The sequence below is a fragment of the Thamnophis elegans genome, chromosome 2, assembly GCF_009769535.1.
Source record: "Thamnophis elegans isolate rThaEle1 chromosome 2, rThaEle1.pri, whole genome shotgun sequence".
NCBI lineage: Eukaryota > Metazoa > Chordata > Lepidosauria > Squamata > Colubridae > Thamnophis > Thamnophis elegans.
In genome coordinates this window covers 61,445,644-61,517,732 of record NC_045542.1, presented here as the reverse complement: position 1 = coordinate 61,517,732, position 72,089 = coordinate 61,445,644, and the positions used below count along the sequence as shown (strand labels likewise).

At 41.0% G+C, this 72,089-nt stretch overlaps 1 protein-coding gene across 1 annotated transcript; it reads left to right on the top strand.

Annotated features, from left to right (window-relative positions):
* Nucleotides 1–50,736: 50,736 nt before the first annotated feature.
* TEKT3 (tektin 3) lies at nucleotides 50,737–70,365 on the top strand. The gene is made up of 8 exons (XM_032211216.1): nucleotides 50,737–50,794; nucleotides 54,919–55,526; nucleotides 56,581–56,664; nucleotides 60,731–60,801; nucleotides 62,826–62,969; nucleotides 64,689–64,911; nucleotides 66,374–66,528; nucleotides 69,838–70,365. The coding sequence occupies exons 2-8, from the start codon at nucleotides 54,948–54,950 to the stop codon at nucleotides 70,052–70,054; spliced, it is 1,473 nt and encodes a 490-aa protein (XP_032067107.1). The 5' UTR covers nucleotides 50,737–50,794; nucleotides 54,919–54,947; the 3' UTR covers nucleotides 70,055–70,365.
* Nucleotides 70,366–72,089: the final 1,724 nt, after the last annotated feature.

The window sequence follows — 72,089 nt, the reverse complement described above, 5'->3', positions numbered from 1 at the left end:
TCTTTTCTATTCTTTTCCTTTTCCTTGATATGTATTATTTTAGCGCTTTTTTCTGCAACAGCAGGAAAATGGTAAGTTCCCATCTCCAATATGAACAAACTTTCTAGCATGTTACTCCATCCAGGGTGACTTCTGGCCAAGCTCTTCATTTTGACTTCCAAGACTGTAGCCTTGTCCACTTAAACATACAACACTGCGTAGATCAGCTAAACAAAGAACAGATGGAGGAAGGTCCTTGACAGCCTGTCTTATGCATATGTAGGGGACGTTGACCAAGATTTTGAACGTGAGAATCAAGGGACTTACAAGAACTCTTTGATTCTCATATACAGATTGGTGAAGAGTATAGAGAACTAGAGTTCGTCCAGCAGTATCTTTGAATTAGAAAAAAAGCCAGCTGAACTGAGATTATTATCAGATGTTTCATTTGGAAACTGAGCAAATTCTTCTGCAACAGTTATTAAACAGATATGCTTCCCCAAATCATTCACAGTTGAAAAATCCAGAGTAACTATCCGGATGAAGTACTACAGAAATATCTAACTGAGTGCACTAATAATGAGACAAAGATTCTTCTGGGCATGGCGTAGCAAAAAAACAGATGAGAGAGAAGAACTAATAATGAGACACAGATTCTTGTAGGCATGGCATGACAAGAAACAGGTGAGAAAAGAATGTGTTAACAATGCCTGTGGGAGGGCACCCCTGTGAAAGGTGAATGGGTGATAAAGGGAGCTAGCTTTCCTCAAGCACATGCATATAACATTTTCATTAAAAATAGTCAGTAAATAAAGGTACGAGGCTGGAGCGTACGAGGTACAGAGCCCAGAAGGGAAGGCAAGGAAGGAAAATTACAAAGAAGAAAATAAAATTATCTGATACTTATGGGATGTATCAAATCAGTTTAATATTTTCTGAATTATGCTTATTCTGCTTCTTATGAACCATAGATCAATTAGAAGAATCCTTCACAAAAAAAGAGTATACTGTAAAACACAGTCTGCAGAAGTCCAGATGATTGTTAGAGGATGGTAAAGAGAGCCAAAACCAATCTCTTTGTTGCCATCTAATGGCTATCCTGAGTTTTTCAATCAATCCCTCCAAGTCATAAAAAAACAAGAACTGAGAAACTGCAGAGGTAACTGCAAAAGCCATTAAGAACACTTCTCAACCATTTTCCCAATGAAGAGGAGGTCCTTTTATGCAGCCATATTGCTGAAATTGAGTTCTCCAGTTGTGGTTAATAGCAGAAGTGGGTAAAGTTCCAATCAATCATCTTGAAATATCAGCAGTTGCCAGCAAATATCCCCAAATATCTCCCCACATTGCTTAGAACACCATAGTTTTGTGGCTCTTCATTTTTGTCTTGAGACGATTATCTTACAGAAAGAACAGTACCTTTCTATTAGCATATTGCAAGTCAGATTCTTGTGGCAGTATGTGTTTCTCCTTCTGGAATCAGATAGGCAAGCTGGGTTAGCACAGTGGTTAGAATGCAGTACTGCAAACTAATTCTGCCAACTTCCAGTAGTTCGATTTTGATCAGCTCAAGGTTGAGTCAGTCTTTCATCCTTCTGAGGTCAGTAAAATGAGGACTCAGATTGTTTTGGAAAATCTTCTGACTCTGTAAACTTCTTAGAGAAGCTGTAAAATGCTACAAAGTGGTATATAAGTCTAAGTGCTATTGCTATAGGTAAAAGAAATCAGAAGGGAAGTTGCAAGAATCACGGCTGCATGGAAGCTTATCCAAACATTGGCATATGTGCATGGGTCAACATCAGTGGTGGGTTATTGCCGGTACGCCCCAGTACGGGCATACTGGTTCCTGCTGGGAGCACTGGGTACTGTTCTGGTATAGTGCTCTGGAGGGCCCACTTACCCGCCTGTGCTCCTTGCCGGTATTTGAGCTCTTCGGGCTTTCGCGCATGCACATGGAATGTACAGCGCCTGTGCAATGCTCCACTGAGCAGCTGGAGCATCACAGAGGCATCACAGAGCATCACAGGTGACAAGTACGCATGCCTGCGCTGCACACGTATGCACACGCATGTGGTGGACGTCGGGCCCTGTAGTACTGTACTGGCTGCAACGGGATCTGGAACCCACCACTGGTCAACATGGTAATGCAGAGATGACCACAGAGGGAAGATAGAGGTATATGCATTTGATAACAGGCCCAGTGAAAAGAAATTGAGAAAGAAGCTCTTTTCTAGGGTAATGTAGATTATACTAGAGCTGAATTATATGTTTGTATATGTATATGTGTGTTTGTGTGTGTATGTGTTGGTAGGTGGGTGTGGGTTTGGATGTAGGTGTTATATAATTTTTATCATACCTCCTTTCTGATGCCCATCAAATTACTCGAGACTATAATTTCTATCCAGCATGGATATTCTACAGTTTGTAGAAGGCTATGAGACGCTACTATCTCTTTCTCTTCATTATATTTCATTTAATCTTTATTTTTATGTTTTATTGATTTGATTGTACTTTCTTTGTGTGATGGTTGTGATCTGCCCAAAGTTGTTGAGAACCAGGCAGCGTTCAAGTTTAGTAAAGTATTGTTATTATTTTCCACTCAATTATATATGGTCCTTCTCTGTTTGATTTTCTTCTATCTTCACCTTTAAAAAAATGAAAAGAAATCTGCCACTGTTTTAAGAATATCGCTGTCTGTACAGGTTTTTAAGAAATATCTACCATTGAGTCTATACACTAGGGAGCAGATTTTATTTTCAGAGGCCCAATGTAACTGGAATGGACTATGGCTAGCCTAACTCCCCTTCCCTGAGAAAAAATAACCATTGCTATCTGAAGCTAGATGAACATCATTTCTATCTGTAACCTTTGCAAAATAGTACAGGCCTTTTGGTGACGTGGTGGCTCAGTGGATAAGATGCTGAGCTTTTCGATCAGAAAGGTTGGCAGTTCGAATCCCTAGCACCGCATAATGGAGTGAGCTCCTGTTACTTGTCCCAGTTTCTGCCAACTTAGTAGTTTTAAAGCAGGTAAAAATGCAAGTAGAAAAAAATAGGAACCACCTTTGGTGGGAAGGTAACAGCGTCCCGGGCGCCTTTGGCATTTAGTCATGCTGGCCACATGACTGCGGAGACATCTTCAGACAGCTCTTGCTCTTTGGCATTGAAGTGGAGATGAGCACTGACCCCTAGAGTCTGGAATGACTAGCACATATGTGCAAGGGGAACCTCTACCTTAGAAGCCTTTTTTCCAATTTTCCATTGACAGGGTGTTGTAACTGTACAGAATTTATTAGTCAGGGCAACTTCCATCTAACCTGGTTTGAATCTAGAATCTGTTTTCTGACTGATCATTTTTGAAATTAAGGTAAGTATTTGGTGAGTTGGAAATCTACTCCCCAGAGCAAACAGTTGGGGACTTTTTTTGGCCCATTCACTTTTGGACTCAAGCCTCATAGATTTGATCTTTTTTGGTTTGTTTTTAGCATAAAATAAAGTTTTATTCTCATTTGGCCTAATAAAAGTATTGCATACATGGACTATTCATTTAATTATCAAATGTTCTCTCCATTGACAGGTAATATTGAATTTTCCTCAGAAAATCAGTTAATACTCTTATGTGAACTTTGATTCATCAAGTCAGATATAGCCCATAAGTCATGTTGGTTGTGTTATAGTTATCGTTTCAAAACTGCAAAAAAAAAAAATGCAGACAATCTCTGTGCTGTCAGGTTGTGGTTTTCTGGATATTTTGTAACCCACATCTATCTAATAACTTTATTTGTTCATCAATATTTGTGCAAAACTTAAATATAGTCATCAAAAGTTCAACAAACAACTGAGGTACTCAGAATGATTTGCCTTCTTCCTTCAGACTAGTTATACCATGCTTAATTCTGTCTTATTTGGAATTACAAAGTCCTACTCTTGTCATAATATAACAATTATCCATTCTAACACTTTCTCTCTTCAGATCTGGATTATTTGACATCCCTTCCTAATGTTGTGTCTTAGACCACTCAGAATCCAATTTTATCTCTATGGAGACTATCCCATCCTCTTAAATATGTAATTTTGCTTTCAGATTAGTAGATGTGCTTCCAAAAACCCTTCTGTGTTTATGTAGCAGATCTAATTGTGCCCTCAGTATGATTAGATTATGTTGCTGCGTTTCCTAACTCAGTTTTCAGATATTCATTAACTGTCCTCTAAGCTGACTTGGATCTGGAAAATCTAAGAGTTTGAATAAAGAGCTTCAATATAAACGACCACCACCGTATGAACTGAATATTACTACCTGTCAAGCAATTATCTGAAGATAGAATTTACACCTAGATTTTCAATATCAAGAACATAAAAATATTATAATTTCAGCTAAATGTTGTATAGAGCAGTTTATCAGGTTCTGAAGGGTTAATGAAAACAGCCAAACACAACAAAGCACTAAGGTGATGAATAAATTGTCAGAGCTGCCACCCTGTGCTTCCCATCACTTTTTATAGTTATATAAAAAGATAAACTGCACCCACATGTGCGCACACCCATCACCTTATGACCCAGAAAAAAAACCACCTGGCAATTAATTATGGATTGTTAGCTTTGTAGCTTCTTCAGCTTGTGGAGGAGGGAAGGTGAGTCTTGGCAGCTGGCCCAGTATTCTCCCCTGAATGGCAGCTCCAGGCCTCTGGGCTGGCTGGACCTGACATGCGGGTCCCACACAGAGACAGAATCTGGGGAGCTAAACATTACAGTCAGTTAGGAGTCGAAGGACCCCTTTCCCCTAGTTTTGTGGGATGTCTGTGGTGGAATCTCGCTACTAGGTGGGGTGCCCTACAGTCCTTGCTATGAACCCAAGATGCCTCCAACAGAGGATACAATACAATACAACACAATACAATACAATACAATACAATACAATACAATACAAAACAATTGCAGAATTGGAAGGGACCTTGGAGGTCTTCTAGTCCAACCTCCTGCCTAGGCAGGAAACCCTATACCATTTCAGACAAATGGCTATCCAGCATCTTCTTAAAGACTTCCAGTGTTGGAGCGTTCACAACTTCTGGAGGCAAGTTGTTCCACTGATTAATTGTCCTAACTGTCAGGAAATTTCTCCTCAGTTCTAAGTTGCTTCTCTCCTTGATTAGTTTCCACCCATTGCTTCTTGTTCTACTCTCAGGTGCCTTGAAGAATAGTTTGACTCCCTCTTCTTTGTGGCAACCCCTGAGATATTGGAACACTGCTATCATGTTTCCCCTAGTCCTTCTTTCTATTAAACTAGACATACCTAATTCCTGCAACCGTTCTTCATATGTTTTAGTCTCCAGTCCCCTAATCATCTTTGTTGCTCTTCTCTGCACTTTCCATAAAATAAGGTATTGTTACTGTCCCCTGTGCTACCTGGAATCTAGTATATCTTGCACTATATAGTGTTGTTCCCCATCTACAGTAACCGGGACTAGCAGATGTAGCACGTCTCCTCTGATATCAGAGGCCTGGATTGATCGGAGCAGACTGCAGTGAAAGACTGGATGTGTTTTCCCCAATAGAGGGGGGAGTCTTAGCTGCACTGTGACTGGTTAATAACTCGCATGATTGGGAAAGGCCCAATGAATTTGGGCCCAAGTTTCTTACATGGCAATGGCAGTCTGAGATATTTAGTGGAGAGGTATACCCTCTGGCCTATGTGTAAAGGTCCTTGTGCCTTCTGCCTTTTAGTGGCACTCTTTTTATATGTGGCAAAAGACATAACACATCCCTCACCACTTTCCAAACTTTTTGCATCCAGGCTATCCACTCCTGTGAGATCGTGTCATTTGGGTGCACTTGAGGACACTCTGGAATTGGGATGAACTCCTGCCCTGTAGCCACATGAAATGGGGTAAACCCTGTACTTTTGTACACTGCATTGTTATATGCAACTTCTGCAAAGGGGAGGAGTTCAGCCCAATCGGTTTGTTGGTACTGGACATAACATCTCAAGTAGCACTCCACCATCGTGTTTGCACGCTCTGCCGCACCATTCGTCATGGGGTGAAAGGCTGTACTAAGTCCCTGTGAAGGCACCACCATTGCCACGAATCTACGCCAGAACCAGGCAGAGAATTGCACTCCCCTGTCTGAAATTATCCTTTTGGGCATGCCATGGAGTCTATAGACATGGGCAATAAACAGTTTGGCCAGCTTCCTAGCAGATGGAAGGCCGGTACATGCTACAAAATGAACCTGCTTGGAGAACAGGTCTATTATCATCCAAATGACCTTGTTCCCTTGGCTGTCCAGTAAATCTACAATGACATCCATGGCTATCTGGAGCCAAATTGGATCTGCCACCTGCTGTAAAACACCAGGAGGCCAGTCAGGCCGGGCCTTCATGGTAGTGCAACACAACTCTTTGCATATTCCTCTATGTCCCTCTTCATGTGGGGTCACCAGAACTGGTGATTTACTAAATGCAGAGTCTTGAGGAACTCAAAATGTCCAGCCGAATGAACATTGTGGCAGCGCCCCAGCATGGCCACTTGTATCACACTTGGTACATATAACTTTGACCTCTTCCAGGCTGTCCTCTTGCTGCCCTCTTGCTGTATTAACAAAGTTTGATTTTCTTGAAACCACTGGTCCATTGGGAATGCTGCTTTGATTGCTCTGGAGAAGTTCTCCCCCTGGGCGTACAGGTTTGTTGCCGGTGGGGCCTGTTGAGTGGCTAACACCCTAGGTTGTGAGGTTGGGATGATATCCTCACTAGATCCTCCCTTTTATTGTGATACTGTGATTTGCGAAAGAGGGCATCAGCTGAGAAGTTCTTGCCCCCTGGTATATATTTTAATTGGAAGTTGAATCACCAAAAATATAAGGCCCATCTAACTTGTTTTGACAATCTTTGCGGGCCTCCAAATTCTTGTGGTCCAACCAGACCTTGAAGGGTATCCCTCCTCACTTCTAGTAAATGTTAACAGGGTCCACTGGACCGCAAACGTCTCCTTCTCCCAAATGGGCCAGTTGCGTTTGGTCCCTGTCAACTCCCTCGAGGTGTAGGCACATGGCTGTAGGACTCCTTCATTGTTCTTTTGCAAGAGGACTGTGGCCACTGCAACATCACTGGCATCTGCCTGAACCACAAATGGCTTAATGGCTCTGAGTGTTTCAATACTGGTTACTGTGCAAACAAGGACTTCAGATGCTCAAATGCTTGCTGACATGCTGTTGTCCACACAACTGGGCTTCCTGGTCAAGGGTTTGTTGTGAGATGTTTGGTGCATAATAGGTTGGTTAGTGGAAGGGTCACTTGAGCAAAGGACAGGATGAACTGGTGATAGAAATTGTCAATCACCCATCACCTTGTGACCCAGAGCAAAAACCACCCGGCAATTAATCATGGATTTTTAGCTTTGTAGTTTATTTTTTTTATTTTATTTATTATTTATAGGCCACCCTTTTCCCTGAGGGGACTCAGGGCGGCTTACAATTCATGGGAGGGGAAGTGCAAGACAAAACATAAGACAATACGTGAGTGAAAAAAAAATAAAACGATAAAACACAACTTTCATTCAGCATTCGGGTGGGGCAGATTAGAATCTTTATCCCCAGGCCTGGCGGGATAGCCAGATCTTAAGGGCTGTGCGGAAGGTCTGGACGGTGGTGCGGGTGCGAATCTCCACGGGGAGATCGTTCCAGAGGGTCGGAGCTGCTACTGAGAAGGCTCTCCTCCGCGTAGTCGCCAGTCGGCACTGACTGGCAGATGGGACTCGGAGGAGGCCTAATCTGTGCGATCTAATTGGTTGAAGGGAGGTAATTGGCAGGAGGCGGTCTCTCAAGTACTCAGATCCACTACCATGGAGGGCTTTATGGATGGTAAGTAGCACCTTGAAGCGCACCCGGAGATCAACAGGTAGCCAGCGCAGCTCGCGGAGGATTGGTGTTATGTGGGCGAACCGCGGTGCGCCCACAATCACTCGTGCGGGCGCATTCTGGACTAGCTGAAGTTGCCGGATGCTCTTCAAGGGCAGCCCCATGTAGAGCACGTTGCAGTATTCCAGCCTAGAGGTCACAAGGGCTCGAGTGACTGTTGTGAGGGCCTCCCGGTTCAGGTAGGGTCGCAACTGGCGCACCAGGTGAACCTGTGCAAATGCCCCCCTGGTCACAGCCGACAGGTGATGGTCAAAAGTCAGCTGTGGGTCCAGGAGGACTCCCAAGTTGCGAACCCTGTCTGAGGGGTGTAAAATTTGACCCCCCCAGCCTGAGCAATGGAACACTGGCCAAATTATTGGGAGGGAAACACAATAGACACTCGGTCTTGTCCGGGTTGAGTACCAGTTTGTTAGCTCTCATCCAGCTTGTGGAGGAGGGAAGGTGAGTCTTGGCAGTGGCCCAGTCTTCTCCCCTGAATGGCAGCTCCAGGCCTCTGGGCTGGAGCTGACACAGTTGAGTTCTAAGAGCCTGTTTGTACTTCTCTTAAAAGGGGACAGAAACAAGCAGATATCATGAAGGGTAAATCCTATGAAATCAGCTGACCACTGGGCTACCTAGAGGCATCACATATATAGAATCCATATTGCTAATTTTAACAGAAATATAATAATTCAAAAATCACACATGCTTAGTTGTATAGAGCAGTAGTCCCCAACCCTGGGTCCATGGACTAGCACTGGTCTGCAGCATTCCAGAAACTGGGCCACACAAACAAGTGAAGGTCCATCTGCAGAATGCAAGCAGCAAGCAAAACCACGCCCCCTCTTGTTCTCCATGGAATTGGTCCTTGGTGCCTAAAATCTTTAGCGCAACTTTTTTTTCTACTCTTTTTCTTCTCTTGTCTTCCTTCCTCCTTTGTTTGGGATATGTCTGGAAGATGCGTATGATTGTGTGAATGCGCCCACTTTTATTGCCCTATTTTTGCTGTATTCTGTGTTTTAACTATCACGTGGGGATTGGTTGAGCGAACGAATGAGTGTGTCTGATTCGGAGGGCCTGGCATGGAATGCGGGAGCTACAGGTGTGGTTGGGGGAACCACGGACACGGGAGTGGGTCGGAGCATTACGGTCGTAACGGGGAGGGGCAGATATGGCGGGGACTTTAGGGCTGGCCATTACCGGGGAAGGAGGGATCGCTACGTAATAGAGATCCCTCCTTCCAGCCCTATGAGTCCCACTCCGAGACCAGATGGCGCGAGTAAGAAGGACCCTGGTCTCCGGCTGTTGTCGCTAAACGCCAGGTGTGTAGTCCACAAAGCTCCCCTCGTCCGGGACTTAATTTTAGACGAGGGGGCAGACCTGGCGTGTATTACTGAAACCTGGCTGGGCCCGGAGGGAGGAGTCCCCCTCGTAGAGATGTGCCCAGAAGGATTTCAGGTGCTTCATCAGCCAAGAGCTCAGAGAAGGGGTGGGGGTGTGGCTATTGTTATTCGGGAGTCTTTAGTTCCTCGTAGGATCGCTGCTCCAGAGCTTGTCGGGTGTGAGTGCCTGCTGGTGAAGTTGGACCTCAAGGGTCAAGTGGGCCTGCTGTTAACGTACCTGCCTCCCAACTGCGTTGCAGCAGCCCTCCCCTCGCTCCTCAAGTCGGTAGCCGAGCTAGCAGTTGAGTTCCCCAGGCTTATGGTCCTGGGGGACTTCAATTTGCCTACGCTCGGTGAACACTCTGATGGGGCGCGGGAGTTCATGGCTTCCATGACAGCCATGGGCTTGACCCAGGTAATTCGGGGCCCAACCCACTCAGCGGGTCACACGCTCGACCTCGTATCTCTCTCGGAGCAGTGGATTTGTGATCTTGGTCTGAGGGGTAATGAGATCATACCCCTGTCGTGGTCAGACCACTGCCTACTGAGGCTTGACTTCCAGAGACCAAACCCCACTGTAGGGAGGAGGAACCGACCAAGTGGTTTCGCCCCAGGCGACTTATGGACCCCTTGAGGTTCCAGACGGAGCTTGGGGTTATTCCTGATACTCTCGCCCGCAATCCGGTAGAGACTCTGGTTGCTGCCTGGCACTCGGCAGCATCGGAGTCCCTCGACCGGATTGCGCCACTACGGCCACTCCGAGGTGGTGGATCCCGGAGGCCTCCTTGGTTTACCGAGGAGCTCCGGGAGAGGAAACGCTGAAGGAGACGCCTAGAGCACCTGTGGAGGTCCGATAGATCTGAATCGAACCGAGCACTTTTAACAACCTGCACCAAGGAATACATCAGGGCACTTAGGGCAACAAAAAGAGCATATATTGCCTCCTTGGTTGCGTCCGCCGAGTCCCGTCCAGCCGCCCTGTTTAGGATAACCCGTTCCCTCTTAAATAAGAGGGATACGGGGGACCCCTTGCAGGGTAGGGCTGAAGACTATGCCCAGTTCTTGGCGGACAAAGTTGCTCGGTTTCGTTCGGATTTGGACTCCACCTTTGCAGATCCAGCCGAGGCACGAGTGGACGACCTGGTAGACCATTGCTGGGTTGAGTTTCAGGATGTTACCCCCGGGGACGTGGACAAGGCCATGAGGGCTGTGAGTGCCTCCACCTGTGTACTGGACCCGTGTCCCTCCTGGCTGGTTGCTAACAGCAGGGAGGTGACACGGGGCTGGATCCAAGCGGTTATTACCGCCTCGCTTCGGGAGGGGCACTTCCCCGCCGCACTTAAAACGGCAGTGGTGAGACCCCTCCTGAAGAAACCATCTTTGGATCCAGCTGTACTTAACAACTACCGTCCAGTCTCCAACCTCCCCTTTATTGGGAAGGTTGTTGAGAAGGTGGTGGCCTACCAGCTTCAGCGGTCCTTGGAGGAAGCCGATTACCTGGACCCCTTCCAGTCCGGCTTCAGACCTGGTTACAGCACAGAAACCGCTTTGGTCGCATTGAGCGATGATCTCTGGAGAGCCAGGGATGGAGGCCACGCCTCCATCTTGGTTCTTCTTGATCTCTCGGCGGCTTTCGATACCATCGACCATGGTATCCTTCTGCGACGACTGCGGGAGGTGGGGGTGGGAGGCACTGTTTTGCAGTGGTTCTCCTCCTACCTCTCGGACAGGTCGCAGTCGGTGTTGGTCGGGGGACAGAGATCGACCACGAGGCCCCTAACATATGGGGTGCTGCAGGGGTCGGTCCTGTCCCCCGTACTATTTAACATCTACATGAAACCGCTGGGCGAGATCATTCGGAGGCACGGGATAAGATACCATTAATATGCAGACGATACGCAGCTGTATCTGTCCGCCCCGTGCCAACTCAATGAAGCGGTGGACGTGATGAACCAGGGTCTTGAGGCCGTTAGAGACTGGATGCGGGCTAACAAGCTTGTACTCAACCTGGAAAAGACCGAGTGGCTGTTGTGTTTCCCTCCCAATAATTTGGTTAGTGTTCCACCACTCAGGCTGGGGGGCCAAATTTTACACCCCTCAGACAGGGTTCGCAACTTGGGAGTCCTCCTGGACCCACAGCTGACCTTTGATCACCACCTGTCGGCTGTGACCAGGGGGGCATTTGCCCAGGTTCGCCTGGTGCGCCAGTTGCGACCCTACCTGAATCGGGAGGCACTCACAACAGTCACTCGCGCCCTCGTGACCTCTAGGCTGGAATACTGCAACGTGCTCTACATGGGGCTGCCCTTGAAGAGCATCCGGCGACTTCAGCTAGTCCAGAATGCGGCCACGCGAGTGATTGTGGGTGCACCTCGGTTCACCCACATAACACCTATCCTCCGCGAGCTGCGCTGGCTACCTGTTGATCTCCGTGTGCGCTTCAAGGTGCTTCTTACCACCTATAAAGCCCTTCATGGTAGTGGATCTGGGTACTTGGGAGATCGCCTCCTGCCGATTACCTCCTCGAGACCAATTAGATCTCATAGATTAGGCCTCCTCCAAGTGCCATCTGCCAGCCAGTGCCGGCTGGCTACTACGCGGAGGAGAGCCTTTTCAGTGGCAGCTCCGACCCTCTGGAACGATCTCCCCATGGAGATTCGTACCCTCACCACCCTTCAGACCTTCCGCGCAGCCCTCAAGAACTGGCTATCCCGCCAGGCCTGGGGGTAAAGATTTGATCCGCCCCCACCCGAATGTTGAATGAATGTTGTTACTTTTAATTATGTGTTATGTTATTTGTTACTGTTTGTATCCCCTCCCTATAAGTTGTTAGCCGCCCTGAGTCCCCTCAGGGAAAAGGGCGGCCTATAAATAAACTTATTCCTATTCCTATTCCTATTCCTAAAAGGTTGGGAGCCACTGGTATAAAGCAGATGTCTGGAAATGCCTGGTAAGATTTTGAGATAAAATATGTACATTTTTAGGGATGCAGAGGCTCGGTGACTAAGATTCTGAGCTTGTCGATCAAAAGGACGACACTTTGGCACTTCGAATCCCTAGTACCGCATAATGGCTGTTACTTGTACCAGCTTCTGCCAGCCTAGCAGTTCGAAAGCACATAAATAATGCAAGTAGAAAAATAGGGGCCAGCTTTGGTGGGCAGATAACAGTGTCCCATGCGCCTTCAGCACTTAGTCATGCCAGCCACATGACACAGATACATCTTCGGACAGCGCTGGCTCTTCAGCTTTGAAACAAAGATGAACACTGCCCCCTAGAGTCAGAAACAACTAGCACATATTTGCGAGGGGAACCTTTACCTTTTATGTACATATTTATCTATTCAAGAAAAATGTTAATGTTTTGCTTGCTATAATTAAATGGCATGTTGTACTTGCAGGTGGCCAATCAAGTGATTACTTAATCATTTTTAATATTAAAGGCCTATAAAATGACTTGTTAATCCTTGTTAAGAAATACTTTAAAAGAAATCATGGTCAATGTAGAAATGACACTACAGGAAAGAATAGAAAAGAATAGGTTTTTATACAACTTATCAAACTAAATTAATGTGCCAAATTTGATGACCTATGAAGGGTCTAATAAACTTTTTTTTACTGTTTGTGTTTATTGCCGAAAAGGGTAATATATGTAATTTGCCTGTAAATCCTTAAAACTTTATGAAACTTTTGGCTTAAAGCTAAAGTGATGGTGTTGGGTGTAGTGTTGGAAGATTTGAAGGACATGATTAAGAACAAATCATTAGTGGGGGGAATATCCATGTAGTCCCTGAGAATTGACAGTGAGAAGGATGCAAAAAGTAGAGATTATGGTGAGGAGGAAGAGGTAGGCAGCAATTAGGAAAGCAATAATGCTTTAAAAAAATGAATGGCAGGGCATGTCAGTAGACATGCAAGTAAGCAGATATGAATAGTAACTAGGAGAAGGATTTGGTGTTCCCTTCAAAACTGGTGCCTACCATCATTCTGTTTGACGGTGCAGTGGTTAGAATGCAGTATTGCAAGCCAACTCTGCCCACTGCCAGGAATTCAATCCTGACCAGATCAAGGTTGACTCAGCCTTTCATCCTTCTGAAGTTGGTAAAATGAAGACCCAGATTGTTGTGGGCAATACTGGCCTTGCAAACCACTTTGAGAAGGCTGTAAAACATTGTGAAGAGGTATACAAGTCTAAGTGCTATTGCTATTGCTTCTGACAAACAGTATCAACTCCTTGATACAAGGCAGAGGGGCTATCATTTATGCCTTGCTTATGGGCTTCCCATAAGCACCTAATTGTCCACCATGAGGAAGAGGGTTTGGGCAAAATACAGCTTTGCTCTGATTCAGCACAATAAATCTTTTTTGTCTTCTTTCCTTAAGAAAAAAACATTAGAAACTTGAGTTTCAGCTTCTAAGTTTCACACTTCAAGCATGAACCACATGTTCTCATTAATAAAGACCTATTACATATACAGACTTCTTTATCTTGTTGCATATAGTGTTCCTTGCTTCTCTCTCATCCTTTCCAAATAGCTATCAGATTTATGTAGAAGAATTGTTGTCTATGTTCCAGACAATGTCCCTCCTCCCTCAATCTTCTCTACTGTGCCTTGTCCCTGTCGAGGAACATTACTCCCCCTTGGTTGTAAAGTCTTGAGCTCTGCTTCATTTGAAGCGTGTGCATTCCCAGCATAGTTCTACTGGCACCAAAAATATCTAGGGCTTCTCAGCTTAACAGCCCGCTTTCTGGACAGTGTCTGGAGCAACTCCCACCAGCTTGGAGCTTTCTGACCAAAGCCATTATAAAGCAGGCTTGTCTCTCTTTCCACATGCTGTCCAGTGGCTCAAATGGAATGTGCTAATTCTCCTGGAACAAAACATGGCACTTATGTTCCTCTGGAACCATATGGCCCAACGCCAATGTGGAAAACATCACTAGGTATTTTCATTCTGTTGGAGCTTTAAATCTAATCTGAAGGTTTCCCCTTTACCTTTCATTCAGGTGCAGAACAGAAATTCTTCACTGACTGATACCTGCTAGTACTGGATGTGCTTCTGAGGGCAATCTTTCTAATACATCACTGCAAAAATATTCACATTAAAAAAACTGATCCAGAGATGGGCGCATCTGGTCCTCAGCTTTCCCAGTGGAATTCCTGTGAAAATACAGTCATATGAAAATGCATTGAGGAAGATGGATTTAATTCTGTGATGTATCTCTGGAATGAGTCACAATGTTGTCACACAGTAACAAGATTATGTAATAATGTTATGACATTCCCTGAAAATATGTGACTGGAGAAACAACTGTGTCATAATTATCTTATTATCTGCTCCCCTCCTCCCTCCTGCAGATGTCTATCATTTGATATGGGAAGTGAATAGAAAAATGGATTATTGTAAATAGTTTAGATCAGTGTTGTTCAACCAGAGCCACTCTAAAACATATGGGCTTCAACTCCCAAAATACCCCTCGACAGCATGCTAGTTGGAAAATAATGAGTCCATACATCTTAAAATGTCTAAGGCTGAGAAATAGATGCTTAAATCAAAGAAAAGCAATATAAGAAGCATCAATGGCATTTTTACTTTATTAAGCTCAAGATTCTGTTGTATGGCAGGAGATGTATTTCAGAACAAAAGGAAATGAAATTCTTCTCTCCCACCCAGGCAAGAGTCTCTTACTTTGCTATTTTTATAGTGGTTTTATATTTGTTTTCACTTTTTAATACTCTGTTAAAACATTTTATATTCCATACAAGTCACAATTATTACTGAGCAGAGGTAAATATCAAGGGACAATCCATAGTCCCTTCTAAGATTTTGGGAATGAGCGCCCTTCCAACTCTTCTACCGACAATTAATACTTTTAAATATGTCTAATTTTAATCTAACTTTTCTTTCAATCAAATCTAATCTTGATTTTGCCCTTGGTATTGTGCAGTTTATTTTAACCCTCTCTACTTACTGCAATATATTCCCCAGCACATGTCAGAGAGACAAGGCATCTATCCTATGTCACAGAAGGAACTATGAACAAGAATTGTGGAAAGTGCAACCAGAAAGTATTTGAACTGATCAATTTAGCACAGCTTATCAAGTCAAATGTTTTTGAATCAATTCAAATATTGATTCAATGAGCATAGAGGCTGTGATTAAAGTGGATCTCTGAAATAAACTGCAAATGCAGTTCCAGCTACAAATTCAAATAAGATCTTGGCTAATTGACATCTTCCAATACAATCATGTCATAGGCTAGAAGAGATGTTTGGGGTAATGGTTAAACAAACACTGTAATTGGACTATGCTATAATGGTAGAAAATGGAATTTCAAAACTTCAATAATTTCTGTCATGACTCATTTAATTCTTTCTGTCATTGACATAGTTAGGCCTCAGGCAAACCACTCTATCTTTTCTTTAATCTTCAGTATTGTTCTCTAGATTTTGACTAAATAATGCTGGTGAAGCACTTCACACTTTTAAAGACATTTTCACAGCCATCTCCAACAATCAATTAGAATTTCCATAGAAATTAAGAAACTACAAAATAATTAGTTTTATAATTCACACAGCTTCATGAGAACTTATCAAGGAGAGCTGCATCTATGGTTCGATGCCTAATCTTCTGAAGGGTAACCCAGCATTCTAACATTCTGGTTCAATACTACAGAATTATTCGTGGGAATTTATTGAATCTGTAACGCAGCCAAGTGTTTTGTGCTGATCAATTTTTTTGTGCTGAGCATGGTGATTAACAATTCTGGCAACAACCTTAGAAGGATGAGGAAGAATTGCCAACAGATTCTGTGTACTAAAAGTGAAATGGAGAAAAGAGTGCAGCACAATCCTCAAAGGGGAAAAAATGGTTTCATTGCTAGGGATGAGAAAGTTTTTGCACTCATGCTGGAAAATGCATCTATTGTCCAATCTCTAGCCAGATGTTTGTGTTTGGATTCGAAACAAAAGTCAGGCAGGTGAATGGAAAAGGGGGAAAACACACCCTGTCCTTTAATAGCAGGAAACAGCATCCAAAGGAGGAAGAAGCTGTTTACTGATAGCCCACTGAAAGATCAGTGAGGGACGTGAGTTCCCTTGTCTCCTAGGCTCTATATCAATAGAGTGGGAAGGAAGGGGGATTAATATATGCCATTCCATATTGACATAAATACACTGAAAGGGGGGGAGGGAATATAAGGAGCTTATGAAACAATCAACAATCAGAAGTTGCCTTGTTTGATCTTGCAAATCTAATGTAATCTCTTAGCCTCACCGTGGGAGCTAGAGATGAGGATTTCTTGGCTCTGTGAAAGAAAGGAAAGAAAATGAATAGTACGTGATGAAAATGGAATTTCAGTTCCCAATTGTTAAACATTAGTACAACAAGGTACAGAAAACATTGTTATGAAAGGCAAGTTAACCACATATGAATAGGACTTTTAAAAAACCACAACAAAGGAAAGGAAGAAAGTAAACCCAGAAATATGTAGTTGTTTTCTTAGTTGCAATGAATATGGGAGAGAATCTGTAATTTGCTCCAGAAATATATGGTTATATGTTTCAGGTGGTGATGGCTGTGGTCACTTATGATTTTGCAAGAACCTTTTGTTCCTGTAAATATTTACTTTAGATTTTGACTCTATGGTTTCTATAAATTGAGGCATAGTGTTCCACAACAATGCCTTTCCGTTCTGAGAATGGGTGGGAGGTTGCCATTGTCCCCTTCCTAGGCTGAGAGAGACTGACTGGCCCAGGGTCACTCAGCTGGCTACCTGTCTATAGCAAGACTAGAGCTCACGATCTCTCAGCTTCTAGCCTGGTGCTTTAGGACTATACCAAACTGGCACTCAAAGTAAGCCTACATAAATCATTCAGGAGAGAGTGTTATTCATGAGGGCATTACAAAGCAAGCCTTGCTGCTGGAAGTACGAGTTGGTTGCATCCTCACAACAGTTCAGTCATCTGTATCCACATATCCATTCACCAAGGACATCCATAAATTTTATGGAAAGTGATGGATAGTGGGAGAGAAAATTATTAAAAAAAACATTCCCATCTGACTTCTTATGTTTGCTCATCCTAACAGCCTGGTTGCACTCCATGACGTTTCCATTAAAACTGATATGCAAATCAGTATCCTCTTGGCCTCTTTTTGAGGATACAAAAGAACCGCCCTTATAAGGCCTGCATATCACTATGGACCTTACAGAACTTGCTGAGAGTGACAGCTGAAAGCGCGTGTGTGCCTTTGTGTGTGCAATGGGTGAAATCCTAATAATCCCAGCTGGAAATAATTCAAAGAGCTGAGCCTGTGATCTGATTTGCAGCTTCATTGATGCTTTAGACAAGTTCTGCGTACGCTCGGGGCATAGGAGATATGAGTTCTGCCTGGCTTTATGGGATGTGGTTGCATCCTGCCCTGGTGCTTTCTCCTATTTACAGCTAGTGCTAGGAGATAACTTGGCAGCATTCCTCTCGCCATTCTTTCCTCTATTGCCCTTGCTTGCCTTCCAAACTCGTTCCTGACACCTAATCACTCTCTTTCTTCAAGTAATCGGAGAGGCAAAGGGGAGGAGTTCTCCCTGTTCTGTTCCAGCAGTAGGATGAAGATCAGGGATCTGCAAGGCATTAAGTATTAGTGCACTGGTGTGAACAAAGCAGTGGTTTGAATGGTTAAAGCAGCTGTGCCATTTGCAAGGCTCATGCAACTATTCTGAAATCGGCTCCTGCTTGACTCTTTATGCATATGCATGCAGAGCCACTTCGTTTCAATGGCAGTCCCAGCAGAAATGATAGACAGATGATGAAAGAGAGGGGTGGGGAAGGTAAGACATGCAATGCCTTCAATTTGATTGGGAAACAAAAATCCTTCAGAACATACAACTACAGCATCTTGCAAGATATAGAAATCACAAATCTCCTCCTGTTTCTAGCATCACTCATCAGCCATATGTTCCTAGAGAAAGATATCACTATTTTAATGAATTTAGATGGATGCTGTACTTGTACTTACACAAGTCCTGAAGCATCACTATAAGATTCCCTGTAAACTGTGTTAAACCACAGTTTACCAACAAACAATGCTTATATGAAATTTGCTGTCCCTATTGATAATCCCTTTCCTATTTCCCTGGCTTCTGTTCCTTATCACCTGACTACACTGCAAGATAACATCTAACAATGCCTCTGATATAACTTGCAATAATAATTTTGTAGCAGTTAAGGCATGGAGTGAGCTCCTGTTACTTGTCCCAGCTTCTGCCAACCTAGCAATTTGAAAGTATGTAAAAATGCAAATAGAAAAATAGGAACCACCTTTGGTGGGAAGGTAACAGCATTCCATGCACCTTCGGCGTTTAGTCATGGCCACAGAGACGTCTTTGGACATCACTGGCTCTTCAGCTTTGAAACGGAGATGAGCACCGCCCTCTAGAGTCAGGAACGACTAACACATATATGCAAGGGGAACCTTTACCTTTACTTTTAACCATTCTGAAACCCATTACATGGAGACAGAGAGAAGTGATAGAAAACGGAGAGGATCCCCTCCCACTCTGTATCTGACATCATAACTGCTCTTCTATGTCGGAGTCAAATTAAGAGAAGGGGGGGACATATTTGAATGAGATGGGGTACCAGGCTTGGATTTGGGAATATCTCAATTTTTTTATAAATATTCTTGGTCCTGCCTTTAATTTAGAAAAAAGAACAAAGGGATGAGGCCAAAAGACACTGACATTAAGAAAGATGGATCTTTTGCCTCCACATTTTCCTCCACAAACATAGCGTGTACACAGACACTATTCACAGGCATTTACTCAAAGCGTAATATAAATACCACTTGAATTTAATAAATTTTAGGAAAGCTTGTTTGAATCTTCTGTCAAACCAGACTTCTTAGCTCATAGTCCTTGCCATAACTGCTTAGTAAACCTTATGTTAGCCATTCATTTGTATTATTTAATGAATAATTTTTAACTGAGACTACATGAAGGAACATTATTAAATATTCAGATGATTGTTTTCTTTAGAAGGAGAAAAGTCATTAATCTGTATCTGCTGACTAAAATTGACCTGAAATATAAGTTGAAACTTGTTTTACAACATTGCCTGAAGGAAAAAAGAATGAGTTTGAGAAAGCTACAATCTGAACTCTTAAAAGCAAGAGCCATTTTTTCCTTCTCAAACTTTGTGACAAAATGACTCCAAATCCCACCCACCATACACCAGAGGCCAATGTCATTTTCAGATAAAAAAATTGAGAATTATAATACAATTCATCTGTAGGATACACAAAGTTGGGGAATTTGATGCTAATTGTGAATAAATAATTCTTTAGTTCAATGGTGATATGATTAAAAAAAATAACATTCCCTACTTCTAGGTTAAAAGTCTTCACAAATGAGCTTTTGCTCTTAGGAAAAACAAAATAGGTAAGGTTTGGTGTTGTGAAGAAATATCATTAATATCCTGAACAGGAGAGCAATTCCAATGGCTCTTTTAAAGAATAGGCCATTGATGTTTTCAATTTGAAAAGTGTAATAGCAGAAAAAACCATTGGAATATGGTTAAATTGTGGTATGCTTTAAAAAGACAAATTTATTCTATAGATGCCGATAAGGTAAGGGTAGCACTCTTTATTTTCAAAAAGAGTGGTTTGAATGCGCCCCTTAAATGAATGAATGGTAACATACTCCCTTGCTATCTATATTAACTTGAACTTGTGTTATCACAGGAGCAGTAAAATCCCTTGTGTGCCAGCTAAATGCTTTTTTCTATATGACTGCACTGTATACTTCTATAGTATACTAACATGACAGAACTGTATGTTCTTTAAACTCCATTGACCAGAGTGCTCTTTGAAGTTTGATAAATTCTCTGATAGTGATGGATATTACTTTACAATTTTGAGGTATATAACTCCCAACAAACCTATCACCAGCACCTTATAACCTGTTTTTTTTACCCCATCTTATCTGTTGATTTCTGGGCCTTGACCTCAGTTTTTAACTTGCAATGCTCCATGCTTCTTCCTCTTCTTTAAGATATTTACTTTCCAAATATTATCCTCTATTTAGAGCACAGAGAGATGTTGGACATCATCTTGTACAACAGGGGAGCAAAACCCCAAAGACTTGGATGTATGGGATCCGAAGCCTCCCCAGAAGTGGCTATCAAATTGTAATGGTCATTGATACAGAAATATTTTTTAAAAATTAAATATAGAAGAAGCAATCATTTTATTGAAATATAAATATAATCTGTTGCTTTTTTCTCCTTGACCCTTCTTATTACTTTGTCCTGGCTATAGTTTCTTTTTGGACTCTGGTGCTTTGATGTTTTTGACGATGTCAAAGAAGATTAGACAAATACATGGAGTTAAAGAGTATCTAAGTTTACTGCCACTTATGTAATATATTAACCCAACAGTAAGATTTACATGTCTCTTACTATTATATGCTGGGGGAATCTGATGGGAAGATTGTGCTGAATTAGAGATGTTTTTTTTTTTTGGTGGCTTCTGGTAAGCATATGACAAGCCCTGATAGGATCTGAATGATGACTTGCTTATAAATAAAGTTGTAAGTTAAGTTGATTCTTGTGAACCCCGCTTGCTTTTAACAGACTCTTCCTTCCTATTTTGTAATTATTAGAATTTTAAACAAAAAATAAAATAAAAAAGAACAGAAAGTAATATTTAGAACAGAAGAAGGAAAGAAAAAAGTAAAGAAGTAGAAAAAATGGACAAAGGCAAAAGTGCTAAGAAAAAAGAGAGAAAACAATAAGGAAATAGCTTCTGATGTTCTTTTGAACTGGTTCTAAGTATAAATGTTACTTAACTTCTTGGTCTATGGTTATAATATTTCATATTTTCTGACATAAATTTATTTTTTGGTGTGTCACCAAAAAAAAAAAAAATCCAAAAGGCGCTCCAATCTGCATTGAACTTAGATTAAGGCTGTCTATTTGCCCATCTCAGCAAGTTTCATCATCTTCACCATCCATTCCTCCACTGTGGCCAGAGTCAGATCTTTCCTGCATTGTGCATATAATAATAGTCTCACTGCAGTTAGCATATATAAAAGCAACGTTCCGTGATGTTCCCCCTCCCCCAACTTTTTTACATTCTTTTGAATCTTCCTTCCGTTATGATTAAGAGCTGTATTATCTTATGCTGCTTTTCCTTTTCCAAACATAAAAAACCACTGTATTTATCCTCGCAATTACAAAAATGATGAGATCTAGAACAAGATTAAATATTATACTAAACACTTGTCCACGTATAGATAAGCAGGCATGCACACACTCACACAAGTTTAGTGATATCTCTAGAAAGTTTGGTTTATTTAGGTAACCAAGACAAATGCTTATCCTGAGCTTGACATTCTTCAGACTTCATCTGATGCCTGCAAGGAATTTTGTTTTTATCTCATCCTTGCTTGTTGCAAATGCTCTGCATTTTTTGAGGTCCTTCATTTGCCCCTGAGTGTTAAAACAGTGGTGAGGAGAAAAATGTGGATGAAGTAAGAGACGGAAGAATTAGAAAAATGAAGAAATCCCCCACAACTGTCCCCCCTCCCAAAGAATATGGGACATTTGCTCCCCTTGTCTCCTTCACTGATCTCTTCCCTATCTTGGTACGTAGCTCATACCATGAAGGTTAAAAAACAACTGTCTCCAAGGAAACATCTGTCAACATTAACCAGGGAGGGCAGGATCTGGATACACATTTTGAATGTTTAATGAACCCTATGTAACTGTAACCTTTTGGGGAGGAAAAGACAAAGAAAAGAGGAAGCTCTTTTCAGTTCTGTAGTCTGAACAAGAAGCCTCCAACTTTGAGATGGAAACCACAAGACTTGGTGACTTTGGACAGAGATGGTTTCTAAACTCATCTGCTGCTCAGGGTTGTTCAGGGGTTTGTTTAGCTTTGAGCTTCTGGGGGAAAGGCAGCTGGAAATAATGGGGCAGTTCAAGCAAGATCTTGTGAAGTTCCCCCACCACCAGAGGTTGGTTCCTACCTATTCGGTCTAGTTTGACTGAATAGGTAGTAACTCCGGTGGACATGTGCCCGTACTGGTTCTATGATTGGCGGGGCCATCTTGATTTTCTATTCTGCACTTGCGCCAAACAATCTTCATTTAAAAAATGTAATTTTATTCATATTTTAATTTTGTGAGCATGCACAGATCAGTTTAAATGAAAATGTGCACGCGCATGCAAATTTTTTTTACTACTGAACTGGTAGTAATGGTGGCCAGAGCCCACCCCTGCCCACCACATGCACAATTTTAAAAGCAAAATGAAATGGCTCTTTTGTTTCACATTGCTCTGAGCTTGTCATCCAGCACTTTAAGAATCTGAAATAAATTTTCAACTACTGGAACTATCAGGTGAAAACTTGAGGTGACACAAAAGCTCACATAAGCAAAAGCACCTCACCCAAAGAAAATGTGGTTGCTTGCATAGGCTATATATGTTTACTACTTTCAGAGATCTCTTTAATTTATTATTATTACTGAGCTGTCCTAAGAATTTGTAGCAGAAGAGAAGAAACATATCTTGGAATTTAGTTTTCATTGTCCAGTTTTATCTCTCTCATAAATGGATGCAATGCATGGCTACATTTCAGTCCTTATGAAATAATCCCATACATCCAAACTGAATCCAATTTGCACTAAACAATTGCAACAGAGCAGTGAAATATGAGTCAATTCCAGATATGGTCCAAAAATCTCTAGATGAGAATACCTCTGAGAGTTTTGTTTGACAGATTCTTAATTCAGGCTTTTCCACTTTATCTGCTCCTCAGGGTTAAATTGTAACTTCCCAAATTCTCAGCCAGCACTTTCAGGATAGATTAGGAAAATCTGATTTGCTTGTTTAAATCAAGAGTAAAATGTGCTAATTTTCCTCTTCTGGCACGCTACTAAGATTTTCCTTGAACGAGAGGAATAGCAGGGAACTTGTGCCCATTGATCTATTGACATGGCTTAGACATTCTCTTGAATGTCTAAACATTTTCACAGGTTCAAGAAGACATCTTTTAATTATTATTTTTTTCCTTTTTCAGTTCTGAATAATTTTGGTCTATGATCAGGCAAACCTGGATGAAAGAAACATAGTTTTATATTGAGGTTGGAAATAAATTATAAAATATTTGAGGCTGGTATCAGAACATCTTCAAAGGAGATCAAAAAGTCAAAGTGTCATCTGTGGTGCGGCAAAGCCCCTCCACCTTTATGTGTCTTGCATGAGCCATCCTCTGTAAAAAAAAAAGGGGGGGGGAGGATGAAGAAGAGATTGGACTGCCATTTGTCAGAAATGGTGTAGGGTCTCCTGCTTGAGTGGGGGGTTGGACTAGATGACCTATAAGGTCCCTTCCAACTCTGTTAATCTGTTAAATCTGTTAAAAACCTCTTGCCCTTCTTGACTCCTCCTGCAGATTCTGTTGACTACTATGGATAAAAACTACATGATTCAAAAGTCAAATAAATGCTTAATTTGGTAGAAACCCCTTAAATCATATTTGTAAAATTCTTTTTTTTTTGTCCCCCCCCCAAAAAAAGAAGACTTGGAATTAATTCTTAGCTGACCCTTGAGATTTCTGTGCCCTAATTAGGAGGAGATAATGATCATCACAGCTAGAAATATTAATCCATATGTTGTTTTAGTTTTTTCTATACAATTACCAGTATGGGGTGGCAAGACAGAACATCTAAAGCAACAGCTATTTGGATCATAAAACAATTATTAATACACCAAATATTCTGTACATTCATATCTATGAAATATAATGGATGACATTGTTAGTTGTGAAGTCGTGTCTGACCCATTGAGACCCCATGGACAACATTCCTCCATGCCTTCCTGTCTTCTACCATCCTCTGAAGTCCATTTAAGCTCACACCTTCTGCATCGGTGACTCCATCCATCCATCTCATTCTCTGTCATCCCTTTCTTCTTTTGTCCTCAATCTTTCTCAACATTAGGCTTTTCTCCAGTGAGTCCTTCCTTCTCATTAGGTAGCCAAAAAGTATATGAGTTTTATCTTCAGGATCTGGACTTCTAAAGAGCAGTCAGAGTTGATCTCCTCTAGGACTGACCAGTTTGATCACCTTGCAGTCCAAGGGACTCATAGGAGTGTTCTCCAGTACCAAGGTTCAATGGAAAGTTCAGTGGAGGACCAGAGTTAATTTAATTTGCTCTGTATGTATTTATGAGGCTGTCTTTAAAAATGACACTACTTTGGGTGATTGAGACAAGTTCTAGGAAAGTCTAGGGAATGTCTGGCTTTTAACAAATGTCTGAAATTTCAGTTAAGTAATGAGAGATTTGTTGTATTACTTTCATAGCCAGCATCGAAAACAGACTTGTGCGCATGCAAATGCAGCCAGCTAATCCTAAATAAGTTCTATTTTTAGTATATCTGTCAGAGAGGGCATGACTGTCTGCCGTATTGTTTATTGGGACCTCCCAGAGAGTATAATAATACAATTCCGTCAGGCTCACTCTGCAGTCAATTGGTAGTGATAGATAAAATAAACACAGAAAAGAGGAAACAGTACAATTTCAAAACCAATCACCATTGCTATTAGAATTGTGTTTTGCCTGGACAGAAAATGGTCATGGTGTGTGAGGGTGGTAAGCTCACAGGTCCTAACTCTTACTTATTTCTTCATTGTCTTATACATGTGAACAAGATCTAAGCTAGGGTGTCTGGCCAAAATTTGTAAATCATGTTAGAATTATCATTCCCCTGTTCCAAATTGTTTCCCATTTTTTAATCTGTAAAACAGAGGAAGGCACCAGGTACCCTGTCTACCATCTTTATTTTGTTGTTATGTACAACATAACATAAGGGTTGAAGCTGGAATATCCAAAGGCCACTCCCTTTGGAAGAGAGAGAGATGCACAGGGAGTGGGGGGAGGGAGTGTTGGAGGGAGAGGGAGAGGGAGAGGGAAAAGGAGAGAGGGAGAGAAAGGGAGGGAGGGAGGGAGGGAGAGAGAGAGAGGAGGGGGGAATGTAAATTGCAAAATCCAATCTGGCTCGGTCACAAGGACCAGAGATTTAGTCTTCCAAACTTTTGGACTTGTGCTGGAGCCCATCCACATTCTTCTCTGTAGAGACAGTAGAGAGAAGTTCCTTGAAGATGGACTCCAGCATGAGTCCAAAAGCTCAAAAGACTAAACCTCTGGTCCCATTGACCAACCCGGATTGGATCTTGCAACATTATTCTGAGACATGTATATTTGCATTCATTTAGAATAGAATAACAGAGTTGGAAGGGACCTTGGAGGTCTTCTAGTCCAACCCCATGCCTAGGCAGGAAACCCTACACCACTTCAGGCAAATGGTTATCCAACATCTTCTTAAAAACTTCCAGGGTTGGAGCATTCACAACTTCTGGAGGCAAGTCGTTCCACTGATTAATTGTTGTAACTGTCAAGAAAATTTTCCTCAGTTCTAAGTTGCTTCTCTCCTTGATTAGTTTTCATGCATTGCTTCTTATTCTACCCTCAGGTGCTTTGGAGAATAGTTTGATTTCCTCTTCTTTGTGGCAACCCCTGAGATATTGGAACACTGCTATCATGTCTCCCCTAGTCCTTCTTTTCATTAAACTAGACATACCCAGTTCCTGCAACCGTTCTTCATATGTTTTAGCCTCCAGTCCCCTAATCATCTTCGTTGCTCTTCTTTGCACACTTTCTAGGGTCTCCACCTCTTTTTACATTGTGGCAACCAAAACTTGGTTCACCGACAAAACCGCGAAGCCCTTATCTGCGCTGACATAAGCCCAGAGGGCAAATCCGCACCGTCCGAAGCGCTAAGGAAAAAGGCGACCCTAGCGCGAAGACATAACCGCGGAGGGAAAATCCGCACCTTCCGAAGCGCTCAGCACCCTAAACCTAACCCTAACCTAACCCTAACCCTAACCCTAACCCTAACCCTAACCCTAACCCTAACCCTAACCCTAACCCTAACCCTAACCCTAACCCTAACCCTAACCCTAAACCTAAACCTAAACCTAAACCTAGCCCTGAACCTAACCCTAACCCTTACCCTTACCCTTACCTTAATTTAAATCGGCTTTCTGTCGCCGCGCTGTTTTAAAGCGCCCTTCAGTCACCGTGCTGTTGTTGCCGCGGTGATGACGTCACGGTGGTGACGTCGCGGTTTTAGCGACGTGGTTTTGTCGCCACTATTTTGACAAGCGCGGTTTTGTCGGGCCACGAAAAACTTAATGCAATATTCCAAGTGTGGCCTTACCAAGGCATTATAAAGTGGTATTAACACTTCACGTGATCTTGATTCTATCCCTCTGTTTATGCAGCCTAGAACTGTGTTGGCCTTTCTGGAAGCTGCTTCACACTGCTGGCTCATAGTTAAATAGTTGTCCACTTGTGAGAATGTAAATCATTGCCTGTAATTGGTGTCTTTTTCTTTGCCTGCTTTTGCCTGTCTTTTGTTCTGTTTTGGTAATTAATTGTTTTTTTTAATGCTTGCTAACTAAGTTATTGAATAAACAGTTATATTTTTTGCTAGCTGAACTAAATTGCTTGTGATCTGCTCTGATCTGGATATAGGGGTTGCCTGAAAATATGGCAGTCCTGCTTTACAACAAAATGCATCATGGTGAGGTTCTCACCTCACAGATTCAAGTTGCATGTTATTTAAATGGACTTATTAAGAAATTATTAAAGATCTTCACAAAAACTCATTTATGGTTTTTTTGTTCTTGCAAAGGTTACAGAACCAACTCCAGAACTATGGGATTCCACAACTCAATATCAGAGGCATACCCTTAAAATGGAGACTTGGGACAAGAGCGAGTCTTCCCAAGAATGCCTCTCTTGCCAAAGTTTTTCTAAGAGCCTTGTACAAAATCATCCAGGAACTCATAACATATTTCAGAACAATATTCAAGGACATGTGGGTTTCTCTCATATACAGGCCAAAGTCAAAGTGGATGAAAATGGGATAAATAGAAAGAACACTAAAGTTACAGTATATTTTCCAGAAAACACCTGCGTAATCCTGAAGAAATCTGAAGAAATCTTCTTTGAACAGAAGAGTGAAAAGAACTTTTCAAGGTACATGGGAATTGTTGCATTTAATGGAAACTAACTTTCTGCCTATAACAACTGCCAAGCATGGAGATGAAAGTATTATAGGTTAGGGGTACTTCATTGTTTTACCACCTTAAAATTTGTCATCAATGAAGGAAGATCAGTTCTGCTTTGTATGTAGAAGAACTTTAGCTCACCTGTTCATCAACTAAATCTGAAGCCTAAGAGGATATTGCAGCAACAAAATCATTCCATACTTACAAGCAAGTCTCCAAGAGAATGGATGAGAAGGAACAAATTCAATGTTTCAAATGGCCGCATTAAAGGCCAAACAAAATACCCATTGAAATGTGGTGCAACCTGAAACAAGAGGTTCATATTAGATAACCCTTAAATGTATTGAGTTCAAATGGTTTGTCACAGAGTAATGAGCCAAAATACTTATACCAGAAAAACTGATCATTAACTACAGGAAATGTTTAGTTATTGTAGCTGAAGGCCACCAACCATTTACTGAATCTAAAAAGTTGATTATGTTTTCATACTGGCACATTGCATTTGAATAACAGTTGATGAAATAAATGAAAACATCAAATGTTGGTGTCATTTGCTCATGCAGTCTCCCTTTATGGATCAGTAGGAACCATACAAAGATCAGTGGCCATACATATTCAGTGGCAAAGATACCAATATTTAAAAAAAATTAAAAGAGGATGAATATTTTTTTCTTGGAACTGGAAACACAACTTCATCTTATCTATTAGTGTATGAAGGGAAGAATAACAGAATAGAGTTCTATGCTCTTATAGTTTTGGTAGCCTCAGATTCAATTAAAATTGGATTTAGATTCATTGTCAAGGTTAGCAAATGGGGCTTAACTGAAAATACTGTAAGAGTTTGAGAGAAATTAACAAAGCTGGAATAATTGTCTTTCTCCTTAATAAACAGCCCAATGACAAATTATGTTCTACACATAACAACTAACCATGGAAGAGTATTCAGACATTCTCTAGAAGGTGGGGCAGGAATCAAGACCTTTCAAAGCAACAATCCAACTCTTTCCTTATACAACTCGGCTTTAGGTGGAGGAGCAAGTGAAATAGTTTTAGTTTCCCTTGTGGTAACTATTTATGTTGTTATTATTTAAATTTTGGTTGGGCTAATTTTATGCTGTGACCTGCTGATATTTTAGCTAATGTTGTTTTACATACATTCCAAGTTTCAGAATCGACATGGTCAATATTTGTCTCTGTAGTTGTGCATGGGTGTGCATGGTCTATTTATTCAATTAAGTCATGTTTAATGTTTAATTTGGATACCATTTTCTGAGGACAGAGATGAATAAAACATAATTATGTTTGTGTTATGAAATAATAAAGACCCAAGGTAGATGGCAACCTTGGCTGATTGGGGAAAAGCTAGGCAAGGTGGGAGTTAGTTACTAGTTAGGTGGAAAACCATTGGAAAATCTCAGGGCTGGAGATTTGATTGGAAAGTTGTAAAAAGCACAGAAGAACATCACTCTAGAAGTAAACATTGATTCCAATGTCTCCCTTTGAAGGGAAGTTACCCAATAGCGCTAGGCCACAGTGAGTGGGACTTGGGAAAATTTGTAGTGGATTACTTATGGTGTATTCCAGCTTTCCCCAAACATATATACTCCTGTTGAATTCTGTCCATCCCATCTGTCCATCCCATCTTAGAATACTGATCTCATGTAGTCTCTTAGGGATATTTACCATACAACATAGTAGCAACAGTTTAGAGCAGGGCTGTCAGATGTGCTGGCTACGCCCACCCCCAGTTTAGTGAAGGGGGAAAAAGTTGTGATATATTGCATGACAAAAATGTATAGTCACAGGTTTGACACCCATGCTTTAGAGCAGTGGTAGTCAACCTGGTCCCTACCGCCCACTTGTGGACATTCCAGCTTTCATGGTGGGTGGTAGGGGTTTTATCCGATACTGAAGCACTTTCCTTTTTTTAATTTAATTGACTTCCCTACTTTATAAATCACCATTACTGTGGAACCGGTGGGCGGTTAGAAAATTTTACTACTAACAGAGATACAAAAGTGGGTGGTAGGTATAAAAAGGTTGACTACCCCTGGTTTAGAGTAAGAAAATCTATGTCCCCTGGACATTGCTGAACTACAACTCATAATAGTAATATCTAATATGCCTGCCCCATTCTAGGGGGCTCCATGTAGGTACATTTGTAACCCTGCACAGTCCAAATGACCTTTTAGACTCTGAAACTGTAAATATCTAACATATCCTGGAAAAGCAGAGGAGAAAATAGGCCATTGCAAAAGAAATTATCTCATCCAGGGAGATAGGGGAGGAGAGAAGCATGAGAAAGAATCTCAGAATAACCCACCTTAATTGCACTGGATAAAGATGAGTTGGAGAATTGTTTTGACAGGCTTTCAAGGTTCTATTACAATACTCTATGAGCAATAATGATCTTTGCAGAAACGCAAGTGGATTTTGTTTCCTGAATGTGCATGCCTTGAAGGGCTTGGGCAGAATCCCAAATACTGCACAGCTCTTTATCACTGCAGGGCCAGAATATTTTTCAAAAACTTCTTCTCTGGACCCTAACTTGATTTATTCACAACCACCCTCACGTATGGTGATAAACAACTGTTTAATTGTACATATCTCTGTTTATGGCAGTGAAATCTTGATTACGATAGGCTATTACTTTCCAGAGAAAAATAGCTAAAAATTATTTTAAGGAAAATGACATCTGAATACTCAAAGAAAAAAGATTATAGTAGTTCTTATAGAATTCCCATTTCAACCATTTTATTGGTGACGATAACAAAATGTGCTTGGCAATGAAACAGGTTAGCTCACAAAGGTTAGATCAAAAATGTCCTTGCTTTTCTCCCATCACTTAGTCCTTGGAACAGAATCATAGAAAATCTAAAATCTAACCTGACAAATTGATCCATGGTGCCAAATGTTGGATCAAAAAGGTATTTACCTCTTATTAAACAACTTCCTGGAAGTACATTCTGTTTTGTATAAGTAGACATTATACATAGCACTTATTCTCTAATTAGCTAAAGATCTTCAGAGCTCCTACTATACCATCGAATTTCATCTTGCAGCTATAGCATCTAAAACAAGGGACCCAAACCCCCAGTCCAACCGGTCTGTGCAAACAAGTGAAGCCCCATCCGCACGATTCAGGCAGCACATGAAACCACACCCCATCTGGTGTGCGGAAAAACCTATCTCTATGGAACTTGGTCCCTGGTGCCCAAAAAGTTGGAGGCCACTGATCTAAAAGATAAAACATTACCAAGAAAAATGATGGCGAGTGTGTGTGTATGGGAAGGGGGAGCGAGATAAAGGCTAACCATACCTATTAAAAGATATACAATGTTTGTAATGATTTGCTGAAATAGAAACACTTCAGGAGAAAAAACACTCAAGGGCATGGAGGTTGAGGTGAAATGAAAGAATGCCCCTACTTCTGATTTTTGGAAACAGCCTATGAAAAAGACCAAATGCTGATTAGGTCTTCTATCGACTTCTCTTTTCCAAACAGTGGAGAAGAAACTACATTCCAGGTCCATAATCAACTAAACCTAGATGGTGTTAGTTCCTGAACTAAGATGCCACCACATAGTGATATACTGAAAATGAGGTTTCAAGAAGAAAAAAGGGAGGGGGGACATTGTCTTCTCCATTGCATTGTAAACTTTCAGCAGACTGTTGTTTTCCCACTAAATAGCTATTTGTAGCTCAAGTATGGCTACTTACAGTGTTATTTTCAGCTGGAGTAGGGGCTGGAGAGAATGGTGATATTAAAAAGAAAAAAAATCTGAAGCTAGTGCTGGAGAAGTAGGAATTGCTTGTCTTTGGAAGTTTAATGAATCTTTGAAAATATCCCTTTTGTATTGGGTGCAGTGGGCAGGCATCAGATCTGAATTTTTCTTCATTAGAATCAGGCAGCAGCTGAAGAAGGCAGGATGAATAATAATAAAAAAAAACCCTCACAAAACATGCAGAAGAGTTCCATCAATTATTGCTGTTACTCATGGTTTCAGACTGAAGCACATAACTTTGAATTTGCTGCTATTTTCTGATGTTAGAATGTTAGGACACATTAGCCAGGAGACAAGAGGCCTAAAGATTCCTGGGAATTGTTCAGCCTCCTTTTGTACTTGCTGGGTGATTTTATGTTGTGGTATGGGGAGTGATTTTGACAGGATGGCCACAGTTGTTCCAGATTTTCCCTGCTTCCAGAAGACAATATCCTTGAATGTAGAGCAGTGTAATCCCAGAGGGTTTTTTCTCTAAACCTTTTTTGCAGGGTTCTTCAGAAATTTACTTTCTGTAAAACCATGGCATATGTGTAGAATCTACGTGGTGTGATGAGGCAATCCAAAGTTTGTGAGATTCATGCAAGTCAGGGTTACCTCAAACCAGTCTTGGGTAAATCCTTCCAGGTAGGCAGGATCAAGAAACGAGTCCAGCAGGGATTCCCAAATGTAATCTATTAATGTAGAAACAGCAAACGTAGCAGAAACTTGAAAAACAGTCAGAATTTTCATCTATTCCATCTTATATCAAAGTTGAATCAACATTGTTAATGAATGCTCTATATTATATATTCTGTTTAACTGGCATTGGGATAGTAGTTGCTGGTGCCTAGCTACCTTGTTCTTTATCAGCAGAGTAGAACATATTCTATAGTTACGCTTCTCAGTCCCAAAGCCACTAGACATAAAGCATGCTGCTAATGATTCTTCTTTTCTTTCTAGTGGTTTCCCCACAGGTGCAGGGTCCATTTTTTTGGATCAACTGAATGTTGATGTTTGGTTTTGACAAGAATTGAGTGACTGGCTTGATGCCCAAGCCTGACATCATAGACTGAGAAAGAGTGACTGGCCCAAAGTCATCCAGCTAGTTTTCATGGCTAGGGCACAGTGGTGGGTTTCAATTTTGTTTACTACCGGTTCGCTTGTAGACGTGCTCGCTCGCGTGCACAATGCTTCTACGCATATGCAGAAGCATCTGGGTGGGTGGGCGGAGCCTCCCACTGCTGCTACTACTGGTTTGCCCAATCCAGGCCAAACCAGGAGCAATCCACCACTGCTGGAGCAGGACTAAAACTCGCAGTCTCCTCGTTTCTAACTTGAAGCTTTAAACTGCTAGGTTAAACTGGCTCTCATGTTGCTGATGACTTTCTTTTGGTATATGCACTTAGAAGCCCATCTAATTAATAATTTCTCACATGTCAAACTTCCCATGATTCAAGTTATATTGGGAGTGATTTAGCAGTTTTAGAAGTAAATCTTCCAAACCAGAAATACTGGTCGGGACTTGAAACTGGGGTATGTCTTCTGGAATTCCATGCCCGAAACACCATAAATCAGGGACCCCCAACCCCTGGGCCATGTCCCAGAGATGAGTTTCAGCCAGTCTGATCTTGTACATACGGACCAGTGCCAGAAATCCAGTGTGCGTTTGCATACTGGGGCCTCCAGAGGCACTGTACTGGAACGGTCCCTCTCCTGGCTCGCCCCCCTGCTCGATCCCCCACCTGCCTGGTCACTGCTTGCTCGCTCTCTCACCCCACCTGTCCGCACCATGCTTGCCCTGCCCATTCACTTCCTTTGGCGAATGGAGGAATCAGCTGTTGGAAGAAGCCTGCGCTTCCTTCTCTTTGATAAGCGCCTTGCAAAACCGGGACTTTGCAAAGTGCTTTTCAAAGAGAAGGAAGGGGGAGGGGGACGGACTTCTTCAGATGAGCCCAGGAAGGGCACTTTGCCTCTGCTGTTCTCCTTCCTGCATTGCAGGTGTAGCCTCAAGGGGAAGATGTCCTACCAAGGCAACAACATCCCTTGGATCACAGTGAGATAAAGCACTCTCAGGCATATTCTACTGACCTTGGGTGGCCAAGGCGGGGGTAGGTGAGAAGCTCCAAAAGTCTGGCAAGAAGGAGAAAGGGCATCTGTTGGGGAGCACAGCTTCTGTTTCAGCCTCCAAAGCCATACTCGCTCAGCTCCTGGGGATGCTTTTCTGGCTGGCTGCTGATTTATAAACAGAAATTAACCATCTTCTTTTAAATTTTCCATTTCAATGAGAATTTAAGAAGTTTTAGAAAAATTATCATTGAAATGGAAAGTTTAGAAGAAGTTGGTTAATTTCCATTTATAAAGGTCACGTGGTGGCGGTGTGCAGGCTGCTGACTGATCCAGCACCTGGCTGGGGTGGCGGGGCTGTCCTAGAGCATCTCTCAGCCAGGAAGGGGCCAGGAGAAAGCGGGGCTACCAAAAGCCCAACTGCAGCTGGCAACAGGGCACAAAGGAGTGGCTGCCCAGCAGAACTGGGAGCATTCCCAGGTTGGTGCACTGGTGGGGAGGTTGTGTGGGCCTGGAGGCAGCAAGGAAGCGGTGGTCAAGGCTGCCCTGGGGACCTGCAATGGGTGGCAACTTTCCTCCAAGAGCCTACATGTCTCGGAGGAAGGAGGCAGGGAAGCGAGCCCCAGGCTGCATCTCTGCTGTCCTTCCTCGAGAGCTGGCTTCGGGGACAGCCAGCCACTTCGCCACTGCGCCCTTCACTCGCCTTCCACTCGGAGGCTCTGCCAGCGGGGCACCTCCCATTTCACCTCCCACTAGACTAGGTGCAGTAGAACATACAGCGAAGATGCGTCCATGTCTACTATTACTGTCACCACCAGCAGCAACTGCGGGGTAGGAGTGGTGAGGGCTGCTTTCTGCTCCCCGTGCTTTGCAACCTGGCTGGAGATAACCGTTGCTGAAATGGCACTTCGCTTGCTGCAGCTTGGACACCAGGGAGGGAGGTGGGAATAGCATTGTCTGGGTTTGGGAGAAGGTGGCTGGGGCCGGGCTGCCACAGCTGAGCCTCTGCTGACCCTTAAAGAAAAGGAGTCAGTGGATGATTTGCTCATACAACCAATTATCTGCCACTGCTTCTTCTTCAGGGATCAGTGGAGGCTTGGCTGTGGCAGCCCAGGCCTGACCGCCTTCTCCCAAACCCAGACAGTGCTACTTCCACCTCCCTCCCCGGTGTAGGGAATAGGGATTAATAGCAGACAATTTAGTCAATCTCTGCTTTCCAGAAACAGTTGACTGCCCCTTCTGGCAAGGGGGCAACTGGGCAGTGTGGATAAGCTTTTTTTCTCCCATTCTATACCAGCAGTACTAACATTCAGTAGCAGAAAATATGCAAAAATTAAAAAAATTGAAGGATGAAGATACTTTTTTTACTGAACTGTATTTCAGAAATTATGTGGTACTTTGGTATTATGTGGAAAACTATGTTTAAAGTGAGAGTTGGAGAGTTGGAGAAAGAACGGGGTGTGTGTGTGAAGGAAAAGAATGGAAAGTTACAACTGATACTAGTTTAAAATCGACGATCACCAACCAACATATTTTGTTGTTGAAAGTGACAGATAAGATAGTCTCTCCCCTATTCAGAGTAGAATAGTTAATTAGGCTGACAATAGGAACTGCTCACCCTTTATTTCTCTATCCTGGAAAGTGAGGAATTAGATTACATAGTAGACCCTATGGCATGTGTATGGCTATTTTTGAATAAGCATTTAATACTAACACCACTGCCTCTAAAGAGTTCAAAGTTATTAATTAAAACACTAAATGACTTTGGCCTGGTTTAGCCAAAAGACTATGCATTAATTCAGGTAACTTCCCAATGTGTAAAGGTGAAATGTTACTACTTATTTTTTCAGGCATGTGGTATTATAATAGCATTCCTAATACTGGTTATTGGTATTAAAATTGTAGTACTTGAGTTCAATTTTCTCCTTTGTTATACATAGGTTTTATACTTCTATACTTGTATATATCAAATTATGTATATGGATGTGGGTATCTACAATTTCTGTTTCTCCCCTCTAATATGGTGCCACTGGAAATTGCCTAATATTAAGAGTCAGGAGGATTTATGTTGAAAGAGAGGAGAAAAATGTAAAAAGTGAGCTGTGAGAAAAACTGTTGTTTCTGTTATATAGGAATACAGAGGTAAATAACACTTTTTGAAGCAAGTTATGATGTCTGGTTGGCAAAAAACTGATTAAGAGCATACCCTTATTTTACATTTTTGTTTCCTTACAAAAGTGGTTGCGTGGAACGTACAATTTTAAAAAGCATAATTAATTTGGAATGTTGTTTAGACACATATAAAGAAGTTTTACAAAACTACTGAAGCAAAGAACTATGGGGAAAACTATAGGAGGCATAATATAAAAGCAAGGGGTGAGAAAATTAGCTTTTATTTTGGTCTAAAGGGCAAAAAGACAGATCTTACCTCCCATAATGTTCAACCAGTGCAGCCTTTCCTTTCCCTAGAATCAATGTAGTTACTGCGAACCTGCAAACTTTGATGGCAGAAAAAAAGATTGCTCTTAGGAGCCAAAACGGTTTGGAAGACCTCTGGGGGACCCCTGTTATGAAGTGTTACTTTGTATCTGCCTGCAATTAGGACAACTTATTTGTACCTCAGCTTTCATCTTCCATTCCTGAATTCATGTGTTGGATTTGCATTCCCAAAGACAGATTTATTGCCATGCTCTAGATGAATGCAGACTGCAGAATGCAGCAACCTGGCCATATTAACATACCAGCACCAGGGTTTGAATTCTGCATTTCTTTCCTCTGCCTTTATACTGAAACATCTGTTTCTTAGCCTTGGAGATTACAGAAACAGGACAGATTTGGATAACAACTTTGTGTGTTAGCTATATAATTGAGTGGGGAATTGATTCCAAGTCTTTCCAGATCAATATGTTTTTTCTTATACATACTTGCAACAGGAGTAAGCAATCTATTCCAAAAGTTTTCAATTAAAACTTCTGTAATTTCTGCCATTAATTGTGCTACTGAGGCTGATAGAAGAGCTGAAATCTAAAGCTTTCTAGGTCTGCCATATCTCAAGTGCAAAAATCCATGCAACCACTAGATGGAGACAACATATTTGATTTTATCTCTCTCTTTGTTGCCATCTAGTGATCATCTGAATTATGGAGCCGAATATGGGTGCTCTAAATTCTTTGGTGACCATCAGGTTAGTTACTGTTGGAACCATGTAGAATCTCAATCTACATCATATTTTAAAAACTATTTTCTCTCAGGACTACTTCCCACTGCTAAAAATTACTGGACTGATTGTATGCAATCAAATAATTTTGTACTCCTAGTAACCACTAGGAGAAGAGCCTAATGCTGGGAATGATTGAGGGCAAAAGAAGAAGGGTACGACACAGAATGAAATGGCTGGATGGAGTCACCAATGCAGTACGAGTGAGCTTAAATAGATTCCAGGGGATGGTAGAGGACAGGGAGGCCTGGAGGAATGTTGTCCATGGGGTCACGATGGGTCGGCCATGACTTCGCAACTAACAACAACAAAGTAACCACATACAGGTAGTCCTTAACTTATGATTATTTATTTAACAATGATTTGAAATTAATGACAATGTCAGAAAAACAAACTTACAGTCAGTCTTGAAGGATACAACGATGACAACATCCTTGCAGTCACGTGATCACAATTTGAGTACTTGGCAACCAGGTCTCACTTATGATGTTGCATCTTGTAGTCATGTGATCATAATTTGCTACCGTATATACTCGAGTATAAGCCGAGTTTTTCAGCCCACTTTTTGGGCTGAAAAAAGCCGCCTCGGCTTATACTCGAGTCTACAACTGGATCCGGCAGTGCTGTTGCCTGTTGGAGGAGGAGGAGGCGAACCAGCCTGCCATCGCCGGCCACCGCTAGCCCTGCCGCTCTTCCCACCCCCTTCCAAGCCCCACAGTCCAGCGGATGGAGCAGCGAAGCCCCGGGGCTTCGCTGCTGCTCCCCGCATTTTCTGCACGGGGATCCCTTGGAGAGGGGATTCCAGCCTGCCATCGCCATACGGTAGCTAGTTTTAAGTTTTCTCCCCATTCTTCCTGTGCTTACCAGCATCAAGCGGCTTGGGAAGGCGGGGTGGGGTGGGGTATGAGCGGACGGCTAAAACGAGACACCTGGTCGTTGGGATCAAGGAAAGATGACATTCGAGATAAATAATGATAATAATAATAACAACAACAATAACAATTGCTGTTGTTTGTCCAAGGTGGGAATCCGTCGGATCCCTAGCCTTAGTTTGATGCAACGCACACAGGAATCAGGTCGGGGGAAACAGCTGGTTTTCCAGGGAAAGGTTGTTAAGATTGCGCAGCCGGCGCGAGCCTGTCTATGGCTGCTTCAAGGCAGGAGGACGGGCGCCTCCACCACACCCCCATCTTCGTGCCCCTCCGCCAGCCTAACCCGGCTGTTTTAACGGGAGCGAAAAGGGGAGGTTGTACCCCCCCTTTTCTCGAGGCTTTTCTGGTGTTTGTGTGTGTGTGTGAATTCCAGCGACGCCTCGCTGATAATTGTGGGGAGGCAGCAGGCGAGCGGTGGTTCCGCTGGATTGGCGACTGCGGGGTGCGCCGCGGAGAAAGCATGCGATGGAATGTGCTTTCCCTACGTGGCTGAATTTTCAAGGCATTAGTGGAGATGGGGGCTTTCATGTGGGTGGGGGAGTTTGGGGAGAAATAAAGCCGCCTCTCCGGTGAGAACTAAGAAGAGGGGCGAGGGGGAGAGGAGTGGAGAGGCGGCTTTTTCCTCAGTCGCCCCGCCATTGGGGCGCTTCCATTCCTCCCAACCTTCCCCCCTCCGAGAATTCTTGGGGCGCTTAGGAAGGCTTTTCCCGCGCCGCCCCTTGAGGGGAAGCCTCTGCTAAGAGAAAATGTACTTCGGTTGGTTTGTTTTTCTCTCGGGTCGGCCCGAAGCTGGGAACGCAGCGAGAAGGCTCGGCTTGTATTTATGGACGCGGCTTAAAGGCGCGTTTGAGTGCAAGCAAGTCTTCTCAGCGGCTGGAAATAAACAAGCCGTTCTCGCCGTCGCGGGCGTCTCTGCTTAGCGCCTTCTTGAGCGAAGGGGAAATGGCGGGGCAGAGGAAATGGGAGGCTCAGCGGCCGCAAGACTCCTCGGTAGTCGAAATAGGGTAAACCCGGGGAAAGCGACTCCCAGAGAGGGGATTAGAAGTCCATTAATTCGAATGCGATGGCTTGGGGGAAACGTGGCGGTGTTGACGCCCAATAACTTGAATGGGACGACCTGTGGGGCTTGGAAGGGGGTGGGAAGAGCGGCAGGGCTAGCGGTGGCCGGCGATGGCAGGCTGGTTCGCCTCCTCCTCCTCCAACAGCACTGCCGGATATCCGCCCAACGCTGCGGGGGCGCCAGCGGGAGCTTTGGCGGCTTCACCTCAGCCGCAGCGCTGGGCAGCAAATGTGCTGGTGCTGTTGGAGGAGGAGGAGGAGGCGGCGGCAGCAATAGCACCTGAGGACAGGACAAGAAGCAATGGAAACTTGTCAGAAGGAGACTCAAGCTGGAAATAAGGAGAAATCTGACAGTAAGAACAATTAAAATCCTAGGAAAATGTCCTTTCATGAAAAATTACTTTTTCAGTTAACTCTGCCTGACATTAGTTGGGCGAACAGAAATATTAGTTGGCCAATTCTAAAAGGGAGCACCAGAAAGAACTTAAAATATTTTTTAAGAGAGCTGGGTTTTTCATTTATATTATATGTATGAACAGAATTAACACAAATTGCAGATACCAATCAAACATAAAGAAAAAAAGGGTGAAATAATGCTCATTTTTAAAAACTCAGTGAAAATAAAAACAATATACCAAGAAGGTGGCATACTGGTTGTGATTTGATCTCTTCGTGGGATCCCGGGGATCCCCTATACAAGTATTTTAATATTGCAGACTTGCAGTATTATAAGTCATACTGATATTATAGAACACTTTAATTAAGCGGGTCCCTTGAATAAACATAACTTTGAGTTTCAAATAACACTGATTTTTTATTTTTGAAATTTACCGTAGCTGCTGCATTTCCCACCCTAGGCTTATACTCGAGTCAATAACTTTTCCAGCTTTTTGGGGTAAAATTAGGTGCCTCGGCTTATATTCGGGTCGGCTTATACTCGAGTATATACGGTATCTGTCCAACTGGCTTCTGACAAGCAAAGTCAATTGGGGAAGTTTAATGACTGGGTGATTCACTTAATAACTATGGACTCACTTAACAATGTGGTAAAAATGGTTGTGAAATTAGATTCAGCCTTGTGATGACTTAATGGCCACATTGCTTAGCAACCAAAAATTCAGTCCCAAGTGTTGTAAGATACATTTTGATCATAACTAAAACATTTTGGAGGACCCCTCCCCAAAAAACTTTAGTTTGTATGGGTTATATTGAGAGCTAGTTATCACATTAATCATTAAAACGGATGCCTTTGCTGCTACTACCATTTCTCACAATTGTTTAATGCAATATTAAAATCCCATCAAACAATCAAGAGAAGTGGTAGTGGCAGCAGATGCATCCATTTTAATGTTTAATATGATAAACAGCAAGCTATATGTTTATCAATATAAGCTAACAAATAATTTTGACTGTCAGAACCTCTCCATTAGATAATTAGGAAAGAAAACAACAAGACTCTGTGGGTAGAAATCAAGTGTACTTTTACTAATTATAAATGATTAAAGGCATAGCGAAGCGAAGACTGATTATTTAGGCGCGAAAGCGATTGATATATAGAATGACCCATTCCCCACCGCTTGGCATCACAGTTACAGTCCAATCATAATTCTCCCAAGTGTCAGGTGTGAGATAACTTCAAAAGGCATCACGAAGATGGAATGTCGGTGCCGTTTGTCCTGGCGGGAACCTCCTACGCATGCGTAGTCCGACAGGCCGCTGAGCTCCAGAAACTTCCTCCAGCACAATTAGTAACCCCTCCCAAATACCATGCCCTCCCTCCCCGTTTCATGGCAGCCGAAGCAACAGCAAAGCAGAGGCTGACATTGACTTTGCAGACCCTGGAGAGGATCTTAGGATTTTGGAACCACACTTTAAGAAAAGCTGGTCTAAATATTTTCAAGAGACATAGAAAGGAGAGATACAAGAGCAGTTGTAAATCGGGCCATGACATTTTTAGGCATTTACTTATCCAGCCAGTATTCCTATTGGCTTCATCACTAGTAGGCTACAGGTCAAAGTAGAGGCTTCATTCGTACAGCGGTATGAATGATGAAGCAAGCTTGTGTGAGATGGCTTGGATTCTCCTCCCTGAGGTGCTTTGTACCAGAAATATGATGAGGTACACCATGCCAAAACAAACAGCCAACCTGCTTCCCTTCAATGGGGTGTTCTGTGTCTCTCTATATAGCCTTCTTCACACAATCCTCTTTGCAGGCTGCCTGGAAGCTTCTGGCATTTGTAACATGCAGTTGCGGCAATGTGAAATGTGTGGTCCTTTTGCTTTGCTGTCAGAAGTGAGGAGCAGCATTGCATGGTGAAGCAGGTTGTGAAGGTGCTTTACTTGGGCCTTCATTGCAGTAAAGCACCCCTCAAAGAACAGAGTCCTCTTGCAGAAGGGGTTCTAGCTATCCCAAGGCACGAGAAGGCCTTACTTACTGCAATTTATCAACAAGAGCATCTTTTCCCCAAATGCTGCATGAGTAAATGAAATATACTGTGTATGTTTTTTGCATTGGGATACAAGAGTGGATAAGGTTATGTGCACAACTCTGCCCTCCCTCTTTGGTACATTGGGGATTGGATTTATTAAGATTGAAATAAAATGCAAATCTGTAGCATCCAACCCTATGGAAACCAGAGCTCCGAAGAATGTTGTTGGCTGCAGTGTGTGCTATTACTGTACACATTTGGAAATGCAGTGCAGCTGTATTTTGTAATGAGGGGCCCAGGTCTGCTGACTGTTATTCAAAGTAGCAGGAAACAGAATGGGAATCATTGATCTTACACTTTCAGAAAAGCTAGCCTGGCTTGCTCCACATGTCAATATTTCAGGGAGCAATTGGGAGCAAGTCAGCAAATACTGTAACCTCTAAACCTGCTCATTATCCCAGCAAAGGGCTGGTCGTGGCATGCAGATGTTCTATTGGAGGTCTCGACCACAGGATTTGAACTGAAGTGTGTTTAGTGGAAACATCTGCAGGAACTAAAAGGAGCCGATACTGAAAGGCAGAAATGTTTACGCAAAGTGAAGTGAGCGGTTTTTAAAATAAAATCCATAGTACAATTCTGCAGTTGCTGGGGCAATTTTGTGGCTACAGCATTGGCTGCCTAATGTACGGAACTCTGCTGCCAAATGCAGCAACAGAGGGAAAATTAGTTTGTTCTGAATCCAGGAATTACTATTTAACTTTTTAATTGCAAAATTACATCCTTACTTTTATGTTTCTTTTGAGATGTTTTTAGAGGATCTGCATGCCACATGCAAATCTAGCCTTGGGAATAGGCGGAGCTCTCAATATAGAAATGTTATATGTGTGTGTGTGTGTGTGTGTGTGTGTTGTATTTCATATATATATGAAAAGCTTCATGAATATGCATGGAAGTGTATTGTGTACAAACATATACATGCATACCAGGGGTGGGTTGCTGCTGGCGTTGTTGCTGGTTCACTTCGCGTGCACACTTCGCACTTGTTAAAAAAAAAAAAACCCGGCAACGGCAACTGTGGAACCAATTTGCGGGTGTGGCCAGCCTGCCATCTCTACCAGTTCAGCGACCCAGTTCCAATTTCCAGTACTGGTTCACCTGACCCAGGGCAAACTAGTAGCAACCCACCTCTGATGCACATATGTGCATTTGGGGAAACATATATTATACATAAATTACTTAATTTTCCTTTTATGAATATAAAAGTTAATCAGGTCTTTATTTTCCATTGTGACTTATTGGGAGATATACAGAATTGAAAGATATCATGCTAATTATTCAGAGGGCTGCTTTGAATAATTCATTGTTCCTTCTTTTCTGTCTCTTTGCGGAAAGAAAACAAGTTTAAATATTGGCAAGCAATATACATAAATCAGAAAGTGTAGATTCATGTTTCCAATGTTTCATAATAACTTTTTGATACCTCCAACTAATTCTTATTTTAAGGGATCCATGCCTGCTAATAAATCACAACATATAATAACTTTCGTCAACCAGGTAACTTCCAGATAAATTGAAACTGTAAGTGTTCCTAGCCAGTATAAGCAAAAGCTAGGATGACTGGGACATTTTGGAGCTACAGGGTGCCAGGTTAAGGGAGGCCCATCTGCAACATATTCATTAGATTTTTTTTTTTTAAAAAAACCAGGAGCTAAAAATAACACTGCTAGAGTTGCCATGGTTTTAGATTTTTCTTGTATGTTTACAGTGGTATGGTTTATTGATAGACACTGAATACTGAACATCAGTAGGAGTTTCAGCTGTGACATTAAAATGTTTCCTGGACAGGAGATAAGGAGAGAAATCTTGATAGAAGCACTAGTGATAACCAAAGATAAGCTGATGGAAAGAACAGATGTTGGGTTTCAAGCTTTTGTGAGATATGAAAGGAACAGCATGTTGCCAAGGGAGGTTTACACAAGATTAATTAAGAAAGTAACATCAATGTTACAAATGGCAAAAGATATAAGACCGTAGTATTTCTGGAGGGATACAGGTTGATGCAATGAAAATGTATAATAAAAATTAAGCTAAATTTAGTTTACTAGTAGTATGTATAAAATGAAGCGACAATAGGTATAGTTAAATAATGATTAATAATGATAACAATACATATAAATATATTATTGATAATATGAAATTTTATATAAACAACACATGGAGATTATGTTAGGAGGTTTAAAAGTTTTATCTAGAATATGTTATAAAGATGTATTGTGAATGGATGATTTTAGGATGATTTAATGGAATGTTATCATATAATCTTATTCTATATTTATTCTAGATTTTGAATATTATTTATAAAAGGAAGTAAAACAATTATAGTCAAATTAAGGTCGAGATATAATAATTGTGATATACATGAATATAGGTGAATTTAAAATATGTGATTTGATATGAAAAGCAGGTGGTGATTATGGAAGAGATGCATGGAAATACTGTAATCAACTGACACATTTTCCACAATTTGTAATGGAAGATGGGTTTTTTTATTTTTATTTTTATGTTTGTTTGTCCTTGTTCAAAAACAAATAAAAATTGTTTTTTTTTTAAATGTTTCCTGGACAGTTATCTTCATGTGCATTTCTATTAAAAATAAAAAACATCTCCCAACATACCTTTTTAAAAAAAGATGTGCGCTTCTTGGTTCCAATACTCTGCTCTACTTAAGCCCAAGGGGAATACTATTAAAATAATTTATTTCTGTATGATTAATATATCATATGAAATCAGAGGTGGCATTCAGCAGGTTCTGACCCGTTCTGGAGAACCGGTAGCAGAACTTTTGAGTAGTTCGGAAAACTAGTAAATACCACCTCTGACTGGCCCAGCCCCCATCTATTCTCTGCTCCCAAGTCCCAGCTGATTGGGAAGGAATGGAGATTTTATAGTGTCCTTCCCCTGCCACACCCACCAAGCCACACCCACCAAGCCCTGCCACACCCGCCAAGCCTCGCCCACAGAACCAGCAGTAAAAAAATCTGAATCCCACCACTGGCAGGCCACTATCTTCAGATGTTCCTCAGGTATATGAACAACAGGAAAAAAACAACAAGCAGCATGACTATAGGGGGAGAAAGAGAAGGCACTGGACCTTCCATTCCATATAAAACTAATCATAACAGAACAGGGCACCCAAATGAAATTTAAAGGAAAATAAATGTGTCATTCCCCTCTATTTAACCTACCACCCTTGCTTTGTAGTTCCCCAGGTGTCAACTAAAGGACATTTGTAACAGGAATTTTTCAAAATCTTCTTTGTAAAATTTGCTTGTGCACTACTTGCCAGGAAAGTGTTCTAAGCCTATTTTACTCAATCTAGACCAAAGGTGTCAAACTCGATTTCATTGAGGGCCACCTCAGAGCTGTGTTTGACCTTGGGTGGCTGGGCGGGGGGGCATAGCCAGGGTGGTCATGGCAAGCTCAACATCACTTGTGTCAGGGGTGCCTATGGTGGCCCGAGTGCTCTGCCAGCGAAAACAAGCTCCTGAGCTTTGTTTTCAGCTGCAATTACCTCCATCAACCCTCTGCCAGTGAAAATGGAGCTTGCAAGGGCCACATGTGGCCCTCTCGAGCTCTATTTTCACTGGCAGAGGCACCATGGCCAGTCCTCTACTGTTTCCAGGACATCCCCATGAGCCACATCTAAGTACCCTGCAGGCCAGATCCGGGCCCTGGGCCTTGAGTTTGACACCCCTTATTTAGACTCACAGCCTAACTCAGTATAAACTTGCTGAATCACTGGCTTTTGGTAGTCAAGAACAAGATGGACACAAAACAATGCTGCTGTTCTCTATTGTAATTAGAATTAAGAATTTGCTTTGAGTTTCATAACGTGACAAAATTTGCAAAGGAAAATATCCTTAGTCCTGTATCAGAGTTCAGTAATAAGAAAGATTTCCTTGCTCTCTTTGTGCTACCTTGGAGGTTTCTGCTCTTCAGATGAATCTGAGCACTCTGTTGATCATAGGTCCATCTACATACTAATGTTTTGGAAGTACCAGTAATGGTTTTATAATGCTGCAAGAGTTGTTACCCTCTGCTATAACAGAAGCCCAGAGCTCCATAGGGCGTTGTGGAAAAGGAAACCTTTTTTAGCTTGATGGTCTTCATCTATACCATATCACAAAAAAACAACTCAGAATAAGCGTTGAAGATCAGCAGGTTGGGGAGAGCTGCTCTACAGTTATTTCTTTTTCCAGGAAATAAAATGTAACAGGAAACTTTAATGAAACCATATATTGATTGCAGATGAGAATTTAAAAGGGATAATTTTACTCTAATCTAATATGCTTATACGGAGATATCATATCTACACACACACACACAAACAGAGGTGTCTGTCTGTCTCCTTTGGTTCCAGGATCAAGAAAAGAGAAAGACATCAGTCACTAAGAGATCAACCTATACCAAAGAACAAATGGGATGAAGTATCTTAGACACAATCAGCCAGTTTAGTACCAGAAAAACAAGGGAGGGTTATTAAGAACTCTAATTTGATAAATGAATAGCATTCTTCCTGGAGCAAAGTAAAACCTATTGACAAAATTAAAAATGTTCAGGTTAATTGAATGTGCTGTTAGAATGAGAAATTCTACAGATCATCCCAAAGATACTTTTTCAAGAAGCAACTAGACTTTCTTGTTTTTCTTTGAAGTTGTTTGACTTCTTATCCAAGAAGCTTCTTCAGCTCTGACTGGATGGTGGGGAGAGCTATTGAGACCACCTGGAGGTTTATCTGTGTCTTCAGGGTCACCTGAGTAGTGCAAATAGGTGTGGAGCTTTCTTGGAACTGCCAAAAGGACTGTGTTGTAGAATGGAGATAGATAATGTTGTATCCCTCTCCCCTCTGTTGAGAGAAGGCTGTTCAATTTTGACATAGATGACCTCTTTGACTCCTCTTTCAAATTAGCATTCCTTTCCAAAACGTGGACTTTTCAGTCTTCAAAAGAATGGCCATTGTCTTTTAAATGCAGATGGACTGCTGAATCTTATCCTGATAGGTTTGTTCTCCTATGTTGTACCATGCATTTATGAAGTGGTTGTTTTGTTTCCCCAATGTACAGATCTGCACATGTCTCACTGCATTGTACTGTATATACCACATTGCTTGGTTTGTATCAAAATTGAACAGCCCTCTCTCAAGCTGAAGAAGCTTTTTGGATGAGAAGCAAAATGTCTTCAAATAAAAATAAGAAAGTCCAGTTGCCTCTTGAAAAAGCACCTTTGGGACAACCATGACCTGGATGACTGAGAATCCCCATATACATTCTGACAGATTTAGAAAATTAGGTATGTCAAAGGGTAATTGTACCAAATCAGAGCTGAACAAAATCTGTTAGATAATAGCAAATAAAACAGAAAATTCTTAAATTTTTGCCAGTGAGTAGTATTGGTAGTTGTAGTGTTGAGAGAGGGGGACAATGTGTCTTGTCTAAATTACTGGCTGGGAAGAAATATGACCTCATATTCTCACAGACTCATTTGGGTCATAAAACATGCTTTGCCAAAACCCAAGAAACTCATCTTATGACTTACTATGAGGTAAACTCCAAATCTGAAATTGAGATTTGGAGAAATTTAAAGTCTATTGACAAATCTTTCTAATACTACTTTGTATATCTAGAATCTCTTTTAGCAGATGCTTTGTAAATGAAAGAGTCGATTTATTTCCTTTTCTACATTTCTTCTTTTTTAAGGACCCCCTAGAGACTTTCACCTAATTTTTAATAAGCCCGTCTTTGGTGCAAATTCACAAATTGGAAGTACCAAGAATGCTTTAAACTATTTTAAGTAATATCCCATTGTGATTCATTTTATACAGTATTCAGGTATATTTTGTTTAACGAGGTCTGATGAATAAAAAGCAGTTTATTAGGTTTACTTGTCATTCTAAGGCCATGATGGTGAACCTATGCCACATGAGCCATTTCGACTGGCATGTGCGATATCTCCCATTCCTCTTCCAGGTTTCTAGCATGCAGGCATGCTCAATGATCAACTGGCCTTCAAGCATGTGACAGTACTGGCAACTTGAAAATTTTCCAGCATCAGAATGCACGCCAGCCAGTAACTGGATGCCCAATGCGCATGTGCACACCAAAAACCGGAAGCTCATTTCCTGGAACGTACATGCATGGGCATGCCCCCTTTGCAGCTCCTCTTCTGGTTGCACAGCTGATGAGCACATGCTTCCTTTTTGGCACCTGGTGCCAAAAAGGTTCACCATCACTGTTATAAGGCATACACTATGATTTACAAGCTGCAGTTATTGTGTTCATACAATACGTTAAGCCAGACAGAAGCAAGTCACATTATGGTTTAGGTTTTTACTTCGAACCTTGGCAGTTGAGAATATCATCCCACCTCTAATAGCATTTTTCTATAGTCCTTTGAATTTTGATGAGGGAATTTCTCCTCAAGGAGGCAAAGTATCATGTCTGTTACTACTTCATTTGGTATTTATAGTTTTTGTAACCTGGCTAATCTGTCAATTCTAGGTAGCAAGAAGTAATAATAATGTATACATCAAATTAGAAAAGAAGACGGGGAAGGAGAGGGAAAAGGAGAAGGAGAGGCCAGAAGACGCATCATCATCAAATAATCAGCTTAGATAGATAGCAGGGCAAAATATTTTTAATGCCTTTATATGTACATATATTACTTGCATACTGGAGAAGAGTAATGAGGTCTTGTCCTCATGTTCTGCTTTTAATGTTCTCAAAGGCATCTATAAAGCAAGAATGCTGGACTAGCCATTAAGCTTAGATGATCTGATTCATCAACCTCTTCTTATCCACGGATGTGCTATTATCATCTACATAAACCTAATGGGTCAAAAAACAACACTGAGGTTAGCTTTTTATTAGGAAAGCTATGTCAATAACTTTCTCGTTTCCCAGCATTCTATTTATAAAACAAGTTCAGTATCTCTGCATCTGTTTTGCTGAAAAAAGGATTGAGAGAGTATGTCATAAATCCTCAACCCATTTGCTGAACTGTTAATGTTGAAATATCCAAATTTCCAACCAGGAAGAGAAGAAGACATGAAGCCCAAATATTGGCCTACTTTGTGATCTAGTTATGGGATGAAATATATCATGGGATAAAATATTTATTCAGTAAGAGTATGTATCTTCAAAATTTTACCCAGGATATATTTTCCATGAGGAGTAGGTATAAGTAGGGGAATCAGGAAACATTCTCACCAGTTCACTTCCTGGTGTTTTATGAATACCTACCTTCATCGGGATGGTCATGTTAGGAATATGTATGTCCCCTCCATGGTAGTCATTTTTTGACAGTGACAATATTTTAAATAAACCCACCTAAATCAAAAGTGCTGTAGATTTAAAAGTTCCAAGTGCCAGCAATCAAGGAATGTTTCACAGGTGGGTTGCCAATATTTTTACTACCAGTTTGGGTGCGCTCTTGCATGCGGGCAATGCTTCTGTGCATGCACAGAAGCTTCTGTACATTTGCAGAAGCATCCGCGCGGGTGGGCAGAGCCTACCACTGCCGCTACTACCAGTTTGGCCGATCCGGGCCGAACCGGCAGCAACCAACCTCTGGAATGTTCACCACAGAGATGATGGAGGTGTTAGTAATATAGAGGATACCACATGTTTACAGGGGTTCACAAAAAATAATTGGAAGGCAACTCATGAGGTCCAGCATGAGTCCCAAAGCTTGGAAGACAGCCTCTGGTCTCTGTGACTAACCCAGGCTGGATCCTGCAAATTATCCTAAAACACATATATTCACCTCCATTTAGCAACAGTTTAGGCTAGACCAGTGGTTTCCAACATGGGCCCCAGGCCCCAGAGGGGGGTCAATTTTATTTTTAATAGGGGCAATTTGAACCTTGTTTAAATCATGTTAATGGCCTTTTAGGCTTCCTCCGCGTGAGTAGAGTTCACTTCTTGAGTAAAATAAGAATTATATGTCATGGGGGGGATCAGGTTTTTAGAGATGCTTACGTGGAGCATGGCCAAAAAAAGGTTGGGAACCACTGGGGTAGGCAAATGCATAACCTCATTTTTTGCCATGAGTATGACTTCTGAAAGGCTGAATGCCAAAGACTTGAGGCCTTTGAAATGTGGTGCTGGAGAAGACTCCTGTGAGTCCCTTGGACTGCAAGGCTATCAAACAGGTTAGTCCTAGAGGAGATCAACCCCGACTGCTCTTTAGAAGGCCAGATCCTGAAGATGAACCTTAAATACTTTGACCACCTAATGAGAAGGAAGGACTCACTGGAGAAGAGCCTAATGCTGGGAACTATTGAGGACAAAAGAAGAAGGTGAGCGACAGAGAATGAGGTGGCTGGCTGGAGTCAATGAAGCAATAGGCATGAGCTTGAATGGACTCCAGAGGATGGTAGAAGACAGGAAGGGCTGGAGGAATGTTGTCCATGGGGTCGCAAAGGGTTGGACATGACTTCACAATGAACAACAACAGTGACTTCTGATCACAGTAGCAGTGCACCAACCAAGTACCCATGTTTAAGGGACCGAATCTGGCCATCCCATTTTATAACCACCCACATAATATCAGTCAAGTGAAATAAACCCACTGAATTCTTAGAGTATTCCTCATAGTTGCCAATCAATTTTTTTTCACGAGGACATTCTCTCTGTACATGGGCAGCACGTCCTGCTCATCCCCTGAACATTCGCTTTGATTTCCTCCCTGACTCATAAATAAATAAAAACCCTGTAACTCATGATTAATAATAGAGCATGGTTGAAAAGGAAAGCTGAACGGACTCTTCCTACAAATTCTTGCACAGCAGCAGCACTAGGAGACCAGGTTCCTTCTTCAGCCAGGTTCAAGTAAGCAACAACGATTGCTTTGGATTTTGGGGTGCCAAAAGAGTCTCAATAGCTATGAAATGTACTTCACTGCATTTAGATTTTAGGAACACAGCTCTCTAATCTATATAATGTGTTTTTTTTAAAATTGGGATGCCATATTTTGCATACATTAGGCTGGGTTCCAAAAAAACCATTTAGATGCAAACATTTAGACAAGTAAGTAAACTTCAGTGAACAAAGTGGGATTTATTTATAAGTAAGCGTGAACAGAACAGCAATGTTAAAAGGTGCTGTATGAGTGTGGTGTCAGTCACTTAGGTTTGATTTTATTCTCAGGGAGGGCTCAGTTTGCTTGCTACAGCAACACATTTCACTTATCTCTTCCCCCCAATTTTATATATGATTAAAAAAAAACCGAATCATTAGTTCTATGGAAGAATTTTAGTTTCAAATGATGCTTCAACTCAAGTTAGCCATGCAATCATGACATGTGGTGGTCAAATAAGGATATAATTTTTTACACCTTTTCCTCCTAAGTTTTCTCTACTTCCTCAGTTATCCTGCAAAGGTTGTTTTTTTTTAAAACTTGCAGCACCACTTTCCTGTTATGGTTCCATATACGTAGCTAGAGATTCACTGGCATTTTTACTCCATTAGCTGTGCAATTTTACACCCTATGGACGGATGGGCACTGCTGCACACTTACTGCCCTCACATGTGGGCAGTTAATAGCTCATGCTGAGTAATGATCTATTCAGAACACACACACACACACACACACACACACCCTGCCAGTTTTTCTTCCTCCTCCCTTCCTCCTTTACCAGACAGGGAGTAGAGTTACTAAGCAGCAAGTGAGTCCTTAACAACCTCGCTCCTCCCCACCCCCACTTTTCTTCCACTCTCCTTTTAACCAATGGCACGGACCTGGAAGGATGTATGTCACAATGTGAGAGGGCGGGATAGAAGCCGTGTGTGGGAGGGAAGAGCAGTAGAGAGACTGGCCACTGTATGAACAGCAACTTGTGGATCCAGGAGGTTTTTTCCATTCCTTCCTTAGCACCATATGCAGATAGGTGAGTAGCAGCCACTCTGGTTTCTCTGAAGGCCTCTCTTGGCACCAGAAAGGCAGCATCTCTCAAGGAACACCCAGCAATCCTAGTACATACTAATCTTCTAGGCAGCGTGTCTTACTTGTCAGTCCTTCAAGAGTGAATAAGCAGATAGAAAAGACAGGCACAGGGCAAGTTGCCGTCTTCCCACTCATGGCTTTATTGGAAATGAATGGTCCATGGAAAGTGAAACCACAGGGGCAAGTTAAGACAAGAGGTTTTCCTTCTGCTTCTCGCCTACCTCCTGAAATTAATCCATTGCACAAAGCCCAAAGAATATATATAATAAAGATGTAAAAAAAAAAGTACTGTAAGATCCCCTAGGATGCGAAAGAGGTAGAGGAAAAAGCAGAAAGGGAGAAATTTTATAGGGAAAACAGAATTCAAATAATAGCAATATATTAATAATATCCTAAAATGTTTACATATAAAATACATTTTACTTAAAATTTATTCACATTGATCGGAAAGTTAATGGAGAAATGTGGGATTGAAAGATCAAGAATATCGTTTGTGGGTGGAAAGTGATGCCATAAGGTGGATAACGCTTAGCTCTCTACAATATTCTGCTCCCAAATCCTTTCTATCAACTTCATTTTACGAAATGGGGTGTCATAATTTATTCATAATACCAATGGGGGAAGGAAAGCAGTCTTCTAAATATCACACCTCATCAGAAGTACAGTATAACCCTGCTAATTGTCTTGTCTTAATTTGTAATTATGGGCCCCAAATGCCCCAGGCTTCCCTTCTAACAACTGTTCTGGAATGTTTATTTAACAGACTTTTTGTCATCTGACCCAGTGGGAATAAATCAATGTCTTTGAATTTAAAAGGTACTTAGATTTACCAAGTGAAAGAAGATAATTGAATTCCCTTATTACAGAGGCATTTTTTCCCTCAACCATTTGCTGTAGTTTGTAATAAAAACCTATTGGGCATTTTGGCGCATAAAATAATCCAAGTTTGATTGTTACATAAAATTATGCATTATTTAAACATCACTTGTTCATGGATATTGAAGATAAGAAGGGATATTATAATAGTAGTAGTAATAATAGTAGTAGTGGTAGCAATAGCAATATGGCTGTCATTGTTTAGATTTCCTGAACTTATTCCATTTCCTGAAATAACAAATTGTTATAAGCACAGTGTGAGAAACAGTATGAGATAACTCTCAATATAGGCTGAATGAAATAATATCTGCTGTGATCTCCGCATGGCATCAGGAGGGGCATCTGGCCAGTAAACGCTCAACTCCATCCAGTCGCCCTGACTCTACCCTGAATTGAGGGATTACAGATTTATAAAATGGTCTGGGTGAACATTTTGGCAGATGAGCACAGGTTAGAGTTTGTTTAGCAAAGCTTTGGGAAAGACTTTATCCTCTGCTCCAAACTCAGCTTTTCTTGTGTAACTTCCTATGTATTTTATTCAAGAACATGGCTTCTAAACAACTTTGACAGCACAAACTGTCACATGACCCACAAGTGTAGGTTGTGCAGAGACTTCTGAACATGCTTGATAGACTCTTTGTTTGTTTGGTTGGTTGATTCTTGGAGGGTTAATATTGCTGATAATACTATAAAGCCCCAGGATTTTTCTTGGCAAGATTTTGGAACTGGTTTCCCATTGCCTCCTTCTGAGGGCTGAGGGAGAGTGACTGGCCCATGATCTTCCACTACCGTACACCAACGGGCTGACAAGCACCTTAGGTCTGAGAGTAATTAAGAGTAGGGTTCTCCCCTCCCCTCAAGCTCCTATGCTCGGATAGGCTTATTTTCAGCTGAAAATATCACATAGGTTATCAAGTAAGGGATCTGAAATTCTATACCCATTTAGACAAAAACAGAAACATCACATCTATATATATTCCTCTCCTTTTCTATTCTTCTTCCTTTCTTTATCTTGAATAAAGTTGGTAGAAGGAAGGAAAAAGTCCCCCTTTTCCACAAGGACCTGCTTTTCAGGATGTTGATTTATCAGGCCATGGGAAACCAACAAATTTGACCAGAGTTGTTGAGAGAGAGGAAAAATTCATTCCCCCTCTCTCACACCCCCACCCCATACACAAAGAAATCCTGCTGAAGATGCATGATTTCTTGCTAGTGTTTGTGAGAAAGCAGCAGTGAAGCTCAGCAACAGGTTGCGGGGGTACACAACCAATGCTCCCTATCTTAATTTCTTAATTCTAGAGAATAAATACACTGATACCCATTGAATCCAATGGAAAAGTGGTGAATTTGGATATTGTTAAAAAGGAGGCACTGTATTTCAAAGACATTCAGAAGATCATTAATTAAATATAAATTACTATAGTGCTATTGCAATAAAGACAAATGTGTGTTAGAATGGCAGAAAAAAAAAATCTAGAGGGACATGGTAGCTCAGTGGCTAAGATCCTGAGCTTGTTGATCAGAAAGGTTGGCAGTTCGAATCCCTATTCCTGCATAACAGAGTGAGCTCCTGTTACTTGTCCCAGCTCCTGCCAACCTAGCAGTTCGAAAGCGCGTAAAAATGCAAGTAGAAAAATAGGGACCACCTTTGGTTGAAAGGTAACAGTGTTCTGTGCACCTCTGGTGTTTAGTCATTCTGGCCACATGACCATGGAGACATATTCAAACAGTGCTGGCTCTTTGGCTTTGAAATGGAAATGAGCACTGCCCTCTAGAACGGAAACGACTAGCACATATGTGTGAGGGGAACCTTTACTTTTAAAAAAACCTAACATGGAACATAAGGAGGTTGATATGTCCCATGAGGCTCCTGTTAGCATGTGATGCCCACTTTTAGCTGCCATCTTTATTGCCTGTCTAATAAATCAAATGGTTTGGTTCTGCTTAACTTCTGTTCTTGCAGCAGCAGTAAAGCTTCCTCAGTTCAGGTGAATCTTCTGTATTTGTTACTCAACTGTGTATTATGTACCACCCAAGTATTTATATAAGATGGCCAGGAATATTAGGTTTCCAGCAGACAATAAGTCTAACTGGAAAGTATAATAGACTGACTTAGCTTGTGGTTATTTGAACCAACAATTTCCTTTATGATTGTTGTCTCCAAGATAACCTTTCAATACTATTTCAAATGTGTTACTACTCTGATTCTAAAAAGAAACTGTCAAAGAACTGACCTTGGGTGATCTTTTTTCTTAAGGTTACTGGCTACATTCCACTGACATTCACATATTCAATCGCAGGATGAAACAAAAATATTTACTTTACCTACCTTAGTCAATGACGTGATTGAACATACTATGCTCTTTTTAATTTTTTTATTGAGTAATTCTTTATTTGTCTTTAGGAGTGCCATCAGCTTATAAAAGAGTTAGATCAGGATTATGGTTCCCAAGGCTTCTTAGAACATTTCACAGTTAAACCCTGGAGTTGCACTTGAATTTCTCACGTTTAAATCTAATATTCAGTCCATTTCTTCTCAGAAATGCTAAAATAGTAGACATAAAAGAGGCAATGAGTCTGGAACAATGGTGCGTTTCTTCCTATCCCATAATCAGTAAAGTCAGACATCTATTAAAACAATTTTTCATACAAATTCCAAATTTGTCTAAAAATGAAGGCTGGGTATGAAATTGGCACATGGTTATGCAGCCATAAGGATTTATATGGAGTTGGACTTTTTAATGATTCATCTGAAAGAAAAGCAAATGAGTTGAGACATTAATTAATAGAATCATAAAGAATTGCTTATGATGGGATATTCCTATAGGGAAAGTTGGTTTGGGGTATTTATTGTTGTTGCTTTTGTTACAGCAGATCACTACTACTGTATCAGCTACTTATTAGTGGGCCAATATTATAAGATCGTGAGAGATCTGAAGTGCAGCATGTCCTTATTTATGATATAAAATGCTATATATCTTAATGATGGGTTTTTAGATTTGTCTGCAACAGAAATCTAAGCTTAACAATAATACCTTTAAAGAATAAATCATTGCTTAATCTTTTCATGATATTTAAGGATCAATTGCATGTGGTCGGTGGCCTTTGCCAACTAGGTTTTCAGTTAATTGTGTTTGTTATTTAAGTGGAACTTTCTTGCATGCATTTCTATGTTTTCTTTTGTTGGTGCAGGACACGTGACTGGATAGATTGTTCTCAAAATGGAGCTCTTAGGCTCTACCTTGACGGCCACATATGCCCATCCAAGACCAACACCATCAAATTTTCTGCCAGCTATCAGTACCATGGCATCAAGTTATAAGAATCGATTCCCTCATTATTCTTTAACCCACAGCCTGAGCCTTCCTTGGAGACCTAGCACCTACTATAAAGTTGCTGCTATCACTCCGACTTTAGCACCATTTTCCAAGAGTTCTCAGGGGGTCACCCCAAGCCACATGCTCCCCTTTGTGTCCAACAGAACAGCACTCTTTAATAGGTACTCTCCTGATGATTGGTACAGATCAAATCTGACCAACTACAAGGATTCAGAAGCATCACGGCATAACGCTGAGAACATGAGAGTGGACACTACCCGAATGATCCAAGATAAGGAACAACAGACAAGGAAAACCCAAACAGAAACAACCAAAAATATAGGAGAGCGAGTCAATGATATTGTATTTTGGAAAACAGAGCTCAACCATGAAATAGACGGAATGATTGGAGAGACAAATGCTCTTACAGAGATGAAGAAGCGTCTGGAAAGAGGATTGGTAGAAACTGAAGGGCCCCTTCAGGTAAACTGATCAATTCCATTGATAGCACATTTGATATTTCAGTGATGTTACCTGCTGTGTTTCAGCTGTTTGAAAGCCATCTTAGGTTTCAGTAAAATTATTTTAGATTACTTGGCAACAGTCCAGATATTTTATGCATTTCTCCTAATAATTTCCTCTTAGTTTTGTTGATACTAACAGTCCAGGAGGAATCAAATCAATGGTGTACTTACTCATTTTTTCACTTGAGTTTTAGGGGAAAAAATCAGTATCGGTGATTTTTTTTTTGGTAGATCAATAAACTGCTTTAATTCAGATAAATCATCAAGCATTTTGCCAGGTAGAAAATTTAGCAAGCAATAATGTTATACTACTCCATAAAAAGCAACTAGAATTAGCAGGATAAGCAAATAGTAGATTCTGATTTAAAAACAACTATTTTCCTCAGTATTTGATAAACAGGTGAACACAAACTGAAACCTGCAATGCAGAAATAATTATTTCCAGAGTTCATTCCTTCCTTCTTTAATTTATTTTTATCCCTTTCATTTTCTCCCTATACCATACATTCCTTATTTACAAAGTTACTGAATCATCAGTGTTGTATTTGGTGAGCCTTCTTTCCCTTCCTTCCTTCCTTCCTTCCTTCCTTCCTTCCTTCCTTCCTTCCTTCCTTCCTTCCTTCCTTCCCCCTCCCTCTCTTCTTCTTTTCTGTATTGTGTATATAAGTATGCATAAAATATTAAATATTTAAATAAATTGATAAATTAAAATACATTTTTGTTCCCCTCCTATTGTTTGTTTGAACAACCCTAACTCGATGTTTGCTATTAGTTTGAGTGATTTTATGTGAAATGGTAAAAATAAAGATTTTACATTCTAAAGGAAAGAACTTGGAAAAAACACATTAGACAGATAGGAAGGTCATACTTGTCACTGAAAGGACATATAGGTGTCACAGAAAAATATATTTTTCAACATGTAACATATTTTACAATCCTGGAACAGATTTAGCAGTTTTTTAAAAAATATTTCAACACAGAGATATACAGTAACTTTTTTTCCCTGTTGTTAGGTAGCCCAGGAATGCCTGCTTCACCGAGAGAAGAGAATGGGCATTGATCTTGTTCATGATGATGTGGAAAAACAATTGTTGACAGTAAGCTCATTTAACACCTGAAAAAGGAAAATTTGTTTGTATTATTTTTAATAATGCAAGATAACCTTCCACCTCATATTTTCCCCATAACAACAATCCTGTGAGGTAGATCGAGCAGAAAGAGAGAGTGAATGGCCCAAATGCACCATCGTGTGCTTGTCTTTCAGAGTTTAAGCCTGAATGATTTTCTATTCATTTAGAGTATAACTTTGCCCAAATTGCTTGTCTTCAGATATTTTAGGCTACAAATCTCATCTCCTCTGTACTGTGACAGTTGTGGGAACTGTCTTGCAGCATATGAGATTACTCACATCATTCCTTTCTTAGCTACTCGGAGTTATCTTCAGATCAGTTCACAATTAGGGTTGGCTCAAATATGGTGTGTGGGCAATTATGAAAGAAAGTAAGTAAATATAGATGTAAATAATAACAGCTTATTAAAGGAAAATAATGAAAGAGATGCTTTGTGTTACCCCATATTCATGTTTTAAGTAAACAATTAGTAGAGGAAAGCAATTGTTTTAAGAATCATTCTTTGATTAAAAAAATACATACAAATACTGTGCTTGGAATACTTACTATTCTTTACACAATTTAATAAGCTTTTTCTTCTGAGCTTTCAGTAGTTTCTGTATATTATAGAAGTCAGGAAATGTCCTAGCAAACATTTCACTTGTCTCATCGCTATCTTGGATTTGCTTCTTGGCTCAGTCTTCCTTTGTACATCCTGCCTCTTGGCCTTTCCATATTTGTGCTTCCCCCCTCAAGTGTTTACTTCTTCAGCAGCTTATTCTCCCACTACCAAGGTCCCTTATTATGTGAACTGTCAGCTAATGGCTATAAATCTTGATGCTCCTCGCACTCTTGACCTTTCCGTTTTTGAAAATTATTAAAGTTGGGCTGATAGAATTTGAACTTCCATTTATAAGCTGCCATTGGTTCTGGTCTTGTTAGATAATATTGAGCCCAGACTCTAGGTTGCAAACCTCTCCCTGAAATGCTGATCCCTTGTAGTCACTCCTTAAGAGCTGCAATCTCTGTAGAATTTTTGCCAGTGCTCTCTTTCAAAGATCATTCATGGAAAAAAAAATTCTCATGAGAGTCAGGGACATCTGGATCAGCCCATTACATTGTCTATTTTACACACACACACACACACACACACACACACACACACACACACACAGAGCAGTGATGGGATTCAAATAATTTAACAACCGGTTCTCTGCCCTAATGATTTCTTCCAACAACCTGTTCACCAAACTGCTCAGAAAGTTAACAACCGGTTCTCCTGAAGTGGTACAAACTGACTGAATCCTACTACTGACACACACACAAATTCCAAAACCTGCTTGTTAATCCCATCAATTTCCTGCTCAAATAATGTAGAGCAGAGGTGTCAAACTCAAGGTCCAGGGGCCAGATTTGGCTCATGGGATGCTTAGATCTGGTCTGTGGGGCTACCCTGGAAACAGCAAAAGACTGGCCCATGGTGCCTCTGCCAGTGAAAAGGGCTGCGAGCTCCATTTTCACTGGCAGAGGGTTGAAGGAGGCCAACACAGCCAAAAATGGCAGCCCTTCCAAGCTGCATTTTGCTGGCAGAGGATTACAGGAGGCCATTTTCTCTGGTAGAGCACTCGGGCCGCCACAGGAGCCCCTGACATGAGTGATGTTAAGCTGGCCATGCTCGCCCTGGCCACACCCACTCCAGCAACCCTGATGTGGCCCTCAGTGAAATTGAATTTGACACCCCTGATCTAGAGAATACTTTTATCCAAAAGAAAGTTTGATTTTTATTGGGGGAGAGGGGCTAGAAAAAAATTAAGTCCTTGATAATTGTGGGTCTCTTGCTATTGTCTGGACCAAAGGCAAGTGGATATCAACATTGGAGTGAAATGTTTCAAGAAATTAAACCAAAACAAAATGATATTTGGGTCACCGGGGCGGGGGGGTGTACGTGACTGACAAGTGGATGTAAGAAAGAAGAGTTTGTGGGGCCAGAGTCTACTTTATAGCAGAGGTGGGTTGCTGCCGGTTCAGGCCAGATGGGCGAAACGCTAGTAGCGGTGGCGGGAGGCTCCGCTCATCCACTTGGATGCTTCTGTGCATGCGCAGAAGCACCGCATTCATGCACAGAAGTGCCACATGCATGTGCAAGTGCACTCACATGTGTGCACATGAGCAAATCGGTAGGAAAAAAATTAGAAACCCACCACTGCTTTATAGTCTATGGGTCAAAAATTCCACAGAGTACTTTGCATGATCATGTTATCTAAGAGTTTCTGGCTTATTTAAATTTAGAAACATTTTCGCTTAAATAAAATCAGTTGCAGGAACATCTTTAAAGAGAAAAACAGAGCCATTTTTCTGCCTATAGTCTTTTTCTTTCTTCAGATATGGTCAAAGGATGTGCTTTCTTTGTTCGGTCTCAAGAGCCAAGGTGGCGCAGTGGTTAAATGCAGCACTGCAGGCTGACTGCTAGATCAGCAGTTCAGCGGTTCAAATCTCACCGGCTCAGGGTTGACTCAGCCTTCCATCCTTCCGAGGTGGGTAAAATGAGGACCCGGATTGTTGTTGGGGGCAATATGCTGACTCTGTAAACCGCTTAGAGAGGGCTGAAAGCCCTATGAAGTGGTATATAAAAATCTGCTATTGCTATTGCTATTTTGTCTTTTCACCTAAATCACTAAAAACCAAGCAGATTTGCAATTTATATTTGGATTCTCTGGTTAGTTATTCCAGGCAAATGAAAATAATATTCATAGCTGACCATTTTTACAAAGTGTAAGCAAGAAAAGAATTGGAACAGGATAAATTTCAAAGTGCAAAGTAGACTTTTAAGTGGAATGTTCCTAACACAACAAATCAGAAGACACTGAGCAGTTATTTTATTTTTTGTTATTTTTCCTTACTATCAATTTTCTGTGGTAAGCAAAAATAATGGAAGTAGTGAGAAAATGTGTGAAAGCTACAAAGAAGGCTGGTCGCATTTGATCTTGCTATAAGTGTGGTAAGGATACACAATAAAATCCTCACCTGTTTCTTTTCCTAAGGGTGGGTGGGGGAAAACAAGGAGAAATTGAATTTCAGTTTCCTAAATAAGCGTCATATTCAACTGGTTTTTAGATATTTAATATTGATTTTTTTTCTTTTGCACAATCAGTTAAAGGCCTGATGTTATCTACATGAGGAACTAGTTGTGCCTCTTGAAAAGAATTCCAAAATATGGCCCTTACTTATATATCTTATATACATACACGCATATAGACCCCACCAAACAAACAGAACTTCAAAATAGATATTTTGAGAGTCTTAACAGGAAAAAAAAAAGAAATGGTACTAATGGCGAAGTTAATGCCATACAGGATCTCAAATGCCTCCAGAATAAATGGGGGCTCAAATATTCAAATATTTATACAATGGGATAAGATTTAGGACCAAAATGGATGTCTAAATGTGTTAGAATATGTTTTTAAAAGCATATATCCCCCCCCCAATTGGTGTCTTAAGTCTTACAGTGAGAAAACATATCTACTTGGCTTCTTTACAGAAACAAAACCAGCTCTCAGAGCTTCAAAGTAGTGCAGACAGGACACCAAAACCATGAGTAAATGAGAATCTTGCAAATCTGAAACTACTTCCCTTCTCCTCTGCCATTCCTTTCCAAAGAAGTAGGAAGGCTCTCTTTTGAGATGCTTCCTCCACCTCCATCCCTCCGTTGGACTCAAGATTTTGTTTATCCAACCATTGTCAAGGCTGAAGCTCTTCCTCCTGTCTCTTAAGATTATTCTCACGATGTTTTACAGACGCTATCGAAAAAAAGTTAAAATCTTAATCCCACCAAGTCCCAGTAACATCCAAAGTCATGTCATTTGCAAGCCTCTAGGAAGGGTTACCCTGAGTCTGAAAGAAAAAAGTCTCTCCTGGAGGACTAGAGATGTAGCTTCCACATTGATCAAATGGCAAAGAGAACAAATGGGGGTGTTTTTCAAAATTTATAATTCTGAACATTTTTACTAATCCCTGCAAATATATGACAGGGTTTTTGTTTTTCTAACTTGACCAGGAGGTTGATGTAATCCATTCATGCCAAGAGAGAATGAGAAGATACTTGGATAAGGCAATGGCCCAGCTTGCGTAAGAAAACATTTAATCTCAATTTTCTTTAAAGGGCCTTAGAAATCAATTCTGATGTGACCACCTGATCAATTTTCTCCATAGCACAGCTTGAGGGTGAGAATCATTTCCTATATACTGATGGCTTTCTTCTCTAGCAAGATCAGAAATGTCCACGAGACATAAAACTGGATTCTAAACATACAGTATTGATAAAAGACACAGAGGCGAATGTTGGAGGTCTTTGAAAGGCACTTTAGATCTCAAGGACCGATAGCAATTCCTAATAGATTAGCAAGCGCCCATCTGTTTTCAGTCCTTGTTGATGTCATAAAGTCAAGATAAAAGAAAGGCAATCCCTTTTGAACTTTATTCAGACTGAGGCATCATGGCTATTTATAACTCATCTTCCCCTTTTCCAGGGAAATGATTTTCACCATTTGGAAAAAAACTGAATAAAATTCCCCTTTTCAATTTTGGATCAGCATTGAGAACCTCATGCTGATTCAAGTTAAGCCTTTTGTCTGGATAATCAGTGTCTCAAAGATTCATTTTTAGTTGTCTGCAGTGAAGCTCTATCCAGACAATCAATCTGCTCCCTGAAAACTGAGAAGTCAATTTGAACAAGGCTCATATTCAACTTTCCCATCTTCTCATTCACACCTATCTAGCAATGAACAAAGAAAGCTGAAGAAGAGGGCTTGATTTGCTTTTTTTATGAATAATAAGCAAAAGCCTCTGAATCTGTGATAAAATTGGGTTCCTGACTGCCCAGAAATTTCTGATAATGTTCACTTAGATGTGAGTAGAATGCATTGAGATCTTCCCCCAAATGGGAAAGTCAGAGATGTGATGAGGATGGGAATTGAGAGTGGATCCTAGTAAAGCACCCAACCAACCACCACACCTGCTTCCAAATAACAACACATGGCTCATAGTGCATAGAGCCGAAGTAGCGCAGTGGTTAGAGTGAAGTACTGCAGGCCACTTCAGCTGACTGTTAGCTGCAGTTCGGCAGTTCAAATCTCACCGGCTCAAGTTTGACTCAGCCTTCCATCCTTCTGAGGTGGGTGAAATGAGGACCCAGACTGTGGGGGCAATATGCTGACTCTATAAACCGCTTAGAGAGGGCTGAAAGCCCTATGAAGCAGTATATAAGTCTAACTGCTATTGCTATTGCTATTGCTAAATAGGCAATTCATGTAAGAGAAATCCAGCATTATAAAAAATGTAGTTCTTTGAGTATAATATACTATGTGCATCATGTATCCACTGAAAAGAGCCAAGGAGACTGGTCAAAAAGTGTTCAGTTCTGTTGGGTCTAGTGATTGCCCTGGAGGAGAAGGGAAACAACTGTCTTTTTTAAAACAGGCAGCACTACCCCCTATTCACAGTGGTTCATAACTTACCATTGTCTGAGTTATATTATTGTAATGCCCTATATATGGAACTGTCCTTGACAAACATTCAGGCACTGAAACTGATCCAGAATGCAGCAACATGGGTTGTTTGAACCATTTCACAATATAGTCTTGTAACATTCTCTTCTATGACCTGCACTGGATTTCAGCTTCCCAGTGAAATGCAAGGTGTTCATTGTCACCTATGAAACTCTACACAGAAGGCTACCTATCTCCATTTGCCCTAGCAAAATCCACAGGATGGGCCTGCTCCTTTGTATTAGGATTCCTAGGCAGTACCATCTCATGGGATCTAGGAGTCTCTGTCATAGTGTCTGCCCTGGAGATCCAGATAGCCCTTACCCTGTGTGTCTTTCCATTAAGTGCTCTGTTGTTCTCCCGAGTTTTTGGATGAACACTGTTGGTTGCTTTTGTTCTCTTCTAGCCTTTGGAATATAATGATTTTTAGATTATGCACATGTGTGGATGTGCGTGGGCGTGGATGTGCATGTGCATGCGTATGTTCTGGTTTTGTTTTAGCCCTCAGTTTGCCAATGTTATGAGATAAAGGAGTTTAAGGAGCTAATGATTTTCTTTGCAAAAGTTATAATCCTAGTTTACTCCCTGACCCTCGTTTCACTACAGAGCTGATAGATCAGCCCAGCATGAGCTGGAGAAAGATTTGAGTGACAAGCAAACAGCTCACCGAATTGATGACAAATGTCACCATCTCAGGAACACATCTGATGGCATCGGCTATTACCGAGGTGTAGAGCGATTTGATGCCACGTAAGTGTTGAATGGAGACTACCAATTTCATTTTTAAGGGAACCAGTGACAGTGGCTAAATGTTGGACATGAACTACATAAATTCAGACTTGCCATTCAATGGATGACTCTGAGTTATTCAATCTCTCTAAGCTACTTCACAGGGTTGTTGCCAAAATAAAATGAGGGGAGACTCCTAGGTACATTGCCTTTGAATAGGTGTACAGAATTCAGTTCTGTTTTAGCTGAGGATACAGCTGATGCAAAGTTGAAATGTCTGTGATTTTATAGATGAGTGTCTTGTCTATATAAGACTACAATGCAAAGCTTCCTTTATACAAATCCTAGAGATATAAAGGAGCATAAACATCACTTTTTCAGAAATGTAAAACTCATTTGCATGTGATTGTTCATCCTTTGATGACTTCATAGTTAATGCCTTCTATGATGGTATTACTTTTTCTCTCCAGAACTGAATATTGTGTCTGACATTAGTTCCTCACTGGATGCTTTATTCGGTAGAAGTGCATTAGGAGCACAATGTGGCTGGGGAACTCTAACTTTCAAGCTTGATCTTGTCTGGCAGGCCAGCTCATTTGGTCTATTGGATCATCCCGCTCCTCCAACGCTCCCATTTCTCCTTTAGCACTGCCAGTTGCCCTGCCATTTACCCATTTGGCTAATATGTGCCTGCTCCTATTGGAAAATCTAGAGAGATTCTAGGGCCTCATGCTTTTTTTGCTTAGCAAAGGCACAAAGCATCTCATCCCATGCCCTTCATTCATGCCTGTTCTCCATCAGGAAAACACCTGCTGACCAATCCAAGACAACCATGGGGATGATGACTTCCTGCTTTGCTCTGTATTGAGTAGCTATTCTCCATGCATTTAAAAAATGGGCCTTCAACTTCTCTTTCTTAAAAAGTGGATTTCTTTGAAATGTATCAATTCAACCTAGCTCGCCTAAGTTGAACAAAGACTAATTTCACCCTCTGTAACAAAGACTATTGCTTTCCTTTGCTCCAATTGTTGCAAAGGCTTTTTACCAGCTATAATGATAGACAAGCTGGTGCCTTTCTTATGATTTCTACTAAAAATGTCTGTGAAAATGCTGGCTGAATTAGTGGGAGTTAAATTACAAAATACTGGAAATACAACAACAACAACAAAAAAAAGATTGGCACCAGAACCAGAAGTACCCTGCACCTATTCCAATATCAGATTGTGCTCACAAAATGGACCAGAAAAATTCCATTCCAGTCAGAAAGTTGGAACAATAAAAGGGAACAATCCACTATAAAATGCTTCTTCATGCTCATTTAAGAATATCCAGAATACTAAACAGTATGTAATATGATGATTACTGAATTATACCTCCCCTTCCATTTTTAAAAAGCAATACATGTGGTGAACAAATTAATGTTTGTACAGGAGGTTAGATTTTGGCAGGCTTAAATACCACACCAGCATTTCTGACTGCAGTTACACTTTAAATTTTTTGCATTCACACCACTCCTCCTCCTTCACTCCTCCCCTCCCCTCCCCCTTCCTATTCTTTCTCACTTAAGAGAAAAATAGTTGACATGCTTTAAAATGGGATGTCCAAACACCACAGATGGATTTGTTAAACAGCTCAAATGTTGCAAACATAACTGGTACACCTTTGTATCCAGAATTAGTTTCAAGGAAGAGCCACACATACTGTTTACAACTCGCTTGTTTGTCTCTTCTACTTTCCCAGGATTTCAGTGCCAGAATCCTGGGCCAAATTTACTGATGATAACATTCTGCGCTCCCAGAGTGAGCGGGCTGCCTCTTCCAAGCTCAGGGATGATATTGAAACTTTGCTTGTGGTGACTGCCAATGAGATGTGGAACCAATTTAACCGAGCAAATGTTGCCTTTACCAACCGCATCTCTGAAACTGCTGATGCCAAAAATAAGATTCAGACCCATCTGGCTAAGGTGAGATCTGCAATAGTGGCAAGTATCTGTAGCTCGGGTGTAGGATGAGGGTGAAGGTTCATTCTCCAAGCTTGTGGGTTGTTTTTTGGATGTTTTGTTAGCAGGCTAGGTAACATCTTCAGTGGACTTTAGGGGATCAACTAAACTTTGCTGAAGATGTTACCAAGCCTGTTAACAAAACATTCACAAACCAACGCACAAGCTCGGAGAACAAAGTTCACCCTCCCAAGGTGAAATCAATTTCACAAAATCAATTGGGAGGGAGGCAAATTCATTTAATCACCACTTAACAAATGGAGTGATTCACTTAACAACTGTGGCAAAAATGAGGCACAACTCACTTAACATCTGCCTTGCTTAACAATTGAAATTTTGGGCTCAATTGTGGTCATATATCAAGGACTACCTGTACATTACTAAACACATTCCCAGTAATTTTCACATTTCAGAATTTCAGATATGCACCATGGCTTTCCTAAACAGCTTTCCATTTTTTAAAAATATAATTTTATTAAACTGTACAATGACAAGTTAACACTTTAATCACCAGGCAGTTCCCTGCAGAGAAAGTTTGCTAAGAGGGGAGTGCTACAGCTGATAGAGCTGATTGTTGTTTTCATTTTTTTTTCTGAGTGAACAATCTGGAATGGCATTCTTTCCCCCCACATTTATTAGGGCATAGTGAGGGAGGAAAAAGCCACTAGAGATATATTTGAGTTAGCCTATGCTCTAAAGAAAGATTCCCTCTTTCTCACAAGATGATAGAGGAGAGTAAACTAGAATCTCTCTGGAGACTTTACTGGATTGTCAACAATTTCCACAGGTCACATGTTTCCCTCGTACAACTGTCTTTTGCAATTGTGAGGGCATTCTTGAATGTTTAACACACTGTTAATTCTCTCTCTTTCGTGATTTCTGAGAGACAAAGGACAAGCGTTCTCCCCCCCTCCCCGATTTTCCAGGCTCCTTTCATAAATATAAAATCTCTCATCAAAATTATACTTGTTCAAGCTTGAATCTAGTCTAACCATAGTAACTTCAGATAGCAGCATAAGGGGATGTAACATTCCCCTACTTATAATATCTACCCTCTCCCCATTCACTGTAGAAGAGCCACTATGAAAGCTTTTTGTTGGGATAGCCCCCATGAAATATTAGATTATCCTTGAAATTAGACTTGTACCCACAGATGCATAACCAAAAACATGACCACCTAGTTTTTGGCTGAAAGAATGGGAATTCTGTGTATTCAATCATTTTTCTGTTTTTTGGACTTTAAAAATTGGGTGGCAAAAAAAGGTGAGAAATGATTGATTTAATGCAGCAGTCACTAGCTGCATTCATGTAGTATTACAGAACTAAGATGCAGTTGGGGCTGGGGAACCAATATAGTCCTTATTAAAGACAGATATCAATATCATATTGATTTTCTAATCTTTCCCCTTATTTTTCCAAATTGTAGACTCTTCAAGAAATCTTTGATACAGAGATGATCATAGAAGCGATTCGGAAGGCTATTCGGGAAAAAGGACCTTCTTTGAAAGTTGCCCAGACTCGCCTGGATGAGCGTACACGTCGACCTAATGTTGAACTTTGCCGAGATTATGCCCAGTTACGGTAAGGAAAATCAAAATCCTCTACCCTTGTTATAGGAAGGAAGGAAGGAAGGAAGGAAGGGGAATGGGAAGGGGAGAGGAGAGAGGAGAGAGGAGAGAGGAGAGAGGAGAGAGGAGAGAGGAGAGAGGAGAGAGGAGAGAGGAGAGAGAGGAGGGAAAGGAAAGAAAAGGAAAGGAAAGGAAAGTATTCATAAACAGCAAAGACAGCAGACCAGAGGCGGGTTGCTCCCAGATTGGCATGGATTGGCTGAACCAGTAGTAGCAGTGGCAGGAGACTCCACCCACCTGCCCAGATGCTTCTGTGCATGTGCAGAAGCATCACACACCCGTGTGAGCATGCAAGAATGAACCGGTAGTAAAACATTTGGAAACCCACCACTGTGGCAGACCTTTGGAAAAGAGTCTTAATCAGGCCATGCTACTGTATACGTATACAGTATAAGTATGTAATTTAACTATATTATCTGATTAAGAGCTACTCTCCAGATTTATCCCACATTATTTGCTACTTGATCCCGTTCACTGAGGTTCAACAGGCATGAAACCTAGAGATTTCTTTAGCAAAGCATGTACAATACAACAGAGGTTCAATTCTTTCGCTGTGTCACATTCTCATTCTTCTCTGTTTTCTATGCACAAGCTTGCATACTTAGATTCTACTCAGGCACACCTTTTGATGAAACACACGAATCGACCAGCCACAGAACATTAAATTCTTAGGGCAAGAAGGGGTTGAATACATTTTTTTCTTTGTTCTAGAGCATAATGTTCTGGAGGGCTATCCCTGTAAAAACAACAACAGAGTCTTCTGAAATACAGGGTCCCATGCTTTATTGTGGCTTCGGAGCCTTTGAATAGGACTTACCAGAATCAGCCGCACGTCTAAATGGAGATTATGGGAATTGTAGTCCCATACATTTTAAGGGCAGAAAGGGAATGCTACTACTAAACCTGGCCAATGACCAAGCTAAACATTATACTAGTTTGAATGAAAGAGCCTATGGAACAAGTACAGGGATGGTGGCAAATTTCTTGGCAAGATTTTGGAAGTAAATTTCCATTGCCTTCCTGTTAGGATACAGTGACAGAGGCTGGCTCACAGTCATCCAGTTGGTGTTGTGCTCAAGGTGGGACTAGAACTCACAGTCTCTGTGAGCCTATGAGAACTTTCCTTTCATCCTTTATAACCACCTAGGACAGTGGTCCCCAACCTTTTGGGTACCAAGGACCAATTCTGTGGAGAAAGCAATTTCTGAGGACCAGAGGGGGTACGGTTTTGTATTAAGATTAAGATTTAGTTTATTTGTATGCCGCCCTTCTCCGGGAGGGACTCAGGGCGGCGAACAACTCAAAGGGGGAAAAAGGGAACATAAAACACAATACACGTGATTAAAATAAACAAGAATCATACAACCATACAATATGTATGCTGTCTGCATCCTGTGAATGGGGCTTCACTTGTTTTCATGGCCCACATGCTGGCATGCCAGAGGTTGGGGACCCCTGACCTAGGAAACTGTATAAAGAGAAGTTGGGACAGTATTGCTTAGCCCTTTCCATGCCTGTTTTTAATAAATGTTTCTAATTTGCACATATACTTAGCTTTTTAGATTCATGTACAACACTAATTCAGTTCATTCAATTAGCAATCAGTGATAATTTGATTTTCTATTTAAGAGCTAATTTTCTTATTCTAATTTCACAATTAAACTTTGCACAGTATGAACCAGACACAAACTCTGAACCAAAATAGAGATAGGCCCAGAGTTTGTTCTTGGTCACAATTAATGAGCTACTAGTATCCATAATATCTAAGTATAATTGACCTAGTCTGACTCTTAACTGTTCTTCAGAGGCCAAAACCTAATAGTTAGCTTACTCTGCATTTCTGACTGAATAGAATTTGTGACTGAACCATCTATCAGTTATAGACCAGTTGGCTCTCTTCAGGAGCAATGGTAAAGAAAGTCCTTCCTCATGTACACTTCCTTTGAACTCCTGATATCAGCTACAATGGGCAACAGGAAACAGGACTAAGCACACTGCTTCTTTAACCTTTCATGGAGATTCTAGTTTCCTTTTTCAGTTTGGTTCACTAGCTAGAAAACCAGTTTCACCTTAGAGTGCCTTTTGAAATCAACTGTTCTGCTTTTTCTTCATCCTTCAGAGTGAAAAGTTCATTTTGCCCAGTCACTTGAATTGACATGAAAGAGAAAAAAAATGACATGTGAGAATACTAGTATGCAAACAGGAAACCACAATTTTCCATTCTTTTTTCATTTTCCCTCTAAGTAGTGTTGCTTTGTCACACTGACACTTTTTCAGACAATTTTTGTTTCATTGGTTTCATGGGGGGGAAAAATAACTCTTATGCAATTGAGTGCAATAAATGGTCAGTTTATTGGGGAAGCTTCCTTGTGAAAAGCTAGCATGCTGAGCAAAAACATTATTGGGTTTGGTAGGATTTATTGCATGGCTGTTTACACAATAAATAAAATTATATAAATACAAATATTTTGTATTTAATAATAACAATGATAACGGCTTTTCAAAGCATTTTTTAAAACATTTTTTGTAAAAGTATGCAGCTTTCCTTAACATGGAGATTTCGTATGCAGCTTTCTTTAATGTACACTATAGAGAAAGTGAACTCGAGAAAATGTCACCTATTTCAATTTTTTTAAAAATTTAATGCATGTACCCCAATTCAGTATTTTTGAAATTCTTTGAAATATAAATTCCATTGGTATCTTTTAACATACTATATCATTTGGTATGTGACTTTCAAAAGCATGCTTCTATTTCCAATGTCCTTCATTTTATCTATTTATTTATTTCGTGCCGACTGGCGACTACTCGGAGGAGAGCCTTCTCTGTTGCGGCTCCGACACTATGGAACAATCTCCCCGTGGAGATTCGTACCCTCACCACCGTCCAGGCCTTCCGCACAGCCCTCAAGAACTGGCTAGCCCGTCAGGCCTGGGGATAATCTTATTTTTGCCCCTCCCGAATGCTGAGTGAATGTTGAGTTTTACTGTCTAATTTATTTTTGTGCACATTTCCTTTGTATTGTCCTACACTCCCCTTCCTTTTTGATTGTAAGCCGCCCTGAGTCCCCTCAGGGAAAAGGGCGGCCTATAAATGTCTAATAAATCCAAATCCAAAATCCAATTCTCATATTTCTAAAGCACCTCTCTCTCTCAGAAAATATAGTAGTCTTTTGTGTAAATTTTTGACAAGAAAAGGAGGTGAAAAGCCTAAAGCATGAAAATAATGTATTAATACCCTTCCCTACTTTCTTCCCACTTAGCCTTGTGAATGAAGTCTATGAAATTGATGATACAATCCAGGGACTACAACAGAGGCTGAGAGATGCTGAAGATATTCTCCAGACACTGCTTCACACCAAAGCCAATCTGGAACATGATCTTGCTGTCAAAGCCAATTCACTTTTCATTGACCAGGAGAAATGCATGGGGATGAGGAAGACTTTCCCTAACACACTGAGACTGGTAGGGTACACATAGGTGGGTGCTGACTTCAAAGAAATTTGAGAACTATGGACTTGACTTAGTAATAAAGTGTGTCTAGGGGAGGTTTGCTTTGTTGCACTTTTATGAAGTTTTTATTTCTGAAGACATGATTATATTTTCATATATTAAAAGTTTCTCTGCATAGGAATACATCTATTTCCTACGTGGTGTGTCTAGTGTATTTTCTTCTCTTCTAGGTGCATATATTCTCCTTTAGTACACAACATTTTCTGCAGACATCTCAGTGGCACACAATCCAATTTTAATGATATTGACCATAATTCAGCAGCTCAGATGTACTTACAACTTATAATTGAATATGGAATGATGTCATGTGTTCTGGCTGAATAGGAGGAACTGTATGGAAACAGAAGGGGAAAGACAGTATACTGTGTTTCTCTCTGGTGAAAGTGGAATCTAATTGTTTTAAATCCCTTATCCATCAGTTTAAGGAATAGATTGACTGAAGAAATGGCAGACTAAAGTCAGTTCTGTATTTTATCCACTCAAGCAAATGACTTCTTCTGATCCTGGTTATGCATCTTCAATCCTGACTCAGCTTTTAGAATGATATTTTGTTCTTACCAACTCAGCATATAGTTGTAAACATTTCAAAATGGGAATTCATCCATTCCACTGTTATTACTCAGTGGAAAAAGGAATAACCCAGAGGAAACCCAAATAACTAATAGTCATTGTGTGCCTTTTTTTTAATGTGGGAGCTTCAATATGGATTATTGAATATTCTTTAAAAAGAAACTTCTCATTTTTTTCTTTTCAAAGTTATTAGGCCTTTCAATTATTGTTTGTCTTTCCTTTGAGGCAGAGGTTTGGCTCTAAGGTAAATTTAATAAAGTATCAATTGGATTCCTCATTGGAACATTTTAATACTGGATACAGTACGTTGATATAATCGAGGAGGTACCTTGGAAGGAAACTGAAGGTAAAGCAAATCCTTCTATATAGAAGAAATATTTTCTATAAAAGCTTGCAAACACAGTTTTGGAGAAGTGGGCCGCAGTTACTGTAGTAGATTTGGGGAGATAAATTGGAAATGTAAAGACATCCACTTATAAAACATCTGTAAATAAAAATCTGTATGATCATTACCCACAAATCTCCTTGATCCCAAATTGGTGTATAATTACCATATCATTCCACATTACATATCTGAAGAATGGTGTCACAAGCACAGATAACAAACGATATTTCTTTGCCACTCCACCTCCCAAAAGCATGAAAAGTCTTCCTGTTTTCTTGATATTTCAATGGATTTTAAGATGCACATCTCATGTTATTTCTGCCCATCAAAGGCAGCTCTCTTTTTAATGATACCACAAAGCTTTACAAAAGAAAAAGTCTACTGACAAAAAGTGACAGATCATAGTTCCGTGGATAAATTCTGGATGCAGTAGACAACAGGACCTTTCCCCACCTTCTGGTTATCTTTAACTTAAATGTAATTTAATCAACATTCAGTAAGAATCAGTAGAAAGATCTTAATCTGAAATTTCCATGTCACGGAAGTCCTGCTCCACAGTAAACAAGAGCAAGTGAACATGCAAAATAAATGTAAAAAATCATCTAAAATAAAATTCTCTGACTTTTCCACCTTGTGGACCCCTAGGAGCGGGAGGGGGGATGGTTCTGCACTTGCCTGCCACTTCCATGCCCCAGTTCCAAAAGGCTCAAGGTCCAGTAGTGGGGTCCAGACTGGGGATTGGGGACCCCTGATCTAAACCATCTTTCTTAGGAAAATAAAATCCAGCTGTCTTACATAACTGAAATACAGAAGAAGGGAAATTGCACAAAATGTTTTGCGGAGATAAAAAAATCCCAAGCATTGGGGCCTCATTGAGGAAATAAAAACCCTACTTCTTAAAGGCATGAGTCCATTAACACACTGAATTCATTTTCCATCCTTACAGCCATGATAAAAAAAAATGCAATGGTTCTAACAAGATTGAGAAAAGGACACTGGGTTGGTTACCCAGAACATCATCTTGGCTCTCCTCTCCACCCATATTAT

Bases quoted from the DNA above. Each gene is read 5' to 3' on its own strand.
- TEKT3 (XM_032211216.1), top strand. From the start codon at position 54,948: ATGGAGCTCTTAGGCTCTACCTTGACGGCCACATATGCCCATCCAAGA. The intron at 56,665-60,730 runs GTAAGCTCATTT...TAACTTGACCAG, and splicing joins TGGAAAAACAATTGTTGACA to GAGGTTGATGTAATCCATTC. The intron at 66,529-69,837 runs GTAAGGAAAATC...CTTCCCACTTAG, and splicing joins CGAGATTATGCCCAGTTACG to CCTTGTGAATGAAGTCTATG.